Source organism: Microcebus murinus, chromosome 4 (genome assembly GCF_040939455.1).
Source record: "Microcebus murinus isolate Inina chromosome 4, M.murinus_Inina_mat1.0, whole genome shotgun sequence".
NCBI lineage: Eukaryota > Metazoa > Chordata > Mammalia > Primates > Cheirogaleidae > Microcebus > Microcebus murinus.
The window spans coordinates 15,963,107-16,034,133 of record NC_134107.1 but is presented as its reverse complement, the minus strand read 5'-3'; the positions used below and the strand labels follow the sequence as shown (position 1 = coordinate 16,034,133).

At 46.2% G+C, this 71,027-nt stretch overlaps 2 protein-coding genes and 1 long non-coding RNA gene across 4 annotated transcripts; 2 read left to right on the top strand and 1 right to left on the bottom strand.

The window, feature by feature from the left end:
* The first annotated feature begins 11,533 nt into the window (after positions 1-11,533).
* On the top strand, positions 11,534-43,717 carry DTX4 (deltex E3 ubiquitin ligase 4). 2 transcript variants are annotated; one of them, XM_012749950.3, is made up of 9 exons: positions 11,534-11,829; positions 20,007-20,733; positions 26,825-26,886; positions 27,232-27,393; positions 29,177-29,238; positions 30,207-30,359; positions 33,618-33,779; positions 37,799-37,888; positions 39,972-43,717. In XM_012749950.3, the coding sequence occupies exons 1-9, from the start codon at positions 11,619-11,621 to the stop codon at positions 40,203-40,205; spliced, it is 1,863 nt and encodes a 620-aa protein (XP_012605404.2). In that variant the 5' UTR covers positions 11,534-11,618; the 3' UTR covers positions 40,206-43,717. The 2 variants fall into 2 exon arrangements, with proteins under 2 accessions (XP_012605404.2, XP_012605405.2); XM_012749951.2 differs by lacking the exon at positions 11,534-11,829 and adding an exon at positions 11,857-12,720.
* Positions 43,718-44,296: 579 nt separating this feature from the next.
* MPEG1 (macrophage expressed 1) lies at positions 44,297-48,114 on the bottom strand. Its single transcript, XM_012749948.3, has 2 exons — positions 45,863-48,114; positions 44,297-44,818 (listed from the first exon to the last, which is right to left on the bottom strand). The coding sequence occupies exon 1, from the start codon at positions 48,112-48,114 to the stop codon at positions 45,961-45,963; it is 2,154 nt and encodes a 717-aa protein (XP_012605402.2). The 3' UTR covers positions 44,297-44,818; positions 45,863-45,960.
* LOC142870589 (uncharacterized) lies at positions 47,711-53,101 on the top strand. The gene is made up of 5 exons (XR_012918930.1): positions 47,711-47,793; positions 50,738-50,819; positions 50,955-51,067; positions 51,713-51,839; positions 52,656-53,101. It is a non-coding gene; the product is annotated as an uncharacterized LOC142870589 (long non-coding RNA).
* The last annotated feature ends 17,926 nt before the right edge of the window (positions 53,102-71,027 follow it).

Here is a 71,027-nt window from a genome sequence, read left to right as displayed (position 1 = left end):
CTGGGTAGATGGATTTGAGGCCTTTCTGCCCATCTCCCAGATGATGTCATCTGTAATGAGTTACCTTTTTTCCTTGGCAATCCTCATCTCAGTGATTGGATTTCTTTAGCAAGCATATGGACCTAGGCCAGGCCCCCCTTGTGGGTTTGATAACACCATCTCTAAAAAAAAAACAGAGGAAGAAGAATCAGGGGTCAGATGCTATGCTCTCATTTAGTTTCTATTGCTTAAGCTTGATCATATAATTCATTTCTAAAGCTAATCTCTTACAAATGGGAATGACTATACAAAATTCATGCAGGCAATCAAACAATCTAATGGGAAAAGTAATAAAGGATTTGGGTTTTGTTTCTCACTTGACTCTTTGGTAATAAGTAACCTCAGGATAAAATTTTCTTCTGTGCCTTCTTCAACCATTAGTGGTATATTTGTCACTAATCCTTTACTCCATTCTTGGAATGAAAAATGCTGGGTAAATTGAAGTCTTTTATTATTAGCAATAACATTGCTATGGTCTGAATGTTTGTGTTCTCCCCAAATTCATATGTTAAAGCCTATTCTCCAATGTGATAGTATCAAGAGGTAAGGACTTTGGGAGATGATTAAGTCATGAGGTCTCCACCATCATGAATGGGATTAGTGCCCTTATAAAAGAGGCCCCAGGGAGCCTGTTTAGCCTTCCTTCCACCAAGAGAGGATAGAGCTAGAAGGTGCCATCTATGATGACCAGGCACTCACCAGACACAAAAACTGCTGACACCTTAATCTTGGATTTCCTAGCCTCCAGAAATGTGAGAAATAAATTTCTGTTGTTTATAAGCTTCCCAATCTATGGTATTTTGTTACAGAAGGCAGAAAAGACTAAGACGTGGTATTATGCTTAGATGGCTAGCTAAGTAATTTTTCAAAGTACTTTTTAGAAGAAGTACAGGTCCCTATGAGATAGGTTCAGGGATAGGAGAAGATTCCCTGGGATCTGGTGGTAAATACTCTCACCCAAGGGATGAATGTGAGTGTGTGTGTGTGTGTGGGGGGGGGGGATTAAGCCTAATCCCCCCACCCCCACCGACCTATCTATTATTGAGTCTGAGGAGCCAGAGGCAGAATTGAAACAAGACACTCAAATGATTACATGCTTGTTACTCTTGTTACTCACTCTTCTCTGGGTGGGGGCAGGAAGGAATGTTGTTATGACAATGGGACAGCAGCAAGCCCCATGGCCCAGCAGAAAAGCAATATGGCTGTGGCTACTGAGTGAGGAATCCCTGAAGCTTAAATATGTGGTGTCAGCAATAAGGACCTTGCTATTCAATACATAGCTTTGAGTGAACTAAAGCATTAGAAATTCATTTGGTTGAATCACAACTAAATGTTTGAAACTGAAAGTATCAGTAAATGCATGTAGCATTACAATTTCCTCTCCCTTTGCACCACGTGATCCCTCTCCTACCCCCCTCCCCCATCTCAACTGCTGCTGCTTTTGGAAAAAGATAACAAGAGATGAAACCGAGATCTTTCTGCCCCCAAGGGGGACAAAGGCCATGCACACCTGTGTACATACGCTGGGGAACTCTGGGGAGAGAACGGCTCAAACTTACGCCTCTGTTGGATTCAGATATCCAAGTCACCATCCTACCCTGTCCCATAAGAGCACAAGATGCTGGGAACTGGAGGGGCCAGAGACACCAAAGACTGAGGGATGGAGTTGAGGGAGCATTCATGGGGTCAGCAAGGGTCTCAGGGTCTGGGCGTTCCCCAGACACTGAGAGGCACACAGGAGAGGAGCTGGCCCTGGTGCCTGGACGCTGATCCTGGAGCAAGGAGCTAAAGGAGGGAAAGAGGATAACAGCTAAGTTTTCTTTCCTTTATCTCCACTGCCCTCCCTTCTCCACCCACTTTCCTTTCCCTACCATCCTGCACTCCCCTGTGCTCCTGGACAGGAGCAATTCTTGTAGCCTCTGATTTGCATCATGCTCCTATAGGGGGAAAACCAACTGAATTCAATTGATGGGGGGTTTAGGCAAGATTTGCAGTGAGGAAGGAAAGCTAAAGTAACCTTGTGGATGGGGCTCTTTGGGCGATTCAAGCAGCAATTGTGAAATGATGCGTTGTGTGCCTACACTTCCCTATCTCATGGGTGTCAGAGAAGATCACCCTGTTCCGCAACTGCTTCATGTCAGACATGTAGAAGCCCCTCACCCCGTTTCCCTGTACATTCTGGGTAGTCTGGGAAAAATAAGATAGAATCCGCAAAGGAAGGTGGGAAATCCCAGCTTTGGTTGAAGACTGAAAGGTGGTCATAGTAGTCAGAGAAGCCATTTTGTAGTACAATATCGCCCCCTGCCGGAGGCGGACACCAATTACACGTCCTCTAAGCAAAGGCAGCCGTTACTTAACCTGCTGTTAAAATTAAGCTCTTGGAACAGACTGCTGGACCCAAGGAAACTTCTTCCATCTGACATCCCCTTTTGGGGATGGTTCCACTGAGGCTCACTGAGTAACAAAGGAAGGGTCCAAAAGGCCTCCACAGTTAGATGCAAATGGTATACTCAAGAGCTCAGCCAGTCTGGCCTTGGCCTCATCTTGATTTTTTACAAGGAAAAATGGCAGCTGCCTTTCAGAGGGGAAGTCTTATCCCTTACATTGTCACCTGGATTTTGTTATTTTGTTCCAGGTAGAGTTTTCCCTACCCTCTGATACAGAGTGAAACCCACTTATCTTAATCCAGTCATGGACAAAACTGATTTGAGACCGAGTTGCAGAAAGTTGAGGCTCTGTCTACCTCTGGTTGGCTCCACTTCTGAAGTGTGACCCCCAGGGGTCCCAGCTAAGGCCTGGGATGCTTACTGGTGCTTACCTCCCACCCCCACCTGATTGAATTCAGAGCACCAATTTTTTATCTCATCAGCACTATAAGTCTTTAGGGGACTCTGCTCCGCTTTTCATTGACTTACTTAGGTGAGCACAAGGCGTGAAACTTGGTGCCCTCTTTAGGGATCTAAAGGGTATGGGAATGATGGTGCCTGTCACGCATGCATTTAGGTCATCAGTCTGACCCCTGCAGAAATCTAGTAAGTCCTGGAGAGCGACAGTTAACTACCACAAAGTCAACCCAGTGGCAGGCACAAATGCAACCACTGCACCAGATGTGGTTAATTTGTTAGAGCAAATTGACATTGACTCAGGTACATGATGGGTGGCCATTGATTGAATGAATTATTTTCTGTTACTATCAGAAAAGGGGATCTTAAATAGTTCCACTCACATGGAATAGATAATAATACATATGTTGAGTTTTGCCCTAAGACTATATTAAATATAATCCTCCTTGTGTTATAATCTAGACAGAAAAGGTCTGGACTATTTGTACTTCCTTCAGACCATCACGTCTATTCACTATATCAGTGATATCATGTTAATTAGGCCAGAAGGCTAAGAAGGAATGAACACATTGGAAGTGCTGGTATACATCCATTTCAGATGGTGGGAGGCAAATCCCATGGAGAATCAAAGGCCCACTAAATTGAGGACATGCCAGGATATCCCATACAAAGTAAAAGGTAAATTATTGACTCTTGCATGCTCCACTAGGAAGAAGGAAGTACACTGCCTGGTAAGCCTCTTTGAGTTCTGAAGGTAGTCTATTCTACACCTGGTATACTGTTTCAGCCCATTTACAGGGGGACTGTATAGGCTGCCAGCTGTGGGTGGGGCCTGGGTTAGGAAATGGTCTGCAGAAGATCCAAGCTATGGTGAGACCACACTGCTACTTGGACCATGCAATGCAGCCTGGCTGCCCCAGGGTATCAGAAGCATCAGATGTGGGAAAAGATGCCATGTGGAGTTTATGGCAAACCCAAGTGGGAAAGTCACAAGGCAGACTCCTGGGGTTCTGGAGCAAGGCCATTCCTTTTGTGGTGGAGAACTATATGCCTTTTGAATAACAAGGCCTAGTGGGCCACTGGGCCCTGGTATGGAGCACCTAACCATGAGGCATTAACTGGCTATGCACCTGGGTCTGCCCATTTTATAGTGAGGTCTCTCAGATTTACCAAGTCATACTGTCAGGTGTGGCCAAAAACCAATCTTTTGTAAGATGGAAGTGAAACACTTCACATTGAACATGAGCAGGGCAAGAGATCACAAGTGAATTGCATGAGAAATGTGAGGAGCAGGCCCCCAGCGACTTCCTCATCCTAATCCCTGGAACCTGCAAATGTCAATTTACATGGAAAAGGAAATTAAAGTTACAGGTGGAATTACAACTGCTCATCAGTCAACTTTAAAATAGGAAGGTTATCTTGTATATCTAGGTGATCCCAACTGTCCTTAAAAGTGAAAAAAGAATCAAAGAGTCAGAGATTCAGGGACGATGTGACTATGGAAGAAAGAAACAGAGAGAGGCAACACTGCTGGCTTTGAAGAAGGAGGAAGGGGCTATGAACCAAGAATGCGGGTGGCCTCCAGGAGCTTTCTAGAAAAGACAAGGAAACAGATTCTCTCCTAGACTGCCAAGAGGGAACTCAGTCATGATAATACCTTTATTTTAGCCCTGTGAGACTCATGTCAGACCTCTGACTTATATAGGCCTATATGTGGGCCTAGGAAGTGACGGGTAGAGGCACAGGGGGCCCTGTTTACTTTTCCCTTTACTCTCAATGACACACTTAGGGAATTTGTGCTCCCTACCTCTCTCTCCTCTCTCCCCCATGCCCCAAGTTCAGAGCTCTACAGGATGAGAGGTCCTGATTCCCTGCGGGGCAACAGTTCTGCCAGAGGACCCAGAAAAAGTCCCACTGAACTCTAAGCTCCAACTTCTGCCTATCACTTTAGGGACTTTGAATCCAGGGGCCAGCAGACTAGAAGAGGGGTCACCCTCTGGGCCCCGTGATTCAGTTCTGGGTTCAGTTCATCAGAAGGAGGTAGGGCTGTGACACAGTGAGGGCAAGGAGGAATGTGTTTGCCATACAGGTGACACATTTGGATCCTTCTTGCCCAAATTTGGTAGTGAATAGCTTAACTGCATCAACCCCAGTCTGAGAAGAGTATGGCAGCCAGGGTCTCAGACCTCTCAGAAATGAAGATCTGGGTCATGTCACCAGGTAAGACACCAATACTAGGAGAAGTGATAGCTGAGGTTAAGGGGAATCTGGAATGGATAGCAGAGAAGGGAGATAATAAGAATCAATTGCATCCCAAAATAAATTTCAGCTGTGGATCATCCCACTAGTTCTCCTCTTCTAAGTCCCCCCGGTAATAGAAAACTCTCATTGGAATCTTAGAGGAGTTGTTCTCTAACATATATGAAGAAGTATAGCCAAATAGCACAAAGGGTAGACTGTGGAGGGCATGGTGATGTGCTGTCCAGATTCTCCTTCAAAAAAGAACTTGTTACCCCTATCCCTGCTGAAAATACTGTCAGCTGTCAGCCCTTTCAGGGACTGTCTTAGCTGTTCTTCGCTATCCCATGACCAAAGAGGTAGATGTATAAAGGCTGGGCTCATTTGAGCAAATGTGGGGCATTATTGATTGACTGTTTCATTGCCAGGTAACCCTGTGAAAAGCAAGGAAGGTGGTTTGCCAATATGGGGACAGGGCCAAGTTCAGGATGTCCCCAAGACTACTCTTTGGTTCAATAATTTGCTAAAAGACTCGTAGAAATCAGATAACTGTTATATTCATAATTATAGTTTATTACAGTGAAAAGATACAGTTTAAATCAACAAATAGGTGGGATTTATTCCAGCTATGCAAGACTGGCTTAACATTCAAAAATCTATTAATGTAGTCCCTCACACCAACAGGCTAAAGATGTATGATGATGTGCATGGAGTATTGCCAACGAGTTCATGTGAGCTTTGTCGTCAGGGTTTTATTGAGGGCTGGGCATATAGACACAGGTGACCTTAGTCTCCAGATCCTCCAGAGGTGGAGCTGATAATGTGCAACCCAAGACCTCCACCATAAATATTGAGTAAAATAGACTTCAGATCAAAGAAAATTAACAGAGACAGACAGGGATATTATATGATGATAAAAGACTCAATCCACTAAGAAGGCATAGCAGTCCTAAATGTGCAAGCACAAAACAACAAAGTGATAAAATATGTGAAGCAAATCCTGATACAAATAAAAGGAGGAATAGAAAAATCCATAATTGTAGTTGGAGATTCAAAACCCCTCTCAATAACTTACGCAGCAACTATCCAGAAAGAAAGCCTGGATGTAGAAGAACTAAAAGAAGTCACAGACCAACAGGATCTAATTAAAATTTATAGAATGGTCCACCCAACAGCAATAGACTACACATTCTTTTCAAGCACTACAGAAAACATACAAGGATAGATCATATCCTGGGCCATAAATCAAAAAAATTTGCAAAATTTGAAATCATATTGAATTTGTTCTCTGGCCACAATGGAATCAAACTAGAAGTCAATAACGGAAAGATAACAGCAAAATACCCAAATATTTGTGAACTAAACAACACACATCCAAACAGTACATAGGTCAAAGAGGAAGTCTCAGGGAAATTTAAAAATACATGAATATAGGTGAAAATTAAACATTCTGAATGTGTGAAACACAACTAAAGCAGTGCTGAGAGGAAAATGTAGCACTAAGTGCTTACATTAGAAAAGAGGAAAAGTCTCAAATCAATAATCTAAGTTTTTACCACAATAATCTAGAAAAAAGAATGAGCAAAATAGGTAGCTGATGAAGGAAATAATATAGATAAAAGCAGAAATAAACAAAGATCTGATTCTTTGAAAAAATCAATGAAATTGACAAACCTCTAGCAAGACTGGCAAAGAAGGAAGGGCGTAGGAAGAGAGAGAGAGAGAGAGAGAGAGAGAGAGAGAAACAAATTACCAACATCAATATCAAGAATGAAGCAAGGATATCACAACAGACCTTGTAGAAATCAAATGTATAATAAGGAATACGCCATTCATTAAATACACACAAATTAAAAGCACAACGAGATATTACTACACACCTACCAAAATAGCTAAAATTAATTATATTGACAGCATCAAATGATGGTAAGAATGTAGAGACCAAACCATGAGTACATTGATGGTGAAAATGTAGAAGCCACTGTAGAAAACTGGCAGTTTGTTAAGAAAACGAATCATGAAACTACACAGAAACCTGGATAAGAATGTTCATAGCAGTTTTATTCATAACAGCTTAAACTGGAAACAACTCCTGTGTCCATCTATGGGTGAACAGTAAGGAAAATGGTCGTACATTGATACCATGGAATACCACTTAGCAGAGCTAAGCAATGATGACACTATCAGTGATGACATTTCTTGAAGTATCATCAAATTGTATCTTTGAAAATTTCATGGCTGGCTTCATTCCGATTAGTCCCATTTAGGGAGGTTCCATTATAACCACCCTATCTCCAAATTACAAATTGGGTAAGTCATTATTTTAAAGATTTTTATGCCACTTATGGGTAAAGGAGGTAATTTGGGAGACATAGTTTGAATACTAAAATGAAATGTCTTATTTTTCAGGAGGTTATGATACAGAGTATTTGAAACAGGATTGTCTTAGAAGATCTAAAATATGTGTATATATATAATTATTATTGACATGTTATTATAAATTATTATTTGCAAGTGAGTTGTTATGACCTATAAATTATCATGGCTTATTAAAATACATATATTTTACAACTATAATTGATCACTAATGTCAAATTATATATATATATATATATATAGAGAGAGAGAGAGAGAACACTTTAAAATATTTGTGGAAATATTGAATTAAAAGATAAAAATAAAAAATATAAACTTGATTTCAACATAAACACCATCAAGTTCAAGACACTTTTGAAAGAGATGATACAAGCCATTTAGTCCATCCCTAAAGAACTGAGGGTCCTGGGAATTTAACCATGTTAATGTAGTCTTTTCTACATTATTAACTATCAAAAAATGGGGGCTGTTTAAAGATTTTTCTTTAAGATTAAGAAAGAAACAAACAAAAAAATGTCAGAAGGAGCAAAATCAGGACTCTGAGGTGGATCCTAATAATTTCCCAACAAATCTCTTGCAAAATTGCTCTTGTTGGTTAAGGAAGAAATAAGGAGGAATAAGGAAGAATGTTGTCATGGTGAACAAGGATTCTCTGGTGAAGCTTTCCCTGGAGTTTCTCTGGTAAAGCTTTGACTGACTTTGTCAAAACACTATCATTCTTTGGCCCTCCAGAAAGTCAACAGGCAAAATGCCTTGAACACCCAAGAAAACTGTTGCTATGACCTTTGCTCTTGACCGGTTGCATTTGCTTTGACTGGGCCCCTTCCACCTCTCGGTAGCCATTGCTTTGATTGTGCTTTGTCTTCAGGATCATACTGTAAAGTTTCATCTTCTGTTTCATATCCTGTTGCAATTCTTAAAGAAATGCTTCAGGATCTTGATTCCACTTGTTTAAACATTTCTACTGAAAGCTCTGCTCTTCTCTGCAGCTGATCTGAGTGCAGTAATATTGGTGCCCATTGAGTGGAAAGTTTGCTCAACTTTAATTTTTCAGTCAGAATTGTATTAAGTTGAACCAATTGAGATGTCTGTGGTGTTGGCTAATGTTTGTGCTGTTAATTGTTGGTCTTCCTCAATTAGGGCATGAACGAGATGATTTTTTTCCTTGCCAACTGCTGTGGATGGCCTGCACTAAGGCACAGGCTTCATCTTCAACATTGTCTCTTCCCTTCTTAAAATATCTTATCCATTTGTGAACTGTTGATTTCTCTGAGGCATTGTCTTCATTGATGCTTTTTGTAAAGTACCAATGATTTCACCATTCTTCCCGTCAAACTTCACCATAAATTTATTATTTGTTTTTGCTCCTATTGTAGCAAAATTCACGTTGCTCTGATAGGGGCTCTTTTCAAACTGATCTTATCCTTCTTACTGCCTCTAACTAGATCCTATGCAGACATGTTATAACAAGTTAGTATGAATTTGTTTTGCTACAAAAAATTTTTTAAATACATGCATAGTTTTTTCATAATGTGTATTTTCCATGACTTTTTGAAGATCCCGTGTGTGTGTGTGTGTGTGTGTGTGTGTGTGTGTGTTCACTTCCTCTTGCAAATGAATTAGGCTGTATATAAACCCTCTCATGTGTCATCGGGCATTTTTATTCTGCTTTAATACTTTGTCATGTTTAACATGGCACATACAAGAAGACCAGATACAAAATCAGTGTGAACATAGGTAGTTTCTTCTTAATTTCTGTTCATCTTTCAAACAGCTTGCCTGGCATTTGTTAATAGCCCTCTTACCTGGTTTAGGCTGTTTCTACCTGGGAATTCCTGGCTTAGCTTGTCAGGTGCTGTTTTATCCCTGGTATTTTCAGCATCCCCTTGAATCATCACTACTCATTTTTGGATCCATGTCTATCTAGATCATAAGAAAGTTTCCTGAGTCTTCATACTCTTAGTCTCATGATTGGAAGTAAAAGTAGCTCAATAAAATTTAAAATTATCTTTTTTTCCATGCTACTTTTGTTTCTCTTTCAGAACATTCTATCCTCATTTTTTCTCTTCCCTTCTTTTCCTTTGAGACATTTTTACCTGCCTCCTACTACACCACCTCCCTGTCATATAACACATATTATATAATGGGCATTTTTTTTTGAGCCAGCCCGAATAAGTTTTGAATACTGGTTTCCCCACTGACAAGATATGTAACCTGGGGGCAAGTTGTTTGAATTCCCAAAATCTTATAATTTGTAAAATGGGGAATAATAATGGCCCTCGGTAGGATTAACTGAGGTGGCCTTAACTCCTTTTCTTTTTGTTCTTCAAACTCTGAAATTTAATGTTTTAATGAATGGCATTGATTGAGTTGGGTTGGGAGTAGCCCCCCCATTAAGTGAGAGGCTGACTAGAGATTTTAGAGGTTAAACTGTGCAAGGAGACAAGAAAGAACAAAGTTCAGAGGTCTCTTGAGCCAGGGGTTTTAGAGGCCTGAAGAAGAGACAGCTGATGCTTTTTTTATTCTTTGCTTCCTATTTAGAACTCTGTTGGGAGAGAGGTAAAGATAGAGAGTTGGAAAATTCTAAAGATGAGAGAAAAGACAAACGTAAGGAGAGGGAGGGGGAAGCGAATCTTCTAAAACATAAAAAAGATAATATGATTTATGAAAAAATGATTATTTCAAAAAGATTCACAATCCTACTCTCTAACATAATCTATTTTTATTTTTCCATATCCTCTCTTGGATATTGATAGGAATGAATTCATTGTTTTATGTGGATGAAACCTCAGAGAAACAAAATTTGTGTTCTCTCACAAGGCTAATGAATAATTCTGATTACATCTTTCCCTTTTAGTCAGACTCGCCCATTTTAAGTTATTTTCCACATTAACTATTGATGACCAAAATAATCAAGTCTAGCTTGTGTTTGTCCTACTGTCTCATAATTTGGGTCATAGAAACGCTGCATAATAAATCAATTTGGTATGTATCTTCTTGACTCTGGTAGTGTCGAATCAGGCCAGAAAACCACATTTGCTCTCTGCATAGATAAATCTATCATTCACCAAATCGCTGCATCCCTTTGGACTGGATCTCCTCAGCAGAGAGGTTGAAGCTGAGCAGCGTGTGGCCCCTGGCCAGCACGCGGCACTTTGGGCCAGCAGGGGGCGCGCAAGCTCCGGGAACCCTCTGGAGGAGCCGGGGGGCGTGGCTTCTGCATCCTTGACGGACAGCTAAGGATGCTGGCGTGAATGAGGTAATACGAGCCGGAGCTAGGAGGGAGAGAGGGTGTGCGCGCGTGTGTGTGCGGGTGTGAGTGTGCGAGTGCGTGCGCAGGCCCCGAGACACTGCGTGTTTCCAGCTCGCGCTGCGGACACCGATGGTGCTGCATTAAAAACAAAAGACAATCACATTCTGGGAAGGAGGCTGCAAAGTTGCGGCCGGGCGACAGCGGCGGTCCCGGGCCGCGTCATGGCGGGTCGCCTCTCCGCAGCGAGGAGCCGGGGAAACCCCCGTGGACGCGGGTTTGCCTTGGCGCCCCGCTTGGGAGGGGCGATTCCTTCTGGAAGCGACTGAGCAGAGCCACAAGGAGGGGGAGCTGTCCCCGTGGCGGCGACTGCACCTCGTGCGGCGAGAGGGTGGGGAGGGAGGGGAGAGGGGAGGAGAAGCGAGCGTGCCATTCCGGGCGCGACCGTGCCGCGAGATCCCACCCCGGCGTCTGCAGAGCCCGAGGCGCAACTGGTGCGAGGGTTGGGTCCTCGCCTCGCCGCCAGCCCCAGCGCGCGGCCGCCGGGTGGCTTTTGCAAGGCGGGGGCCTGTTTGCAGAGAGCCGGGCATTTGCATGAAGCGACTCGACCCCACGGAGCAGCGGCAGCAGCGGCGGACCCCGGCGGCGGCGGCGGCGCGCGGTCCGACCCAGGCGGCCCCGGGCCCCGGGCCCCGGTGGATGCGCGGCTGGGGAGGAGCCCATGGGCCGGAGCTGAGGCTGCCCGGGGCGGCGGGGCGCGGGGCGGGGGGCGCGGTCGAGGCCCGGAGGCGGCGGCGCCGGAGGAAGCGGAGGAGGTCGGGCGCTCGGGGCCCGGGAGGCAGGCAGCGCAGCGCCGCAGCCCCGGGCTCGCCATGCTCCTGGCCTCGGCTGTGGTGGTCTGGGAATGGCTGAACGAGCACGGCCGCTGGCGTCCCTACAGTCCGGCCGTGAGCCACCACATCGAGGCGGTGGTCCGCGCCGGCCCCCGCGCGGGGGGCAGCGTGGTGCTGGGCCAGGTGGACAGCCGTCTCGCGCCCTACATCATCGACCTGCAGTCCATGAACCAGTTCCGCCAAGACACGGGTGAGCCGGCTGCCCCTGCCCCGCCCGCGCCCACCTCCCCGGCCTGCCACGAGATCTCCCGCCTCGTGCGCCCACCTTGGCCCACCCAGTGGGCACCTCCGTGCAGGGGAGTCCCCAGGAGGTGGTGGTGGGCGGCGCTTTACTCCCCTTGATCCTCCTAGGATCCCCCACCCCAACGTCCATGCAAGTAGTATCAGGGTTCTGGTTGTGCAAACCCAGCTTCAGTCTGGTCGGTGGGAGCCCCCTGCCAGCTTCACGCCTCCTTTTCGGCGCTTAGTGGCCCTAAGTCCTTCCGTCTAGACGTTCAGGGGCCGCCCCAGTCCACAAGCGATCCCGGCCTCGCCAAAGCTCCCTGTCCTCACCCCGCGGCTGCTCACGCCCGGGCTGACCCTGCTCTGCCTTGGGCCGGCCACATGCCTCCCTCACCCCACCTTGGTGCCTCTGCCCTGCGGTGCGGGATGCCTTCCCTCAGCGGGTCCTGGTGTGGGAACCCGCAAGGGAACAAGGGATTCCCCGGAGGCTCGGGCTGTACTCGGGTAAAGGACGCGCCGGGGCGTCCTGGGAGGGGAGCCCGGAGTTGGGGGGTTCCAGGGGCTGGAACGCGCTGGGCGCCGCGGCACTGGGCGCCTCTGCTGTGCACTCCAAGTGCCGGAGCAACAGGCCAAGCAGATGGAGAGAGGAGGGGGAGGGCCGGGGCTCCGGAATGTCTGGCGGGGAAGCCGCTCTCTTTGTCCGCGGAGCAGGAGGCAGATTCCTAAGGAGAGACTGTCCCCAAGCTTCCTCCTGAAACCGTAGCCTATGAGAGCGCTAAACTCCTCTGTCTCTTCGTGAGAATCGAGTTGCCACTATGGCCACCACAAACCCGGTCTCTCAGCTGACCAATCTTTCCAGGTCAGAGCCAGGAAGGGAGCCTGGGGGAGGGGAGGGGGTCCGAGGGAGGAGGAGGAGGAGGAGGACAGAGCTGCATGTCTGTCTTTGCTTGGTCCAGTGTGCCCATGCTTAATTGGTGGTCCGGGACAAGTCTGTCTTTCCAGCAGTCTCTTCAGCGACCGGGGTGGGGAGCGGCCGTTGTTTCCGGAATTCTAGCCGGGCTTTCCCAAGAGTGTAGCCGCGGAGCCTGCAGAGGCAGGTGTGGTGGGGAGCGAGTAGAGCAGGCTGGCGGCTCAGAGAACAGCTGTCTGGGCAGGGTGTCTCCGCTTCCTTGGAAAGCCCCCACATCCTGTGTGCTAATTAGGATTGTCATGGGAAAGGGGTATCTTTCCACCCTCATGTCCCCATCTTTAGTCGTAATTCCCAACAACCTCTCTGCCAAGGACTCTGCAGGCTCTGGCCCAGTGAGGGAAGCTTTCTGGGGAAAGGATTCCAGAAGCCTTAGAATCCAGAGGGGCTTAACCCTTGGTGGGGAAGGGAGGGAAGCCGAGCTGAGAGACACTGGGAGGAGGAGAGAATGGAGGGAAATGTGGGGAGATTGAGAAAGAGGATTAAGTGAGGCTGAGAGGGAGGGAGAGAATGTAATTGTGCAACTTGGATGGAGGTGGTGGAGGTGAGGGTGGGGGTGTCCTGCGGGGGAGGGGAGGGTGTCTGTGTGTTAGGGGAGCTGAGCCATGGGTGGGACCACAAAGACCAGCAGTGAAGGCACCTGACAGGGAATTCCAGTCCTGCTCAAAATAAAAATAGCAGGTGTTAGCTTTTCTATTTCAGATCAAATCTCTGCAGCATATGGAGAACCACTCTAGTGATGTAAAGGTCTCAGCCCCTCTCCCGCATTTGGGGAGGGCAAAGGTGGAGTTTGTGTTTGGGGGCACCTAGTGTGGGCAGGGTGTCTGGGAGCATTCATGACCTAAAGGACCCTTTTAATAGAAGTGAAGGGTAAACTATGCAGAAAGACAGAAGCTGCTCCCCCAGGTCTGATTACTCCTACCCGGGGACTGGTGGACTACGGCCTCGTGGTTGGCAGTGTAGCCAGAAGAGGAGGCTCCTTGGATTCTAGACCAGAGGCAGAGAACTAGCCCTGGATCGTCTTAAAGACTGCCTCGGGTGCGTTTTACATTGAGACTACTTTGGTTTCATGCACTCACTGCTGAGCACCTCTCCCCCTCCGTGCCAGGCCCTGTGCTGGGTGCGGAAGGCACTGGGCTAAATTCCCAGGAACCTGGGTTTGTCAGGGCGCTTGTCAAAGTAGAATAGAATCTCCGAGTTTCTGGGCTTTGAGCCCCCTCCTCTCCTTTCTCCACCAACACACACACAGTTCCTCTCAATATAGCTCATTGATGAGGCCATGACAGGGTAGGAACTTTAAACCAGTGGCTCCCAGGCAACCTCAGCCAAGCCCCTGCAATGTTTAATTAAATTACCCACCATCCTCAAGCCACAGTTGAAAGCTGGGAACCAGAAACATCCCCATAAACAAAAGAGAGCTGGAAGTCCCCTGCCCAGAGGCGATTCCTCTCTTTTTTGTTGCCTCTTCTGTATGGGGACATTTCCTGACATGGGAGCTTTGTCTTTTTAGAAGTTGCCTGCCCCACTGCTGAGTGAGTCCTCAGTCTCTCCACTCGCCTGGGCTCCTGACCTCATCCAGCCTGTCTCCAGGGAGATGGCTGGGAGGTGGCAGACACCCATCTGCCGCCTCTGTTTGCCCTGGGCCCTTCTTGCACAGACTGCCTAGGGGTTTGAGTCATTTGCATTCTGTGCTCGTCCCCTCTAGGCATTTTGGGCTAGAGAATCTAGAAGAAGGGAAAAGATAGGGTGAGCTAGAGGGGACTGGGTCTTGTCTACTTCCAAAAGCTTTGGTGGCTCCTCTCTACCTGCTGTCATTTACCTTGACTGGGCTGCCCCTTTTCTGTCGTAGGGCAGTGACTGGAGAGCTTTATTCAGCATCACTTTCTCCTGTATCTTCCAACACACCTGATCTCCACCATCTCCAGGGCCCCAGGAGAAGGATGGGGAAGACTGGGGTTGGCAGTGAGGAGACATGACTCAGGCTCTCATCCTAGACTCACCACTTACTATGTGACCTTGAGCAAGTCCCTTAACTGCTCAGGCCTCATTTTCCTCTGTGGGGTGAAGAGCAACCTTAAGATTCCTTCTTTCCTTCCTCCCATCATGAAGATTGGCAGGTGCATGGGTTTGACCCCTGCACCCATGATGATGCAGATAAGAATCTTCTAGGTGTGAGGGAGAGTTCTTTCCAGTCCCAAGTTTTCTGTGCAAGTTTTGCCTCCTTCATGTCTTTTAATGCAGCAAGAAGTGTCAGGTGGAGAGAGAAGGGATTTAATTAGATGGTTTGACAGAAGCCTAATTTTTAGCAACTCCCCCCCCAAACCCAGTATCCACTACCCTGTGTAAGCACAGGAGTGGAGGAGGCAGACATCATGATGACCACATGATAACTGTAGTGTGCAGGACGTGCCGTATATCTGCACCATGCCAAGCACATTGCACACGCTATCTTGTTTAATCCTCCCAACACTCCATGAAAAACTATGGTCACCCCCATTTCATAAGAAAACAATTTGAAAGATATTAAGTTCCTCAAGGGTTTACAGCTAATCCATGGCAAAGCTGAGATTCCAAATGAAGTGCCCTGTGTTTTTACTTTTTCAATCAGTGAACAGCTATGGGGCAACTGTGTAGGCACTGTTTCAGGCATGTGGGGTATAGCAATAATAGGACATCCAAGTCTCCGTTCTTGGGGAACATTCTGATACGGATGGGGGATGCTGATAAAAGAGGCCTGGGATTTCCTGGACACAGTGCTCTGTGTCCACGCTCTTACAGCAGGGAGTTGCTGACATAGATGTGGGTGACATGCCCGAGAGACCTCAGGTCATTACCTGCCATATCCCAGGAGCCAAAACATGTTGGGTGCTTTGGGATGCAGGTGTCTGAGTTGCTGGGAAAAGCTGATTTTCTTTCTTCCTCTTTAGTTTATGAACATCTTCTATCCCTATCCTACTCCTACTAGAGGCTCTTTTCTTTTTTTGGATGGCTGTGCAGATTATCTAGTTTATGGGCCTGATCTGGAAAAGCCCAGGACAAGCACATTCCAAATAGGGTGGCCTCTGAAAATAATCAGAGAAGGAAATCCCACCATCTCTCTTGTCTCAAAACTTTGATTCTGAGGTCTGCTTCCTGTCTCCAACTCCCCTCTAGGGCTGAACTGAACTCAACAACTTTCCCTCCAAAAACCAGCTCTTCCTCTTGACATCTCTCTGCCTGTTCATGGTGACACCATTTTGCCACTTTCCCATGGCCAAAGCCTCTGGATTCTTTGATTCGTTCTGTCATTCAGAGTCTTATTTGGGGGTGTAGTATGTACAGGTGTGCAGGCCATGTGGCTCAAGAGTTGAAACTTGAGTGTGCATGGTGGAAAGCCAGGGTGGTCACTCACGTGCAGGTCCCAGGCCCAAACCCTGGAGATGCACCTGCTTGTTTCTTGAGGGCATTGCTGATCCACACCCCGGGAGATTCTGAAGGAGGTGGTCTGAGAACCTCATTTGGAAAGCATTCAGCAACTCATGGTCAAGTCCTACCCATTTTTTCTCTGTAGAGTTTCTCTATTCTGTCACCTTTTCATTTCCCTGCCAGCACCCTTCCACTCACCTGGAACTAATTAACAGAGTAGCTCTGGTCTTGTCGCTCTTTGCTTAACAAACTCCACTGGCTCCTCGTTGCCTACAAATTAAATCCGTCACAGCTTGGCATTCCAGAACACACAGGGCATAACATATTTTCCAGGCTTATCTTCTTCTCTACCTTATATTTTCCTCTGTCCTGCCAATCGGAGGCCACTTCTATCCTTGTACATTCCTTCAGAGTTCTCTGATGCCCCCCAACTATCCATAAGCCCCCTTCTTCTGAAATGCTGTCCTCTGTCATTTTGCCTATTGAAAGTCTCCTTAGTATTCAGATTCTATGCCATTTGTCATCTGTTTCTTGAAATGTTCTCTAAACCTTGAAATGCTCTCCAAATTGTCATTGCTTCTTTTATTCAATCAATATTTATTGGGCCCTTCGGCATGCCAGGCACGGGGGTACAGCCATGAGTAAACACCTCGATGTCTGCTCTCTTGGGACTGGGAATCTCATGAGATAAATAGGTAGTCATCAAATTAGCCTCACCAATAAATGTGTGACTGCCCATTGAGATAAGTGCTATGAAAAAAAAAAGGGGGAACAGAAATTTCACCTGGTCAGAGCAACCCAGAGAAGCTTCCTTGAGGAAATGAGCTTTAATCTGTACATAAGCAGCAAAGAGGATGCCCGAGTGTCTTGGGGAAGGAACCAGCATGGTGATGAGGCCCAGAATCAGAGAAACCTGGCAACTAGGAGAAGCTAGAGTCCAGTGGGGTCAAATCTGGGCAGAGTGCGTTAGCAGTGAGGGGCCACAGAGGTTGGCAGGTGGAGGGCATGCCGGGCCTGACCTAAGGGGAAGTCATGGAAGAGATTTCAGCAGGGAGGGGATGTGGTCAGATTTCCTGCCAACTTGTGTTTCGTTGGCATCTTGCTTGTGGCACATTCCGCCTCATAGTCATTTGCACAGTTGTCTTCTAACCTTGTTTTAGACGGCAAGCTACTTCAGGAATGCTTGAATCTTTGTGTTCCTCATAGCAGCTAATGGGTACTCAGTGGTGTGTGATAAAGGATTAAATATCAAAGTGGCCAGAAGTCTTCCATCAATCACAGCAATGTTGATGGAGCCCTGTGGCGGCCAGGCACTGCATTAGGCAGTGGCATGCAAAGAGCTCCATGGTGGTATCCCTGCCCCCACTTAGGCACCCCAGCATGAAAAGTGCCAAAACACTGGTGCCCATCAGGCTTGGACAAGAGATGCACTTCCGGTTCCTGGGGGTGGGGCCTGGGCTGGGGTGAACATTTCAAGGAATGGATGGCGAATGGCACAGGACCTGAATGATAAGGCTAATTTCGGCAGGCAGAAATGGCAAAGGAGGACATTTCAGTAGAAGAGACCTGGAGAATTGTTGGAGAGACTCTTAGGGAACTTGGAGAGATTGCCTGTGGATAAGAGGGGCCTCTGGCAGGAAAATGAGGGGATAGAGAAAGACAGACCTGGAAATGTATGTTACAGAGCCGTGACATAGTTTCCAGAAGTTCTGGGACGACTCTCAGGCATCTACAGGATTGATAACACTATTATTAAAAAAAAAATGCCTGTTAGGCATATTTGTGAGAATTGGTTAAGTGCATTGTCCCTGTTAGCCTGGAAAGAATATAAAATAGTGCCATTTAAATTCTCTAAAGTTAATTTCCTCTTCTGTAAAAGGTGTTTCATAGGATTGCCAGGAAGATTACGTGGTTATGTGGAATATGTGAGGTGCTTTGTAAGTAATAAAGATTGTGCAAATATGAGTTATATAGAAACTTTCTCTCTCTCACACACACACACACACACACACAATGCCCACCTCCCTTGAACTAAACTTTCCCCATGATTTTTTCATCCTGCTTAGATGTAATAGAAAATAAATTACAATAATAATCAGCAACTTTTATTGAGCTCTTGCCATGGTGACAGGTGCTATTTTAGAGTTTTATATTCATTTCTTCATTTAATCCCCAAATCCACCCTTTGAAGTAGCCACCCGGGACCCAAACAGACGAGGAAACTGAGGCTTAATCACGCAGCTGGAAGGGACAGAACCACCCCTGTCGGACCCAAAGCCGCACTCTTTGTTCCCCAGCAAGCTGGCTGCTTAGGAAGGAAATAGAGGCAAACCCGGGAACTATTGCCGCCACCCTCCCATCCTGGTACCCCCGTGTCCCCCAGCAGAGGCCCTGGCGATGAATAGGGGATTGTTCTGCTTCTCCCTGGTGCCTCTGAATGTTGATGTTTTGGGTCATTAAGGGGCTTGGAGATGGGGTGGGGGGCGGGTTATGACCCTGGCTAAGGCCTGAATAGCCATTGTTCCTTTTCTTCCCCCCTTGAATGGGATTCTGTCCCCAGTCTTGGTGTCTCCCTCTGGCTTGGGGGAGGGGGTGGGTCAGAGGCCGGGGAAGGGGAGCCTTTTCCCACCACTTTGATGGATAGCTCTTAAGCCGACAGATGCAGAGATTCTGGCATCCTTGGAGCCCTCCCCACCATGCCTTGAGCCAGGCATCTTTAGCCTTGGTGCTGATAACATGAAATGAGCCCTGGTCTGGGCAGGGTCTGGCTCAAGTTTGGGGTAGGAAAGAGGGGGCAACAGCTACAGGCTTAGCTCCCTTGTAGCCTTGCAGGTTCAAGTCTACTGTACCATTAACCCCTGTAATAACCTTAGCCTCTGCCCTGTCCCTGCAGTGAGACTGTTAAAATTAAGATGTTCCTATCTTTAGGAGGGTTTGAGCTTCTTGAAAGAAAGATGTTAGATAAATATAAAATTATTCTCATGACCACTGAGAATGGCATTTTTGTTGATATAAGATTTAAAGTTGGGAAATATGGGAGAGGTCTTCCAACTTGATTTCCCTTCTTCTCACAATAACACACCAATTTTTTTTTGTACCATACCCACAAATGTACAGAGTCAGCTCCATCACCACTGTCTCTGGGAGGCCTTCGGTGGGGAGGGGGGGCGGGGAGGAGACAGAGTCTTCCTTCTGTCTTCCGGGCATCCACGGCCTTGTGTTCTTTTCCTCCATAATGCTTGGTGCAGAGGCATTTAGAGGGACAGAGGAGAAGGAACATGATCTTTATGAGCATGTACTATATGTGTCAAGGGCTTTATATGCCCCAGTGCAACGTACAGGGTGCACGGGAAATCCAGTACCCGCCATGTTCCAGTGCATGTTTGTTGAATGATTAAGTGAGTCACGGGTAAGTTTTACGAAAACCCTGGAAAGTAGTTACTGTCCTGTTTCCCAGGGGAGAAAAGGAGGCTGAGGTTCTATATTAGCCAGTAAGTGAGTGAATTTGGTGGCAAACCCAGGTGCTCCGGCTCCAAACCAGGAGGTACTCCCTGCTGCCCGGCGCTGCCTCCCAGGTCCTTTATGTTGTAAGTCACCTGCTTCCAGCCTGGTTGGACGTCTTAAAGGCAGGGAGGCGTCTCTTTCAGAGCCGACACCTCAACGGACAGTGTGGCCGGCACACAGTAGGACTTATTGCATGTTTACCTGTTAATGTAATGCCATTCAGGGTTATTCATGCTGACCCCGACCTCTCCTCTGCCCCACTCCGGCAGGGACCCTCCGCCCAGTCCGCCGCAACTACTACGACCCGTCCTCAGCCCCCGGGAAGGGCGTGGTGTGGGAGTGGGAGAACGACAACGGCTCTTGGACGCCCTACGACATGGAAGTGGGCATCACCATCCAGCACGCGTATGAGAAGCAGCACCCCTGGATCGACCTCACCTCCATCGGCTTCAGCTACGTCATCGACTTCAGCACCATGGGCCAGATCAACCGGCAGACCCAGCGCCAGCGCCGTGTGCGCAGGCGCCTCGACCTCATCTACCCCATGGTCACGGGCACCTTGCCTAAGGCTCAGTCCTGGCCAGTCAGCCCTGGGTCGGCCACCTCGCCCCCTGCGCCCCCCTGCTCCTGTCCACAGTGTGTCTTGGTGATGAGTGTTAAGGCGGCCGTGGTCCATGGCAGCTCTGGGCCCCTGCAGCCCCCGGCGACCCGCAAGAACATGCCCCCTTCCGGAGTGGTCAAGCTGCCTCCCCCACCAGGCCCCGGGGCCAAGGCACTGGACAGCGCAGGCACCCTTCGAGGCCCGGTGAAAACAGCCCCATCGCAGGTGACCCGGCGACAAACCTCCAGCAAGCCGGCTGGGGCAACTGCGGGCTCTCCTGCCAGCCCCCCAGGAGCCAACGGCAAGACTACGGGAAGGGTCGCCCTGGCCACCCTGAATCGTACCAACCTGCAGCGGCTGGCCATCGCCCAGTCCCGGGTGCTGATCGCCTCTGGGTAGGTGCCTCCGTGGCTGCCTCAGAGCATTTACTCATTGCAGAGAGAGGCTATGACTGATCTTCTGGGTCAGTGGAAAGAGGGGCTGCCAAAACTGAAGCCCCATCTTACCTTGTGTTGGCCCCTGGTGCAGGTGCAGGCAGCACGGTGTGTGGTGGATGAGGGAGGGTTTGACCTGGGGTCCCAGCGATCTGATTGAGACTTTTCCTCTTACTAGCCATGTGATTTGGGGCTAGATCCCTGACATTAGAGAGTCCCAACTTCTTGTCTGCAAATGCCGGCAATATTTCTCATGTTGGGGTTGCCGTGAGGTTTAAAGAAGATTGTGCATAGTGAGTCATAAATAAGCAACACTAATTGAGCTCCCACTGTGTTGTAGTTTGGGGGTTTTATCTCCTCATTTAATCCTTGCAACAACTATGAAGTAGGCGCTATCCCACTTTCCAGATGAGGAAAATAGAGGTTCCCTTGCAAGGGCACATAGCTAATCAGTGGTGTCCACTAGGATTCAGACTGGAGGAAGTCTGGTGCCAGAGCCCAGATTCTGACTCTGCTGTGCTCCTCCCCCACCAAGCACATACCACGGGGCGGGGCACAAAGCAGGTGCCAAACGAGGGTTAGTCCCTTTCCTCTGGTCTCTTGGAAGCTAGAGGGGCGACTCCAGATTGAAATAGCAGCCCATTCTTAGTGACTACTTCCTACGTGCTGGCACTTGCCATGTATTGATTGTCTGTTATTCCTATGACAACCTGGTGACGTTGTAGGTCCTGTTCGTATTGCTTTTTCTGTTGTTCCTGATCTTGCGGATCATAAAATTGAAGCGACCCAGGTCAATGCGGTGCCTGCTGCCCCTGGTTTCTCCTCATTCTCACACCCACCCAGTCTTCCCTTTCTTTTTCCCGGGGGATCTGCTTTTAGTCCCTGAACCCCAGACGGTCAGGATGGTTTTAGATTTCGGTTGGGCACCTGAGTCTGAAAATTCAGGCTGCCTTGAGAAGAGTGCCATCGTACTCAGCTGGGTCTCTGTACACAGAAGTTTGCAGCTGGGAGGAGAAAAGAAGGAGGGCACACCGCAGAGTGGGAGGAGTACTGGGCCGGGAGTCCAGAGATCCGGAGGCCAGGCCTCTAATCCTGCCTCTCTCTGCCACTGGAGTGAGCCACAGAATCTTTGCCAGACCCAAGGGACTTACCTGCCCCACGGAGCCACTGTGCAAAACTTCACTAAGAGAGTTTGCCCCGTGGGAGTTTACTAGATTATTGCATTCCCTTACTCTGTGATGGAAGGTTAGACACAGGCACTTAGCTCAGAATTAACTCCCCAAGGAGGGCCACATAGCTCACGTGTTATACAGTAGGGATGAGAACCCAGGTTTCAGCCCTCTAGTCTGCTGTTCTTTTGGCTACAGCCCGGCTTCTTGTGGTGTGTAAACGCGATTTACAAATGGCAAAATGCTGGTCAGATGCATGGGATTTTCATGACCTCCCCTCAGTTGCCAGAAGCATCTGGGAGAGGGGAGTGGGCATCTAACCTGCGCCCCTGCTGAATTTCTCCACCCATGCCATCACACAGCAGCATCCTGGGGGCCTCTAACCGAATTCTGGGGTGATGGCTGGCATGGAGAAGAGAGGCTCACGTGCTAGATAAGAACATGGCCTCTCGAACCGAGGACCGCCGGGGCTTGAACCCAGGTTATTTGCTGAGTCACTTGGGGCAAGTTTCCTCTGGCTTCAGTTTCCTCATCTGTAAAATGGGATAGTAATAGGATCTTCCTTCTTGGGTTGTCATGAGGATCACATGACATGGTCATTGTGTAGATTTAGCACAATGCTTGACACACAGTAAGAGTTCAATCAGTCTTTGCTGCTATTATTGTTATTGTTAACAGGTACTAATGAATATGTACTGCATAGTTGTTGACTTGAAGTCAAAGCTGAGCAGCTTCCAACACCCCACCTTGTCTCCGGCGCCCTTGGCGAGTGCCAAGTGACCTCATGCCATCACTGAGGGATAGGCACACAGGTGGCTTTGAATCCCGAGGAGTGAGTGGAAGGCGGCCTTTTCTCTCCTCTTTGTTCCCTCTACCCGCCAATAGAGAATGGGTGGAGGTCTGGGCAGTGCAGTTTCAAAGGGGCTATAGAAACAAGTTGCGTTTTTTTTTTTCTCCCTCATCTCTGTTTTCTTGACAAGGGAGGCCCCTGCCTACCCCTCTGAATCTTCCAGCCCTTCCCTTTTCACCTCCAACCTCCTCCCTCACCCCCATCCCACCTTCTCCTCCAGCCTCTCTTGGCCATTTAATTAGCATGTTGATTCCCTTTGTCTGGCATTGCCATCGACCTTCTGTCGTTGCAGGGCCCCAGCCCTCCCTCCCCTCTTTGCCCATGACCTCTTCCAGCAACTTTCCCACGGAAAAAGGAAGACCAGGGAGGGCGGGAGAAGTGGGAGGAAGAGAAAGGTTTGGGGTGGGGGAACAAAAGATCCTGTGAATTATTCAGGGACACAAGCAGGGGGTTTCTAAAGAGAGAGGGGGGCTGTGCGGTGGAGAGTGGGCGTCGCCCCAGCTAGGCCTCGGTTGCCGTAGAGACCAGACCCTTGTCTTGCTGGAAGATTCCTGGGTTGGCACTCCCGAGAAAACACTGCTTCTCACCATGGTGTCTGCGGAGATCCCCTCCCTCCCGCAACCAACCCCCTTCCACCTTGCCAGCTCTCATCTTTTGTCTCAGTTTTATATTTTAGCAACAGAAATGAAAACTTGGACCTTCCATAACTGGGAACAGCCCAACAGAGGGAGGGGAGGGGTGTGTTTTGAGTGGCCCACAAGTGGTTAGGCCGGACAGCTTTGACTGAGCAGTGTTGCCTGGAGGACTTGAGAGGGGAGCCGGCCACCATCGGGTTGCTGTTTTCTAGAAGGAGGGCTCGGGCATAGTCACTGGGGCCTCAACAGGGTAATGACTGGCCTGGACTCCATGGGCTGTTCTCGTTGGTTTTCATTGCAACCAGTAACAGTGGGGGAAGTGTGGTCAGGTGCTGCCAGCTCAGCACTCCTAAGTACTGCTCATCACTAGCTCTACACTGAATACCATGTCCTCAAGCATCTGAGAATATTGGAATATCAAAGCAGGAAAAGGCCCTTTGCAACTGGGAGATAAAAGTGTACACACACCATCACCCAAATGTGCATAGGACTCAGCTATTGACTATTTGACCTAAATCCTAAACCTTTAGAGGGAACCCCATAGGGCAGACATTTAGGGTGCCCTTGCACAGCGGTGGCAACCCAGATGTGGTCGGCAAAGTGGCAAAGTACAGAGAGGGTGTGTGACCTCCCAAAGGCATGAAGCAAGTCAGCACGGAGCTGGGCCAAAGCGAAGATCCCCTGACCCCAGGGCAGGCTCCTTCCATCATACCCTTCTGTGTTCCATAGGCAAATACCTCCTCCCTGGGTCCTAGAGCCTAGGGATAAGCCCACCAGCCGTGCTGTCCTTTTCCTGACATGGCATTGCGTCTCTCCCACCTGTCGGCCCCACGTTTTCATGCGTGTCTGAGGCCCACCTGCAGGCTCCCCCCTCCCTCTCTCCAGACCTTGCCTTGAGTTCTTGAGCTGCCTGGGCTGTATGTGTTCTGGGGATGGGAGTATTTCCTGGTTGACCAGGTTGGGTGTGGAAACCTGCCAGTCCAGTTTGGGGAACAAAGGTGGCTTTTGTCACCGGGATCTCAGCTACTTATCAGCTGGGGTGGGGGCCTCAGAGATGGTGAGGGGGGAGGCAGGTGCAGGGCTGGGCAGGCAGGAGCACTGCCCCCTGGTGGGAGCTGGGAGCAGGCCCCAGGAGGTGGGTCTTCCCCATGCCCCCAGACCCTCCCGAAGGAGCTGGGCCAGGAGAAGACACCATGGGTGGGGTCCCAGGCCTTAGGCTGTCACCTTGCTGCCAGGTACTGGGGTGAGAAATCATCATCAAGTCTCCCTGGTATCTTCTAACCCAAGACTCTCACAATTTTACAGATAAGGAAATTAAAGCTCAGAAAATGTAACTGGCTTGGTGAGGAGCTACTGGCAGCACTGGGACTCAGACACAGTTTCCCTGACTCCCCGTCCACCATAGCAGCCTAGCCCTGGGGGGCAGGTCACAGAGTCCAGAATCAAATCCATTCCTCTTTCCTTGGCCTAATGGCCCTTGTTTAAAGTTCAGCTTTCTCCTCCTTCCATCTGGGTTTGATTTATCCTGGGGACAGTTTCAGAAAAAAAGTGGCATTTGGTGGCCTGGTGAGATGCAAACATTCCCACATCTGTTCTTTTACATTCTTCTCCCAACATTGGTGCACGGGCCATCGTCCCTGGGAAGGGACAGAGGCCGGAGCAAGCCTGGTGTAGCTGGGGAAGCACCATCCTTACGGGCATGTGGGCACAGACAGACCCCACTGCTCAGCCTGGAGGTCCCATTCCAGCTCTCCTTTCCTGTGGGTGGGCTTACTTGTGCCACTCTCTGAATTCAGGTCTTCTGTCTGCAGTGTGGGGGTCACAAGGATTGCATAGACATAAGTGCTCAGCATAGTGAGTGGCCTAGAATGGGCTCTGGGGCCAGGTTTTCTGGGTTCCAATCCTTAGCCATGTGGTCTTGGTCACGTTTGCTTAACCTCTCTGTGCCTCAACTTCCTTGCCTATAAAATGGGGCTAATGATAATGCTTCTTGCATAGGTTGTTGGGAGGACAAGACAAGTTTCTGTGCTGTGGGCAGTGGGAGCCGCTCCCGGCAGGAGGCGAGCTCTGTGCATGTCAGCGATTTCAGTACATGGATGAAGAAGGGCCATGGGTGCTGTCTTCACTGCCATGTCCCCAGCATCGGGAAGAGTATCCAACACAGAGTGGGGCTCGATAAACACCATGCGGACGGACAGATAAATAAACAAAGGCTCTTTTCTCCACCCGCTGTGTTCCCAGCACCCCCATAGCAGACCTGCTGGCCTCCCAGCCTGTCCAGCCCCTGAAGTCATCTGTGACCGGGTCCAGTGGCCTCTCCAAGCCGAGCTGTGGGAGCCTGGGCTGCAGAGGGGATGGCGCAAGACCCAGCCCCATGTGTTCCATATTTTCTGAGTCAGCACCGTGGGAGGCCTGCCTTCCCAGGCAGCTGTGCTGTCTCCTCTCCAGCCTGGCTGGAGCTGCTGGGAAGAAGAAGGGCAGAAAGCGGAGGTGGCTTTGCCTGGTATTTGTATACATCTCAGGGAGAAGGAGAAGGGGCAGCTGTTCCAGCCGTGGCTTCTAAATGCCGGGCTGGGGATTCACTAAATCTGCAGCCTCTTGGGAGTTTTGGAAAAGTGCAGATTCTCAGGCTCCACGGTGGAGATTCTGGTCTAGACCGAGAACTCTGTCTTGTTAAAAGCATCTTAGGTGACACTTTTGTACACCCAGATTTGGTTCTTTATTGTTTTTATTTCTTCGACAAATATAGATTGATTGCCTACGAGTGGCACGTTCTGAACAGAACAGACATAGATATTTGCCCTTGTGGAGCTCAGATTCTAGAAGGAGAGATAACAAGCAACAACTTATTTTAAAAGATCACAAATAGAGCAGGAGTCCCGGGGTGGGTGGAGGGGTGGGCAGCGGTGTTAAATAAGGTGGTCTCAGGAACCTCACGGAGAAGGTAGGCATTGAACTGAGACGGGAGGGGTAGTAGAAGAGAATGAAGCAGTTATCTGGTGGAACAGCATTTCAGGCACAGGGAACGGTATATGCAAAGGCTTTGAGATAGGAGTGTGCCTGGCAGGTAGGAGGAACAGCAAGAGCAGAGCAAAGAGTCTAACGATATCCAGAGGAGGCCAGAGGGATAAGGGAATTGGGGGTGGGAGCTGTTTGCAGATCACACAGGGCTGTGTAGGCCTTGCCAGGTCTTTGACCTTGACTCTGAGTGAACTAAAGAGTCATATTGAGTTCTGAGGTTCTGAGTGGAGGAGTGACATGGTCTGACTTAGGCTGTGAAGATGTCACCTCTGGCTGGCTGCTGCGCTAAGAGCTTACTGCATCTTTAGTAGGGTTAAACACAGTCCATTTTGTACCTCTTGTCAAAGCCATAATGAATCTGCTCTTTCCTTCCACAGGGTCCCCACTGTCCCAGTGAAGAACCTAAACGGGTCCAGTCCTGTCAACCCTGCCTTAGCAGGTAAGAGAAACCCTGCAATGCACTGCTTAAGATAGAGAAATCAGAGTTGCAAAATAGGTAGTGAGCATTTGTAAAAAAGGAGGTAATCTGGATGTTAATGAAAGCAAATGGGAATTTTGGGAATTGCATGAGAAAGGCAGGAAGCATTTGGGGGCAGAACTGATTGCTAAAAGCAAAGCATGCTATTGAAGAATACGTTTCTGGCAAAGAAGTAGAAGGCAGAGTAGAGAATCCATGAATTATGAGAACTCTCTGCTGGAAAGCAAGGTAGTGGGAGGGAGGAATTTGGGGTGTGTTGGGAGCTACATCTTCAGTCCTCCCTCACCCACCCTCTGCCCCTTTCAGGAATCACTGGGATCCTCATGAGTGCAGCGGGGCTGCCCGTGTGTCTCACCAGGCCACCAAAGCTGGTCCTACACCCACCCCCCGTCAGCAAGAGTGAAATAAAATCCATCCCAGGGGTTTCCAACACAAGCCGCAAGACCACCAAAAAACAAGCCAAGAAAGGTACCAGCCTCTTTATCTTATGGGGTACAAAGACCTGGCTCCCAGCCCTGGCTCTGCCCCCACCACCAAGGGCCACGGCCATGGCTAAACCCTCTGGGCCTTAATTTGTACATCTGCTAAGTGGGCCTAACCAGTAAATTTTGATGATCATACCAAAGTGGATTGTGTATGGGTCAGATGGAAACACCTGAGAAATAAAAATATATGTTGCAAAAATATAGAAACATAAAATATAAAGTGTGGTACAAAGGAAATATGTTAGAAAAGAAAGATCACTGTGGCATTGGAACCAAAACAGACTGGATTCATATCGTAACTTTGTCATTTACAAGTCGTGGAGCCTCTTGTTTTCTTGTCTTGCTAATGGGGTTAAAAATGTTCATAAGTGATATGGAAGGGATGTCCTGGAATTCATCTATGACAGTGGCAAAGTAGCCACTGTCTCGCGTCCCTCTACAGCCTCCAGATACTCTGGCCACTTGAACCCTCCTTGGGGTACCCCTTCCTACCTGCCCGCAACCCAATAAGGGGTCAATACCTGGGCTTACCCGGCAGTGCAGGACCTTGGCTCAGCCTTTCTGGTCACTGGCATTGGTTGTTAAATGATTTGACTGTCCCCGCCTTGCAAGCTTCTTGTGAAGTTTAAATCAGATCCTATGTGTATATTGCACTTAGGCCAGGTCCTGGCAAGAAATAAGCTCTTAATTAAAGGAAGCATAATTCCTACAAAAGAAGCAGGGCAGTGGGAGGGAAGGGCCTGCATTGCAGCTTTTGGCTGTTGCATGATCTACTTCCTCAAACCCTTGTCCTACTTTTTCAGTTTATCAAAATTTCCTTGCTTAAATGAACTCAATTGCCTCGCTCATAGTCTGATAGGAAGTAACAGGATTTTACACTTTCTCACTCTTCCTGTTATTATTAATAGCACATGTTGAACCCTTATCTGGCAAAGTGTTGAAGGACTGTATGTCCATTATCTCACTGAATTGTGAAGCAACCCTTTGGGGTAGGTGCTATGTTCTTTTCCATTTTATAGGTGAGAAAACAGAAGCTTAGAGAAATTAAGAGGGTGACCCAAGAGGTGGCACTGATCTTTGTTTCTTTCTTTGCCTCTTTGCAAGGCGGTATCATCCCCTCCTGTACCTTCAGCTTGGGCTGCCTCTTATGGGTCTGGTCCAGAAGAAATCCCTAAATCATTGCAGCCCACCAGATGCCTCCCAGAGCATCACCCTGCTGCTGGACCGCCCAGAGCCAAGGAAGACCGCCCTGAAGTTGTGGGTCGTAACTCCCTGGTTTCCCATAAAAATAATCTCACTTTGATGCCACAGTATAAATTGAGACCGTACTTAGCAAATTGTAAAATGAATGCAGTAAGACTGCCTCATGTTTATTTAATGTGTAACAGTTTACAAAGTGCTTTCATATCTGTTATCTCATTGTATCGTTTGGACAAGTCCAGGCTCTTTGATTGTAAGGAAAAGAAACCCACTTTGCTCATCTCAGCTAAACAGTGGGTTTGTTGAAAATAAGCAAGGAGATGCCAGGGAAGCGACTGCAAGAGGGAAAGGCGGGTGTGAACACCTCCTTCTCTCCAAACCACCTCACTGGCTCTTCTGCAACTGGTATTCTCATTCTCATTCTTAAGACCAATGGCAGAAGGAATTGCTCCCCTTTTCTGCTTTGAACTTGGCTGGTCACCCTCCTCTCTGGCATACCCAGCATCGCAAGGCTGTTTGAGGCCTTACTCTGCTTTGGTGGCCCACTGATCTCCCTGTCCCTGCAGGTAAAACCCCAGAGGAAGTGCTGAAGAAGTATCTGCAGAAAGTCCGGCACCCCCCAGACGAGGTGAGTGCAGGGAGGCAGGGTGGGGTTCACTTACCCCATTGCCCACAAACACTTCTTCCACTGTGTTTTCTGCGGGATGAGGCCGGACAGAGCTGCTTTCTAAGCCCTGAGTGGTGCAGAGCTGGTCAGAGCTGACACTTGGTTCCAGGGTTCCTGGTTCAAAGCTGCCACAGCACCTTAATCTCTCCCACCTCCCTGTTCAGCGTAGTGCAAACTGATTCTAAGCTACCTTACCATGACAGTTTGAATGTAAGAAAAACTGTATGATAAGCTGTGAGAACTCTCTTTAAAATGGGTTTGATACAGACCAGGTTCTCAATTGGGGGGCATTTAGCCCCCCAGGGAACCAAAAATATCTGGAGACATTTTTGGTTGTCATGATTCGAGAGGGGGAGATGTCCCTGCACCTAGCTGGCAGAGCAGAGACCAGGGACACTGCCACACACCCTGCAGTGCCCGAGGCAGCCCCCACAGCAGAGAATTTCCTGCCCAGAGTGTCAACAGTTCTGAGGTTGAGAAACCCTGTCCTAGATTCATTTAAATAGCAGCTTCTCTGGTACACGGGAAATACAATTTCTTTACAAAAGTTCACCTTAAGTAAAGCTTATCAGGGGTCTGTCAACAAGCATCTGTTTCCTCCACAAGCCACTGGAGGACACAAAGGAAGGACAGTGCATCGCCCCAGCCCTTGAGGAGATTATAATTTCCTTGATGAGCCCGTGTTAATAAGTACCACTAGTAGGAATTATTTCAGGAATTTGTCCTTTGTGTAAAGCAAGACAAAACTGTATTTAGATTCCCAAGAGCACATACCCCTGATCTGTGGGCTTTCTAGAAGAGGGGCAGTAACAGCTCATCCAACCCCTGAGCTCATGCGGGAACCACCACCGAGGTGCCCCGGCCTCCCAGCGGGGGGGGGGGGGGGTGACAGCTGATGGCCCGTGTGCTCCGTCTCCTCCCGCCCCCAGGACTGCACCATCTGTATGGAGCGCCTCACGGCCCCCTCGGGCTACAAGGGCCCACAGCCGACCGTGAAGCCCGACCTGGTGGGAAAGCTGTCCAGATGCGGCCACATCTACCACATCTACTGCCTGGTGGCCATGTACAACAATGGGAACAAGGTTAGTGCCAGCCTGTGCGGCTGCTGCTCCCCCCCAGCAGTGGGTCCTGGTGGAGAAGATAATGAAGGTCCTACTTGGGCCTCGCCCAGGTGATCGGGGAATCTTAGAGGTACCCCAGGGCAGCACGAGTGATGATCCTGCAGTTGATCTCTGCAGGATCAATTCTCCACCACATTGCAGCGCCGGCAGTCCCTGTGGGCCATGCTCCTAACTACAGCCTTGGGTGTGAAGGTCTAAGGGGGGAGGACTTTTGTCCCTCAGGGTTCTGAGGGGAGTGGCCTGTTGTCAGGGGCCATGGCGAGGTGAAAGGGGCACCCATCAGTGAGGAAGAAGAAAGTTCTTATCCCAGCGCTAGACCCATGGTGAGTGTTCATCCATGCCTTACAAATGGGTTTCCCAATCGTTCTCCAATCACCCTTCCTTCTCCAGGGCTAGAGATTTTCAGTTATAATTCATTTTCTTTGGACAGCTTCAAAACACCCTTGATTGTCCCTTAAAAGGCATAAGAGATTCTTGCCAAAGTGTATCTGGTAATCCTTGCCCTAGAACCCCACTGTTGGAAAAGGGGAAGACCGTTTGAGATGCTTGTCTTGTCCATTAACTGACAACGCCATAGTATTCCCCCATTAGAGCTGGTTTCTAGGAATCTGTGAGTCTCCGTAAGGGTAATTCTCTCCTTACAATGTCTGAGCATTTCCTAAGTCATTGGCTGATGTTCGTTCCTGTGCCTGGAGTAACTCTTACCCCCCATGTCCATGAGTTTGAATCCAACTCATTTCTCCAGGCCCAGCTTGGATTGCATCAGAGTCTGAGATTTTCCTGGTATCCTCTTACTCGTCCCCCAAAACGTCTGGATTTCAGGGGCTACTCTGTACCTCTCTTGCTGTGGGGAGGAGAAGAGACAAGAGAAGCAGCAGACCCAAGCTTGAATCCTGGCTTAGTAGCTGAATGACCTTGGGCAAGATTTTTCAACCTCTTTGAGATTTTATTTTCCATCTGGAAAATGGAGATTAAAACCACACCTACATTATAGGATGGTGTTACTATTATTATTCAAATTGGTGATCTCCTTTGTATTGTGGCAATAATTTTTTCCCTTCATCCTTATCGATCCTATTTGATTGATGTTCCCAAAGTGCCGACCTCGGGCTCTTTCTTCATGTCCCCAAGGGTCACATTGGTGTCCCATCACCCATGGAGGATGCAAGTCTGGATCCCATGTTCACTTTCCCAACCCTGGGTTAAAAGGTTTCATTGGGACCTTGCATTTTAAGGGGTTATTTGGGGCTTACAAGGGTTTCTTAGCACATTTGCTCCCTTTTTGATGACTGTATTCGAGAATAATCTAGTAACTCTTTGCATTTATTTACATGGAACTTCAAAAATGTTTCCCAAGATACTATCCTTTATTCTCTTTTGCAGTCCTACTTTGAGGCATGTGTTTTTATTTTGTTAAACACATGGGGAAAAAGGGCTCAGAAAGAGTGGAGTGATTCACCCAAGGTCTAAAAGCAAGTGAGAGACAGAGCAGAGACAGGGAGCCTGCTTTCCGAGAGCAGTCACTGAGTACGAGCTGGCCCTTTAAACAAGTACAGCTTGAATGGGTAGGTCCCTAAATAGCTCAGCAGAGGATCCCTGTCTTCCTGAAAAGATGGGGATGTCCTGGAGAGCTTTGGTCCCAGCTGTGCAGCAGCACATTTTGCACATGGCTCACGGCCTGTGCACGCCTTCCTTCTGCTCACCCCCTCTTTTTTTTGCAAGCCTGGGAATTGGATTTGTATCACTGCATCCAAAACTCCATGTTCTCCCTAACAGTGCCACTGAGGGGCATTGGAAACCCTGGGGCTTTAGACAGATGCACAGGAGGCCCAGCTCTGATAAGCGACAAGTCCTTTAATCTTGCCATGCCTCAGTTCCCTTCTCTGTAAAAGAAGGCTAGTAATTTCTTCCTGGCCAATGTCAGAAGGCGAGGCCTAAATGAAACAAGAGATGTAAACTCTATTGTGAGCTTTAAAAGGCTGTAATTAAAAACATCATTCCCTCCTCTAGTTACTTATGCAAAACTGACCCTCCATCCTTCTTAGCCAATTCATAACTATTCTTCAAGGACCATTTTCTTAAAGACATCGTCATTTATTCCAGCATATAGTGCCCAGTTCCTCCTTTTTTTTTTTTGAGACAGAGTCTCACTTTGTTGCCCAAAGCCCACTTTGTAGAGTGAGTGCCGTGGCGTCAGCCTAGCTCACAGCAACCTCAATCTCCTGGGCTCAAGCAATCCTGCTGCCTCAGCTTCCCGAGTAGCTGAGACTACAGGCATGCGCCACCATGCCCGGCTAATTTTTTCTATATATATTAGCTGGCCAATTAATTTCTTTCTATTTATAGTAGAGATGGGGGTCTCACTCTTGCTCAGGCTGGTTTCGAACTCCTGACCTGGAGCAATCCGCCCGCCTCGGCCTCCCAGAGTGCTAGGATTACGGGCATGAGCCACCGGGCCCAGCCTCAGTTCCTCTTTTCATAGCAGTGGCTTCCAAACCTGGGTGAGCATTAGCCTCTCTACAGAAATCATAAAAATACTAATAATATTTGGAAACACCATGTGCTAAATCCTCCCTGTGGATTATCTCATTTAATTCTCCCAAGAACCCGGGGAGACAGAGACTATAGTTTTCCTTGGTCTATAAGGAAACTGAAACTCAGAGAGGTTGATTAATTTGTCTGAGGTCACGCAGCAGGTAGATAGCAGAGCTGAGACTCTATTCTAGGCAGTTTGACTTCACAGTTCACACTCTGAACCACTACACTTTGTAGCCTCGCCATTCTGATTCAGGAAGCCTGATGTGGGGCCCGAGCAGCTTTATTTTTAACAAGCCCCCCGGGTGATTCTGATGTTCCACAATTGGGCATTTGCTGCTCTCAAGTGTTCTCACTCTGTTCCACCCATTGGTACTTAGTGGCTAAGTAACGGTTCCCGCAGTGAGCTCCCTGCCCTAATGAGCTGGTCTCCTCTAGGCAGGGATTCCTCTAACTTGTCCCTCAGCTCGGAGCTTGGGACTATTTGTAGAATTTACCTCCTGTTAATTTGGAGAAGGCAGAAATCGCCTAGGTCTCTGGGCTGGGAGGCAAATTGAGATCTATTACTCATTTGCGCGCATTTTGTCCCTCTGGTTTCGTATCTCTGGTACCCTTTGGGATGGGGCAGGGAAGTTATTACCAGAACTGTTTCCCAATCTGGCTCTTCCGACCTTGTCTCCTCAGGATGGAAGTTTGCAGTGTCCAACCTGTAAGACCATTTATGGGGTGAAGACAGGCACCCAGCCCCCGGGGAAGATGGAATACCACCTCATCCCCCATTCTTTGCCTGGCCACCCAGACTGCAAAACCATCCGGATCATCTACAGCATTCCCCCCGGCATTCAGGTGAGCACACCCTCCACTGATGGTTTTGATTGCTTTAGGTGTTTGCAGGTAAAATGTTTTACTATGACAAATCTCCTTCCCACCCTTGTTCCCATCTGCCCGGCCTCACCCCCACCTCCCACCCTCCCCATGCACCACCATTGTTTTTAATTTCTTATGTGTCCTCCCAGGGTTCTTTGTGCATATATAACAGATTGCATCCACCCCTCCTATTTCCGCACAAAGAGTGACATTTTAGGGACATTGTTCTGCACCCAGCATTTTTCAATTAACAATATAGTCTGCAGGTCTTTCCATGTCAGTACAGAGAGAGCTTCCTTATTCTTACGTCTATGTAACAATCCATTGTATAAATGTCCCACGGTTTATATTCAGTAGTCACCATTTGATGGGCATATGGATTGTTTCCAGTCTTTTGCTACAACAAATAATAGTATAATGAATAACTTGGACACATGTGACTGTATCTGTAGAATAATTTTCTAGAAGCAGAATTTCTTTGTCAAATGGTATTTGCATTTGTAATTTGATAGCCATACTTTGGCTTTGATTTTTGTCGGCATTTCTTTCCTCTTTCGATTCTTTGAAAGACACTTCTAAGGAAAAATCTGAACAATATTCCTGACAGTAAATACAAATGCGGCCCTTCCTTCACACAACAAAGCTTTTTCCAAATGGTCCAGGGTGCTTACTGAGTTCATTTCTTTTAGCAAATACTTATTAGTTCACCTTCTTTTCCTTTTTCCTATTTGTCTTCTTCCATCTTATCTCTTATTTCATAAACATGTGAGTGTGGATCGTGGTCCAGGCATGGTCTAGGTGCCTGAGGAACAATGAGCCAAACAGACTCAGTCTTTGTTCCCTGAAGCCCCCATTCTTGTGGGGGCAAGAAAGCAATAATGCAGGCGTCCTCAAACTACGGCCCGAGGGCCACCTGTGGGTGTTTTTGCCCATTTATTTTTTTACTTCAAAATAAATATGTGCAGTGTGCATAGGAATTTATTCATAGTTTTTTTAAACTATAGTCCAGCCCTCCAATGGTCTGAGGGACAGTGAACTGGCCCCCTGTTTAAAAAGTTTGAGGACCCCTGCAATAAAGTAACAAGTAAATAAACGAGGCCCTTCCAAGTGGTGACAAGTGATGTGTAGGAAATAGGGCAGGAAGGTGTGATAGCTTGTAAAAGAATTGCATGAAACACGGCTCTTCCAGGAGGGACTCACCAACCAGTCAGGAAAGATGAATAAGCATCACTAATAAGAGCCATGAGACACGGTGTAGACAAAGCGGAAACAAAAGGCCGTCAAAGTCAGATGGACCTGGGTTCCGATCCCCAGCTGAGTCTCTATTAGCTGGTAACTTTGGACAGCTGCTTGACTGTCCAAGCTTGGTTTCTTCGCCTGTGTAGGTGGGAACCTGGCATGCAGAGGTTTTGTGAGGACAGGAGATAATGTTCGCCGGTGTATATCAGGGCGCTGGGCACAGTACCAAGGCGCTCAGTACCGGTTGCCGTCATTTGAGGATCCTGTCTGTGGTGAGGAGGAGGGCTTGTGTCTGTGTGTCTGGGAGGGTCCGAGGAGACTTTCTGGTGTGGGGCACTTGCTAGTTGAGTCCTGAAAGACGTGAAGAAACGGAGAAAAGCCTGTTAGGTGGGGGATGCACGGAGTTGTAGAGCAGAGAAAGTGGGGCATTGAAGGGCAGGCAGGAAGGATTCGATTTGGGGCCTGAGACTTGCAGAGGAGGTGGAGGGAAGGGGCATGAAGGAGAGTTAGAGGACTAGACAGTGAGGGAGGTTGCAGCCAAGTCCCAGGGGGCCTTGAATGCCAGGGCAGTGGCGTGGGCTCCCCTCATCAGACTGCAGGGAGCCCTAACAGGTGCTGGGTGCACGATTGGGATTAAGCTTTAGGAAGGCCGGTCTGGCAGGGGAGTAGGGGCTGGCCGGAGGAAAGGAGACCGATTAAGAGACCCCTGCAGAAGTTCAGGCTCCAGTACCGGGCCCTGAACAAGGGACAGGCCAGGGTAAGGCGAGTGAGCTGTGCTTGGATGTGAGGTCAGGTGAGGCTTCTGGAGTGATTCTGAGGCAGCCAGTCAGGGGGAGAGGGACACAAATGAAAATACGGGTGTCAAGAAACAGCTGGGAAGTAGGACGGACTGCAGTGGGCAAAGATCAGGGTGGGGCAGCCATTCCCTGGATTAAAGAGCGGAGAGCCTGCACTCGGGCACAGAGGTGGCCACAGGACGCCCTCACAGATGCCCCAGCTCCTCCGAGAAAACCCAAGCTCGAGTCAAGGGAAACGAAGCTCTCCCTGGTTAGCGCAGCCCCCCACGCCCGCAGACTCACCCCTGAGGGTCATCAGCAGACGCAGAGCCACGTCTCCCTCAGGACAACAGGGACCTCGTGGGCACGGGCCTCCGTGGAGAGCCGAGCCCTCCAAGCTCCGCCTTCACTGCAGAGCGCTGGTCCCCGGGGAGAAGCTCTGAGCTGGGCTGAGGCAGAGTCGTGACTGCTCTGCTCTGTGAGAGCCGGAGGGCACAGCCTGGCTGGGGCGGTGCCAGGCAGACGTCCGAGTTGGCCACCCAAACGGCCATCCCAGGCAGAGCAGGGGCAGTCAGAGCAGCAGTTAGAACTGGACTTTCAGGCAGGCAGCCCGACGTGGCCGTGGCCATAGATCGTTGTCAGTCTGTAGTGACTTCCTGTGAAGCTGAAATTCGTAACTGTCAGATCCTGCATCTCCAGGAAGGCCTTGTTGCCTCTTTTGGCTCAAAGTGACCTTTTCCTTCTCCAAGAACCCATTGCATTCACTGTGCCAGATCACAGGTGCTCTTGAACTATGCTATTAAAAAAAAAATTAAAACTGCAGAATTTTTCATCATTTTGGGAACCATTGTGCATACTAAGAGAAAAAGAAAAATCTATGTTTTCCTGCAGTTTTGTCATTCATTCATTCACTCATTCATTTGCTCAGCCAGGACATATGTACTGACAGTCTGGGTGAGAGCTTGTGCCAAGAGCTGCATGAAATTACCAATATCATAGGAGTTGCATCTGGAAAGGTTTTTTAACAGGGTTCCATCCCGGAGGGGATTAGGGATGCTCAGACATTGCAGACAAACATTTTTAGGGAGGGGAATTTTTAGACAATTACAGACAAACATTTTTAGGGGAATTTGTACGTTGTTACTGGGTGAAAATCCATCGCTCTTCATGAGCTTCTCAAAGGGGCCTATGGAGCCATTCTGGGCTCGGATTAGGAAACCTGTTCTGGCTCAGTTCTGCTACTTTCCCACCCCCTTGGCCTGAGAGGGCTTGCTTAACAGCGTATTGGGTGACGAAAGCTGAAGTGTTGTCAGGTGTTTAGTCTTGAATATCCCAATCCGTATTGTTAAACAAGAAAACAAACAAAAACCCACGAGGACAAAGGAGCAAATCCACAAGAATCATTCAGAAAATTCTGACTGTTATGGCTCCCACCTTAGAAGCACTTTTGTTGTTCTGAGTAGTTAAGAGTCTAAAAACAGCAAAAAGGCCAGAGTGTGCTTCAGGAAACCTGGGCTAAGTTTTAGGAAAGGCAGTCATGTTATGGAAGCCATTTAATTTCTCTGCACTGCAGTTTTCCTCTTTGTAACACAATCGATGATGACGATGATGGACGATGATATTAAACGCGTACTGAGCTCTTACCGTGCAGCGGGCACGGTGCTCACTTAACATTCACAGTAGTCCCTGGAAGTTAGTATTTTACATCATTCCTGCTAAGGAGATGGGGAACGAAAGCCCCACGAGAGGACTCCAGCTAAAACAGCAGCGGGTGGGAGGGTGGGAGTGGAGAGGTAGCGGCTCTGGGTGCAAATCCAGGTCTGAGGACTCCAAGGCACGTGTACCAAACCACTGCTCACACACTGCCTTTTGGGTCTGTTCTCTGTCTAGGCTCTATGGCTGTTATTGTCATTGTTATTCACATTAGTCACAGCCTGTACCCTCTTCTCATCAGAAATATTTTGCTGTCTTTTCTGCTTTCAGGGGCCCGAACACCCGAATCCTGGGAAGAGTTTCAGCGCCCGTGGCTTCCCCCGACACTGCTACCTTCCGGACAGCGAGAAAGGGAGAAAAGTAAGCGTGGAGGTTTCAGAGTGGAATTAGGTTTCAGTGCAGAACTGGGGAATTGACTTTTAGGTTAGGGACCAAAGTTTTGCTTCCTAAACTGCAGGGGCCAGAGAGAACTGGGTCTCTTTTAACTCCAGATGTGCATGGTAACGAAGTCTTATCACCCATAGGTAAGAGTGGATATGATTAGAATTTGCTTTTGCAGGTGGGTGGGGATGGAGCTCTTGGGTTTTTTCCTCTCCAAGGTATTATTGGCAGTAATTCTTCTATTTCAGGATCTTGTGTCTAGAGCTCTGCTGCTTTAAGGCTGGTCCTGGGAGCAGCCCCAGGGGCAACAGCTAGGAGCTTGATGGAAATGCACTACTAGAACCTACTTAATCTTAATAAGATCCCTAGCTGATCTGACAATACAATAAAGCTTGGGAAGCACTGTTCTGGGGCAGGGATCTTAATGTGTAGGAGATTTTTTTTTTTATCTTTTTTATGTACTTTCGTATTATTTGACGTTTTTCCCCAAAGGGCAGAGGGAACAATCTTTGGGTTTCTGGATTGCTCGTGATTCATGATCAGTCTTTGGTGGTTCTATGAACTCTAAAATTAGAATTAAAAAAAAAAAATGTATGCTTGTTTCTCTGTGGATAAGGCCAGAAAAATCACTGGATTTTCAAAATCTTTCCTGATCTCAAAAGGAATAAGAATCTGTCTAAGGGGGGTGCTAATGGAAATATTGGCCAAAGCGTATTTTAGTCAGCTTTCTCTCCAAATCTCAGCAGCTTACTTTGACACGTATTTATCTGTCATGCACTTTGCATGTGTCTGCGGCTGTGTTGTGGCTGTGGGCCGATGTCATCTGTCCTGGCTGGTATAACACAGTACTGTAGAGTGGACTGAGCATCTTTTAAACAGCAGAAATGTACTGCTCACAGTTCTGGAGTCTGGAAGTCTAAGATCAAGCTGCTGTTAGATTCCATGTCTTGTGAGGCTTGTTACCTGGTTCATAGACAGAGCCTTCTTACTGTGACCTCATGTGATGGAAGAGTAAAGGGATCTTTCTGGGGCCTCTTTTATAAGGGCACTAATCCCATTCATAAGGGCTCCACCCTCTTGACCTTGTCACCTCCCAAAGGCTCTACCTCCTAATACCATCCCCTTGGGGGGTGAGGATTTCAATGTATGAATTTAGGGGCACACAAACATTCAGGCCATTCTGTTCCCTGTGTCTTCCCACTCTGGAGCCCAGGTGGAAGGAACAGGCCTTCTGTGGCCCCAGCCCTTCCCATGAAAGGTGGCAGAGGACCAAGAGAGAATCCAGGCGAAAGGGTGTAATCCCGTTTAGAGGTCCTGGAAGCCTGATACTTCACTCACATCTCACAGGCTCCAAGAAGTCATGAGCAAGCCAGATGAGAGGTGGTGGAGTGACCTGCCTACAGGGAGGCACCTCAGGTCTCAGGGCAAAGGGTGTGGATACAGTCTACTCCTCCCTTCCTACAGGGAGGAAGCAGGTAGTTTGGAACAATGCTAGAATCAACCACATCTTGAAGATGTGCCACCTCAGTGTCCCCAGATTAGGGGCCAGGCCCAGCCCAATACCTGTTTATCATCAGAGAATTATTCCACAATGTTAGCTTTGGTTAAATTAAGACCACATTGAGGTAGCAGTGGGAAGAGTTTCCAAAGTTCTCAGACAATAAGCACCTTCAATTCCTTGATCCTACCTTTCAAAACACATCTATTATGTGGGTAGCTAACATTTATTGAGTAGTGCCTTCTAGGCACTAGGATGAAAATGTTCTTCATGTAGTGCCCCATATGTCATTCACAACCTTTAGAGGCAGATTGCACCATTGCCATTTTATAAATAAGCTCAGAGAGGTGCTACAACTTATCCGTGGTCACACAGTCATTCGGTGACAGAGCCAGGACTCGACTTGTAGCTCCCTCACTGTGAATCTCCTTGTCTTCCACGGGGCTGCCTGGGGCATCCTGATGCAGGGAGGGGCGGGCCCTGCAGAGGACTCGCTGCCACCCCCTGGGACAGTCTGTGATCAGCACTGAATGTCTGCCTCGGTCTCTGGCCTTTCTTCCCCAGGTTCTGAAGCTGCTGCTCGTGGCCTGGGACCGGCGCCTCATCTTTGCCATCGGCACCTCCAGCACCACGGGCGAGTCAGACACGGTCATCTGGAATGAGGTCCACCACAAGACGGAGTTTGGCTCTAATCTCACTGGCCATGGCTACCCGGACGCCAATTACCTGGATAACGTGCTGGCCGAACTGGCTGCCCAGGGCATCTCTGAGGACAGCACTGCCCAGGAGAAGGACTGAGGCTGGAGGGGCTTTGAGGTGGGGAGGGCGTGGGGACCACGGGACAGGAAGTGGGGAGTCAAGGTAGAAGTCAGTGCCATGTGCTCCCGGCTCCCACGTCTCCCTCCTGCCCGGTCTCCATCCCCCTCCCTCCCTCCCAGCCCCAGGGGCAGCCAGGTTGAATAAGGGGACATCATTCATAAACCTCATCCAATAATACAAAGGGGCCACGGGATGAGGGCCATCCTGGGTCTGGTCCCATGGAGTTTTTGGTGCTGGGCAGGCAAGAACCCCCTCCCCAGCCCCACTGCCCAGGTAGGGGCACAGGCGGCACACTTAGGGTATAGCCGGTGCGTGGGCACTCCATACCCCGGCGTGGTGACGCCAAGGTTGTTGCCTCAGCTGGCTTCTTGCTGCTTCCACTCTGCTTCGAGAGCGGAGTTTCTGCTCTTCTCTCCTCCCCTGGAGGCAGGGAGCTCTCACTGTGCAAGGTTGGGGGGTGAAGGGGTGAACCGCTAAATTGCTGTGACATGAGACACTGGATGCCCCAGTGTAGAGTGAGGAAGCGTGTCTTGCCAAGAGGGCCAGAGAAGCAAAGGCTTCGGGAGCACGTCCGGCTCCCGTCATAGTCCTGGGCTTCTCTGGCCCTCCTTTCCTCCTCACACCTTTGTCCTGTCCAAAGAGGCATCTGGTTCTCTCGAGTGGGTGGCTGCACTCTGGGACTCCTCTCTGGGGTGGCATCCTGTGATGCTGTTTCTAGCCCCTCTCTGATCCAACCAGAGCCTGCATCCCACCGAGCGTCCAAACTGTCCTCAGGGAGAGAGGCCGATAGCCTTCTTCCCAGCCCCTCCCAGACCAGCTCAGAGATTCCATGAGTTTCATCAAGTCACTGTGAGCAGAGCCCGCGCCGGGCTCTGTGCCGTCTGTGTATGTGCATGCGGGCGGGTGGGCACCTCGGGGCCCGGTTGGTGTGGCGGCCCGTCGTGTCCCTGCACCCTGTTTTGCAAGATGCCAAACCCTGAATCTGATGGGGATCAAACATCCAGGCTGTGGTCCTTTGACTTTCCTCACCCTTTGCCAAACCATCCCTTAGGAAACTTAGACCCTGATGGAGTCAGAACTGTGCCTGGGGAGATGGGAGGAGGGGAGGGGCGGGTTGACCCCTTTTTATATTTCTTTTCAAGATTGGATCAGAGCCAATCTCCATCCAGTCTTGTTTCTATGAGGGCTTCAATCTGTCTCATGCAGATTTGCTAATCAGAGCCCAGAGGTGACACTGGGCCTCTTGTCCCCCTCATCTGTCACTGGTTGACTCAGAGCACGGAGGGAGCCTCTGTAGCTCGTCTCCAACGGGGTTGGGACCACACTGTGGTCTGGTCCAGCCTGCTGCTGGGTTGTGTCCCCAGACCCTGTCTATCTCCTCCCCAACATTCCTCTTGCCTTTGGTCCCCATGAAGGAATGAATTGGGGGTTGGGGAGGAGAGAAGGGGGATCAAGAAGGGAAACCCCATTCCCCCTTTGAAAGTGGGTTCTTTGAACTATGTGTTTGGGGGAAGTTCCTCTGGATACTAATTTGAATTTATATACCTCATATTTTGGGGGTTGGACGTATATATATGCATATATATTTCATTATATTTGGAAGGTTTTTAATGCCGGAAAAATCGAAACAAAAGAACCTTCAAAAATGGTACTTAGGTTAGAGCCGGAGGCCAAGCTTTCAGGAGAGCCGGTTCCGTAGCTGCTGGCTGTTGGCCCTGCCGCCATTTTGACATTGGTGTGGCCAGTGGAGTCACCTGAGTGTCACCCAGGTCCTGGGACTTGCTGGTGCTGAGCCTTTCCTGGCTTCCCAGATGGCTCCGGGGACGCTAGTTTTCTCCACCAGAGGGAGCACCAGAGGGAGGAATCGTTCTGCCCTCTGAGGCCATGGCCACCATTGTCTCACCAGCAGACCAGGACTCTGGTCCTCAGTTCGCTGCACCACAGGGCCATTTCCTGCCACAGTTGGGAAGGAGACACCTGAACTAAATGGAAGAGACGTCCCTGCAGTGTTTAATGCCACACCCATGCCCTTTGCCAGGTTTCCACGTACCAGAGATCACTGGAGCGCCTCACTGAAGGCTCAGCTCCATCTCTGCCTTTAGCACCCTCCTCAAGTATCTGCTGGGCTGCCCAGCCTCGGGGACAAGGAATAGACTGAGAGTGCGCGGGTAGAAAAACATAATGAGGCAGTAGTAGGTGGGGGAGGAAAGAAGACGGGCTGTGCCAACGTAACTGGGCAGTGTGGAGAGATCCTTTTTCTAGGTGTAGGTGGGGCAGCGGGCACCCAAGAGCAGGAGGAAGAGCACCCGGGAGGACTACAGGGGAGCCGGTGTATCGGTGGCAATACCACTTGGAGAGGTAGTCTTCATACCTTCACGTCTTTCCCCCTAGGTTTTTGATAGTGTCTTGGCCTCTGTTTCACTTCCACTCCGCTCAGTAGGGGCCACCTCACCCGGTGCAGTCCTTGCGGGACTCCCTGGGCAGAAGGGATCTTGAATTTCCTTTCTAACACTGTGCCCTTTCTCTTGTGCCAACCTAGAAAGGTGCAGTCTCGGTGTCAGCGAGAACCCTGCCAGCAGAGCCCTGTGCACCCGCCACCCTGTCGCAGGGTTCTCTCCCACCCGAGGACCTGCTGTGCCCCTCCTGGCCCAGGTACCGGATCCCATAGCTTTCCTTTCATGGTCTTAGCACCAGCAGCCACGTTTCTCCCTTCTTGGGTCCCCAAGGATGACAAATGGGCTTGGAGACAAACCTTGTCAGATGTTCACCCTTCAAAGGTTAATTGTGTATGTGTGGTTGCGCGTGCCTTTGTGTTTTCATTCTCTTCCCTTTTTTTGTAAAATTGGAACTTCTCTGTGGTTTTATACTTGGTGAAAAGTGCTTGTCCTGGTATTGCACTGTTGTGTGCATGATAGGAATGGGGGAAGGCCCGTGTGGCACAAGAAAAGACCCCTGCCCCCCTTCCTTGTCTGTGGTCACCGGCATTTGAGGGGGGAGGGGTTCCGGGAGAGGGCAGGTGAATGTCCTAACCTAAACTGTTCTGTTTGTAACTGGTGTGTTTTGAAGTCCTTGGTGTTGCTCTGTGAGAGGACATCGCCACCTGGTGCTCATGCGGTGTATGTGCAGAACAATAAATGGCAAATGAACAACCATGAATTGTTGCCATCGTTGACCTTCTGTTTTTTGTAGATGGAGGCACCTACGTGTGAGGCATTTGGGTTACCTCCCTGAGCCTGTAAGCAACCACAAGCCCTTCCACTGGATGGGGGAAAGTCCCTTTTCTCTGTTTTTGGGGGTTTGGTATTTTTTTTTTTTTTTGGTTTTTTATTTTCAGTTTTGACATCTTTTCCACCCACACGTTTGACCTGGTTGGACTCTCTGTTCCCTGAAAGGAACAGACCACATGGCTGGGGAAATGAGTAAGTGAACTTGTGGGAGGAAAACCATCTTTAAAATCATGAATGTTCACTTCTTAAAGATCCCGTCACCTGCCTACAATATAGCGTACGCTTTGGTGGTTCACAGGCTGTTGTTTTTCAAATGAATGTTTAGTATTAATCATCCCTGATACTGATGGGAACAGAAAAGTAAAATGCAAATGCAGAGCCACCTTTGTTACACATCTCTGTCAAGGAGTGTGGTTTCCTTGGAAGCCAGGATGTTCTTTCCAGAGACCCCAGCCTAAAATTACCCGTTAGGAAACTTAGGAAAGTGGGACTTGGGAAAGCAGAGCCTGTGAGAGCCTCCATCAGCGTTCTGACTTTGTAAAATGCCTTCATGAATGTAACCTGCAAACTCCCACGTTCTGATTTCATATGGATGAGCAGTCAGAGTGTTCCTTAGTACATATTTTAATGCATATTTATGTGCAATCTTGTTAGTAGAAATAGAAGTTTGTAAAGAACTTTTGATTTCAATGAGTAGCTAGTGCATTAAAAACCTGGGAACCTTTGGCTATACTTTGCCTTTCTGACTCACTCGTCTTCCAGGAATTAATAGGAAAGTCAGTATTTGCAGAAAAGTGGTTAGCTTGGCTCAAACATACAAAACACCCAAAACCCACAAAACACTTAGAGGCTTAGGAGAACATTTTAATGCTTAAAAGCCAAGTTAAGTGAAAAAGTTGTAGAAATCAGTGTCCCTGGCTGGGCAGTCAAGAGAGCAGGTTGCAAATGCTGTTATTCACGTCTCTGTATCTCAGTTGGAAATGACTGAGTAGCCTCCTTCCCATCTTACCACAGGCCGGAATGCTTCAAGCTCCTTAGATGAAGGGCCTATTCTCAGTCCAAGCTCTTGATTGTGAACATTAACAAGGAAAGAACAAATTATCCTTTATAGGAGTTAACTCACTAAAGACATCTGGTGAATAAATACATAATTTTTTAAATGTTGTGGAGGAACACTAGTGAGACAATTAGGTGAGATTGGAATTAAAATCGAGCAAAGCCCCCGATATCGCCAGCTGACTATCCTGCATCCTGCTAGATGCCCAGGGCCGTCGGCCTGGGACTGAAATGAACGTGTTACAAGTGGTGCCAGAGGCCTTTTCCAGTTCATTTAAAAACATGGAGTTGATCATGTCAGCCCCTTTTCTGTTAGGAAAAGAAAAAAAAAAAGCACAGTGAATAATTGGTGCTTTCTACTCTGTTTTGATTTTAGGGAGGAAGTAATACTTAGATGTGGGTTTACTTTGCTTCTTATTTTTTTCATCCCCAGAACAATGCAGACTCTTTGGAATGCAGGGTGTGTGTGTGTGTGTGTGTGTGTGTGTGTGTGTGACAGGAGGATAGGAAGTGTAGGGACCATTCATGAAAGAGGAAGGGGTTGTACCTTGGTAACACAGAACATGGAACTGTAATGCTTGGTCTACCCACATCTACAGCTCCTTTTGGTGCCCAATTTATGCTGAGCTAAGGGGAAGAAATGAAGTAGTTGGATGTGGGTAAGAATTCCAATTTCCTTTGAGCACCAGACTCTTTTTTTTTCCCCCAGTTTTTATCTTTCTTTTCTTACCCCTTGTCTCCAAACCATCCCTTCCCCCTTGCCCTCCTAAGAAAAGTTTATAAGGGAAAATGCTTTCTGAGGACTTGACACTAGTCAGAAGTCCAAGAGTGGTCTGGCCTAAGTCCTCCTCGTGGGGCAGCTGGAAAGAGTGGCGTTGCCACAGGCTGCCGAGAGGAACAGAGGAGGTGACACTGTCCCTCGACATGCAAGCCTCAAAGCTAAAAAGCAGTGGCCAAGCACAAATTCCTGTATCTTTTCAGGGCTCTGTCAACCTCTAGGAGCATGAAATCCAGACAGCTTTTTAAACAAACACAAATACAGGGAAGATAATGCTTAAAGGCAAAAATTCTTACAGCTCACAAATTGGGAACCACTGCGGACTTCAGATTAAATGCATAGTTGCCAAATCCAAATGTCAATATGCTCCCTTCTCTCTTTGTACGCAAGTGCATTTAAGTGAAGGCAGATAGTGGGGCACGTAGGGAGAGGACACTCGCCTCTCATTTTAGTCCCCAGGATGGCTTTTGCTTCCAAGAGTCACAACTGCTGCCTCTCCCCACCCCCAGCCTTGTCCACATAGCAATGCAAATTTCCTGGACCAGAGACCCAGACAAGAAGTCACAAAATTATACCTGCTATTTGTTGCACTTGCCACTTCTATCGCCAGGAAGGCAAGAGTGGCTGGAGGTGGCCACTCTGGCTAGAGATGAAACCATTTCCCGGGAGAGATTTAAGCAGGACTCTGCTCCTGCTCTCCATCCGGGGTGTCTCCCGTTGCTGCTATGCCTGGAGCCAAACTCTGCCTCTCGTCCTCAATTTCCCGATATCCCTTCTTCTTGAACTTCCGTGTGCCGTAGATGGCCAGGGCGATGACAGCGGCCAGAACGGTGGTGACCCCCACTGTGACCCCAGCTGCCGCCCCTCCTGACAGACCCTGACCGTCCCCATGGACGACATTCATGGCCCTGCGCAGCTCTGTCGGCTCCCCCAGCCTCCACTGGTGGGTCTGGGGGTCTTTAATCCAGGATCTTGCGCCCTCCGAACTGGTCACTATGACAGTGTTGGTGGCAGCCTGGCTCATGAGCGGTGGCTGCGTGTAAGGCGGCAGCCTGGCAGGGGGCAGGGACCCTCCTGTAAAGAGCCCGGACTTGACGCAGTAGGATATTTGGCAGCCGTCACTGATGAGGGCCAGGTGTTGGCTGAAGCCCCCGGGGCACTTTTTCAGAGTAGGTGCCCCTAAATCTCTGGACATGGCAGAATCCACCAAGGGGTTCCCAACTATACAGCTGAAGAACCCGCCAAAGGGGACCGAGAACCTGTTTCCCAACTCATAGTCCTGAGAAGCACATACCTTGAGGTTTTCAAAGAGTCTCAGTGGAAAGTAGCTGGCAGGACACGACTGCGCATTTGTCATGGGGTTTACGCTCTTACCGCTGAAGAGGCCCCCAAAAAGTAGTCCTGAGTTTTCGGGTACTTGGCCACTGGCCGCACACCAAAAAGCCCTGAATTCAGCCTTTGCCACCCGGAACACATCTTCGCACACAGTCTTGCAGAAGATGAGGAGCTTGCACTTCCGTTGACACTCCAGGTGGTTATACCCCTCCTCGTGTATCTGGGACAGCAGGTGCACCGGGGAATAGCCAGAGGGACAGGAGAAATCGCCAGTGAGTGGATTCTTCTGCTCCAAGTGTTGGCAGAGGAGGACATCCGCATTTCCTGAGCGCTGGGTACATTCCTGATAAACCCCGCCGAAGGAGAAGTTGGTCATTTTCCCCTCGCAGGAACCATCATCAGTGTTGGCCTGAAAATTGAAGTTGGGCGAATTGACATCTGTGCAACCAGGGTAGGTGTTGAACGTGTAATAGCGTCTCACGGCGTTTTCCACCGTCTTGGACAGCTTCTTCACCAAGGGGCCCGGCAAGGCAGGCAGCATGTCGGGGTTGATGAAGAAATGCAGTGGCAGGCCCGTACGGTCCACTGCCACCAGGTGGTTGGTGATGCCCTGCTGCCAGGCCTGGAGGGTGATTCCTGGGTAAAAAGGAACCCCTCCAATGCTCTGCACCCTGGAGTTGGTTCGGTTTGAGAGGTATCCCTTGAGGAAGGCATTCTGCGAGGTGTAGTTCTCCTCAAATTTGAAGTTCACGATGTTTTGGAAGGCAACTCCAGCAGACGCGGTCACGGCACTGTGGCTGCTCTGGCTGTCCTGGAGAAAGGAGGCCCTGATGTGGTCTTCCTGGACAAGAGCAGCCCCGGCATCCACACTGGTGATGACGTGGGTGCCATAATTGAGGACCAGGAGCTCTGCCAGGTAGGTGGCCATCCTTGTCTGGTTGTTCTCTAGACAGTCAGAGATGTCCATGAGCTCCTTCTTAAACCTCCAGCTTAGTTCTGAAGCTGGGTTGATTTTGGCTGTGTAGACCAGGTTTCTTACCTGAACTCTGGTAGTTACAGCTTGGTCCTTCACTTGAAGGGTCTTCATTCTCTGGAACTCGGAGGAGAACTTGCCGTTGACTTTGGAAAAAAGGGAGAGCTCTGTGTTGATGGAGTAGGAGGTGCTGCTCTGGTAATTCACCCAAGATGCCAGGATTTCTGAGTTCATCTCCAGGTTGCTCTGTTTCTGGGGAATGGTGTAGATTTCATCGGGGATGATGTACTGCCCATCCTCTGTGGTCCTGCAGTTAGTGTAGGTCAAGTTCATCACCCGTCCCATGTCCACGTTCCGCAGATTATCCCAGCCCCCTCCAGGTAGGACTTCCAGGACAGGTAGTTTCAAAGCATTCTTGCATTTTTGAAATCCAACCTCAACTGTCTCTCCCAAAGGCTTGCCTGCTTTAGCCCACGCTGCCACTGCCCAGAAGAGGATGGCAGTCCTGAAGCTGTTCATGGCTCAGACAGCCTCAGCCACACACCAGCCTTGTGGTTGCACCAGCGTCTGGTGAGCTTGCTGCAGACTGAAGAGATGGGAAAGAAAGCAGTTGCCGAAACAGTAAATTCAGTAGTTCTTCAAAAGTTACCAGTTCCTCTTTAGGCTAATCTAATTGCAAAATAGGGAAATGAGAGTTGGTTGGAATCTTAAGGTCCATTAGGACTTTGAAAAAAATTATGCTGTACTAGATATGCAAACACAGCTCTATGTGCTTGACAGTTCACTGCCTTAACTTCCCCCCTTCCCCAGCCCGTTACTCTGAAGCCATGGTGGACACTCGGGAAAAGTGTGATCCTGCACCTCACGTCCTCCAATGGAAATGTTTGGTTTTGCTTTTTGTTCACTCCCTTGGACATGACATGATGTTTTAAATTTTCACTGACTGCTCTCTCCTAAAACTCCAATGCCAATTTCCTTTTACTGGAAATGCAGAGGTGAATGGCAACATCACCCTTCCCGAGACACTCTGCCTGTACCATAGCCACGCTAACGGTAGGTCAAGGCCAGCCCTCGGGTTTTCTACTCCTTCTGTTCCTACAGAAGGAGTGAAAACCTTGGACACACATCTTGTGGGGCTTCATTGTTATAAGTCCTAATATTCCTGTCTTTGGAGATGGAAGTTTCTGGAGCAGAGCTGAAGGGGCCTGAAGAGGATTCGGTTTGCCATATAAGCTGGGAAGCCTCAGTCTGCATTGTCCTAAACATTCAGAGTGAGGGTGAGGGACCCCCACATTTCTATCTATTCCTTTCAGATAGAAATGTCCAAGCAAGGACAAAACCACACTATAATCTTGATTTTTATTTATAAAAAGAAGACAGTGGCCAAGGAATGTATGTGTATATGTATATACATTTATATGTCCTCTGTGTGTGTGAATTTTACAATGAGTTGGTGTCTGTTGTTATACTTTTAATTTTTCATTCCATTGCTAAGTGCATGTAATAGTATAGGTGCATTAAAAAAAGAACGTGGTTCTTCATTCCTTAATTTTTTTAAAAAGCAATAATTCATTTATTATATCATTAGGAGAACATGATTTCATGAATTTCCTTTTCTATGTTGATGCCAGCTCTATTAGATCACATGTTTTAGAGAAATATTCCCAGGTTCATTGATCTAGTACCAGGATTGATTGAAGCCCAGCTCTGTTAATTCTTTGGAACAATTAGTCTGTGTCTTAGTACGCTTAGTGGTAGCCAGGGAGTCCAGAGGAGTTACTGAAGCTCCCAATTGCACCCTCATGCCTCCCAAAATCATATCATGAGCCAGATGCCATGCTGGGACTGAAAAAGTCATCTTTCAATTGACAGGTATCACTATGCTGTCACCTGTATACATCCTGGAAGAATGTTCCAAGGAATTGAATTACATCGGATAGTCACTGACAGAGCTAAAAAGTATTTTGGGGAACCACAAATACTCACCAGCAAATTGGTATTAACTGAACAGCACCTAAGTGGTCACATAGGTACTACAGTAATAGGGTATTGGGCAGGTGGGAGGGGGGAGGGGGGCAGGTATATACATACATAATGAGTGAGATGTGCACCATCTGGGGGATGGTTATGATGGAGACTCAGACTTGTGGGGGGAGGGGGGGAAATGGGCATTTATTGAAACCTTAAAATCTGTACCCCCATAATATGCCAAAAAAAAAAAAAAGTATTTTTGGGAAGAATAAGGTCAGTTGCCTAGCTTCCCAGGCTAAGCTTCATTAGTGATTATTAAAACCTGATGGTGTTCTCTAAGTCCAGAAATACTACATTCTGGGTCTATTCATGCCACAGTTTTCATGCTTTGGGGAACTGACACCATCCACCCAAGAGGGATTAATTTATGAATCAGTGTCCAATCTATATTTGGCTAGAGAACTGACCCTTTGTGCAGGATGTTCTGGGTAATTTATATATCAGTTAGTTATAAATTTATATCTTAGCAGAGTGATCCCAGAATTAGAAAAATTAGAGTGGAATGTCCTCGAGTACTTCCAATAAGCCTCTTGACATAGCTGCACATTGCTCTTCAAACTATTTCAGGGATGGTTCATCAGAATTAGAATACATTCTTACTTGTACTGTTTTGGAGACATGCTGACAATTTCTTACTCTCTGTTATCTCTTTACAGAGACCTCACTCTTGAGACCTCACTCTCCTGGAATGAGAATATAAACAAGGTTACTATAGGCAATTCTATATTCAGGTGTTCCTATATCTCTAAACACCCAATCATTGTGTGTGTGGTTTTTTTTGCTATATTCTTCATCTTCTCCTCATTTTTGTCATAGAAAAAAATGAAAATAGCTAAAGCAGCCAGCAAGAGTGAAATTATATTGTATGCATATGACAAAATATTTTACAGCCATCACAATTATTTCAAACAATTTTAATAGCATGAGTAATTCTTATGCCATAATATTGTGGAAAAAAGCATGATATAGATTCAACATGACGCCAACTATATATAAATATATATAACTAGAGGGACATACACCAACCCATTGACAGTAACCATATCTGGTTGATAGGTTTTCTGAATATTTTAATTTTTCCTCTAACTTTTCTGTTATTTTTTTTTTTTAGTTTTTAACAATGAGGATATGTTTACTTATTTGAGAAATTTTTATTCGGAAGCTACTATGTACCAAACAACAATAGAAACTAGGTAATCATCACCTTTGTACTCAGGGAAATGACCAAAAAATATACATTTAATAAACAAAAGAAACAAATTATTTCTGGAATTTTCATATGCCTGAAATGATCCAAAGCCTATGGACTTGTGATTTCTGTGCTCAAGGAAGTTTTCCTTTCAACTGGGAGAACAATGAAAGAAGAAGTGCATGTGATGGGAATTTCAGCCTTACTTAAATCTGCATGCCCAGAGCAGGAAGAGTGGCCCTTAATCGTCAGGTATGAGGAAGTGGTGACAAGAGTTTGACCAGTGCATTTCATGCACACCTTTCCTGTTTTACTCTGTTCACTAGCAATTTCCTCCGCTTTTTCTTGTACTGAAATGTGTATGCCATCACATAAACCCTCCAGATGGCCACACTCAAGGGGTTAAGGGCCTGCGGTAAAAAATCGAACTTTGGTCTCTAAAAGAAAGAGGTAACTTCTCCATAAAAGTTATGCATCTGCTTTGCCAAAGTGCGATTTCACTTCCTCCAAAAAGAGGAAAGAGGGAAGTCCCATATCTGCTTTCTCTCTCCTTTTGAGCACGTGCAACCTTCTGACACCATCCCATGCAAAGCCAAACCATGACTCACGTCTGAGATTCAGTTCTGTGTGGGCTTGGAACTAGTCCAGGTGTTTCCTACTTCTGCCTTTCTACCTGCCATCTGAAAAAGGAGGTGGAAAGTCTGTTTGCATTTGCCGGGGCCAATTCCCTTTCTTCTTTTTAGCAGGAATCTAGGAGACCAGCCTGAAAACTGACAGTCAAATAACTGTTAAAAGGATCAGAGAACTATGATTGTCATGGATTCTAGAATAAACTTTGTTCCAGAAACTCTAGAAAGTATCAGTGAACAAAGTGACAATATTTTCTTTTCTGAACAGTGATTCCAACTGTTTCAAGAGTTGTTATGTCAGCTCCTTCCTCGCAGAGGCTGTTCTTCCCACCAGGATTGTGTGGGAACTGACCACGAATATAGAACATGGTGGTTTCAGGATTCTTTTTAATCTGGTGAGTAAACACAGAAGGCCCCTGCGCAATTCTGCATATTCGCATTAGAAGCCAGGCCTGAATCTGGCAACCTAAGCCATCTGATTTCTTTCCTCTATTAGCACTCTTTCCTTTCCCCTCTTCCTCCCACATTCTCTGATCCTTTCTCCTCATCAATTATTCCCTTTCTGCTCCTTTTTCTCTTTGGCATTTGCAAATTTAGATTTGGAGGACAAATGCCTGTGATTTAAGGTGGTACTGCCACTGGACGAAAGAGGAACTGGGCGTGGTGGCTCCCACCCGCAGTCCCAGCTATCCAGGAGGCTGAGGCTAGAGGACTGCTGAAGCCCCCGCCTGGGCAACGCAGCTATATGCTATCTCTAAAAAAAAATGTATTAAAAAAATTTAAAAATAAAGAAGGACAACCCAATGTGGCAAAGACAGCCTTTTTAGGCTTTAGGCGTTCACTGCCCTAGTCCTCATCACGGCAGACATCACTAAGCAGTCACACCATTTATTTCCACTGAGCCCTGAGGACATTCTAATGGGAACCTATTACATCAATTCCCTAAATAAATACTTATTAAGCATTCGTTACTGGTCAGACATCTGTTGTAGGTGCCATTTTTGCAGTAGCCAATGTCAAATTTAATGCTATTTTAAGAGTCTAGGAGAGAGAGTGAGCTCTCACAGCCAGCCCTCCCTTTCGTCTACCCTCAACGCTGAGCTCTGCAGGAATGAGCAGTTAGGACCACCCATTGCCCCCTCCTCATCTGCCTTCAGGCTTCCTAATGACATCAGCCTAATATGAAAAGTGTCTCTTGCATTCTCCTTCAGCAGAAAAAAGTTCAGCATGAAGAGCTTTGCACGCAATGGGACTGGAAATACAGTGGAATTTCTCTTACGTCCCCATTTCTCAGTCCCCACATCTTTCCTGTCATCCTCTTTAAGGAAGATTTGAACAAAAGAAGTGATGGAGCTGCATTAGGTCTCTCTGGGTTAACTGCTGGCAGATTTCGTATTTCTGTATTTGTTTCATTATTGAGTAACATAAAACCAATCTAACAGCCAATGTTTCCTCCTTTATTACCATGGAATCTTCTGATGGACTTTGAGCTCAAGCAAAGTAAAAATTACCACCATTTTTCTTTTTACCCCAAATAACCAAGAATAGATTAAAGCGAAAACAAGCAAGTTAGGTGAGGTGGTTCTTCCATCACAGAATTATGTAAAATTAAGAGCTTTGGGTCCTTTATTGAAATATTCCTATTGTCTCTTCTGTTTCTTGGTCATCAAAACATACAATTAAGAGCATAGTCTGAGTTCTGCACCTATTCAGTCCCTAGACTTTGTTCTGCTTTGGCTATTTATTCAAATACCTCAACTGCTAGACTGATGAATGTGGATGTGAAATAGAGGTTTCAGAAATATAGGCGACATTATGGCTCCAAATGTGACTCTGTGCAAGTTCTAGAGTCTCCCTAAGCCTTCATCTCCTCAACTATGAAGCACATGCAACAGGAGCCACCTCTACACAGTGGTTTCCAAGTCAGGAATGGGCAACTGGCAGGCTTGGAGAAGCAGCAGTTAGCCTGCAAGAAGAAAATGTTTCAATATTTCTGCAATTCCTCCATGTGGGGCATTTTTCTGAAGAGCTCCAATATAGCCCAGGAGAATCCCATCCCACCTGGTAACTGTGAGGCAGGGGCCCCAGGCTCCTGGGGGAGTTGTGGGCCTTTCCTCAATTTCAACCTAACATGCATATGAAATATTTACAAGCTTGGGGGCTGTATAAAATGTAAGAAAATATTAGCAACGTGTATCAGGGAGGGTTGCAGAGGCAAACTCAAGTGAAGAGCTGTCTTTGGAGCTGCAGGCAGTTACTCAACGCTGAAGGGTACCCTCCAAGAGCTGGGCAGTGCGTACTGTTTATTCAAATTGGGCTCCTCCCCGAATTCTCCAGGCTAGTTCCTGCTTGCCCTTCAAATTTCAGTTTAAACATGACTTCTTCCTAGAAGCCTCTGCTGAATCCACAGGCCTATGCTGTATTATGTCCCCCCCAGGTCCCCTTCCCCAAGCCCTCCTCTGTGAAGAGGCCCGGTTGTGGCTCATCCCTGCCCCTCCAAAACCACTCGCCCCTTTTTGCAGAAAAAGCCTGGCTTCTGGCATAGTCTCCACCTGGCCAGTGGCTCCTACCCAAGCACAGGAGTAGGGATGCTAGATTTAGCAAATATAAATACAGGACACCCAATTAAATTTGAATTTCAGATAGATGATGAGTAATATTTTAGTCTAAGCATAGCCCATGCAACATTTGGGGAATACCGATACTATAAAAAATCATTCATTGTTTACCTAAAATTAAAATTTAACTGGTCATCCTGTATTTCATTTGGAGACTCAAAATATGAATGACCCCAAGGAGACTCTGGCTCTTCCCATCACTTCCGGACTCCACTAAAGCACCAAGCCGTTGTGCGTGGCATCTGGCGCCTCCAGTGGCTGGACAGAGACACTGCACAACCTAGAAGTGGGGAGGACTTAATTCCATATGACATGGGTCATTGATGAGTTAGAGATGAGATACAGGAGGGATTGGGCAGGTAATTTTCTCTTCCTTTCTCCCTCTAATGGACTGTCCTGAGCCCTGGTGGTTACATGTGGTCTGTTTGGAGACATTCGCGTGACTAAACAACTGCCTGTGTTTTTCACTGATCTATGATCCACTCTGTAATATACCCCCTTACGCACCGTCTCCTTCCCTCCCTTTTCTCCCTTTCCCTCTCACATTTGCTGTGTGGATTGCACCTCCCAATAAAACATTAATGTAGAGTATTAAATGCTATCATCATGCCCCTCTTATATGCTCCAATAGCACCCGTGCATTTATTGCTCTATATTTCAGTGGACTTCTTGCTTGACTCTCTCTCCTAATAAACATAAGCTCCTTAAGGGCAGGGACTGCCTCTTTGGTTGATCGTTCTCTTCCTAGATCCTAGCACAGTGTTTGGTACATTGTAGATATTCATTCAATATTTGCTTATAGTGAATGAATAACGAAGTGAATAAAGCAGGCAAATCTGACGACATTTCTCAAACATTTCCTTGGGAAAGCAGGCCATGCCTGGTTGGGAATGAACACTCAAGCCCAAGCAACATGATTATAGAATTTTCGTTTCAATGTACTTCAATATTTTTGAGCACTTAACTCTGGGTCTAGCTTGTGCCATTTGCACTTCTTATAGTAAAAGAATTTGGTTTTCTGGCCTGAAATTATAGCCTTGGTGAACTTGGGATGGTATGAACCTGGTGTCTTGTGTAATGAATCAATTACAAAGCCCAGTGGGAGAGCTCCTCCCTGCCGAAAGCTTGTGCCTTATTTGCATCTAATCTGGTCTTCTATGCTCTGGCCCTGCAGGACTGCACTCATAGCCATTTCCATACCCACCTTGCTGCCCAACCTTGCCAGCTATCTGCAGCCAGTGGGGCTGGCCTAAAGGTGCCCAGTTTTACCCCATTCCTCTTCCTAATCCTACATAGGTGTAAAAGCAGGGTGGGGCAGTGGTTGGGAAGGAAGAAGGAAGTATCACAAAACCTGGCTTGCCCCAATTGTAATTACACTTCCATCATGCTGACAGTCAGAAGGACTGAGGGAAAGCAGGGAAAACAGGAACAGAAAAGAGGAACAGGTTAGCATAAATGTAAATACAAGACAGAGGTATTTGTTTAAAATTCCTAGTTATTAGAGAGCCAAATTGGAGCTTTGCTAGTAAGAACCAGGGTCCTTGCTCTGGGTTTTCCCTAGTCCTGGGTGGGTCTTTCTGTCCTCCATTTCTCCTGATCCTCTCTTGAAGCTAGGTTTTTAATATTTACCTTGGAAAATTAGGGCATCACAGGAAAAAGTAGCACAGGGATGGGAATCTGGAGACTTGGATTCTATTCCTCATTCTGCCGCTAACCTAAATGGTGACTTTAGACAAGTCACTTCCCCTCTCTGAGTCTCTGTTTCCCCATTTGTAAAATGAGAAGATTCGTTGAGATTCTTTCTGCGTGACGCATGGTCCCTTCTGCAATCTGATTATAGCAGCCTTCTTCAACTAAAAACTATGGCTGTGATGTTTTACTAAAACAGAAATTCAGAATATTTTGTTGCGTGTAGGTTGTGGTGTACAAATTTCCCCGTTTGTTGTTTCTGCTGACACTTCCCATTAGCGATGTGTAAGTTATGAGTCTTGAGCTCCTTTGCACTGGGGTTTTTGCTGAGGGGGGCTAGTTTGTTCTGTTTTTGTGGAGTTGTTCTCTTGCAAATTGCTTCCTCTCCCTGCGCTTTGATTTTCCCATTTACAAAATTAGAGGCTTGTATTAAATTTGTGGATTATAAACATTATTTCAGCAGTGGAGCCTTTGTTTCCAAATGCGAGCTCACAGGAAAACCAATACAGAAAACATATAAAAGAGGGGCTGCCTCGGCTGAACAGGAGGCACCTCTAGGTGGAGGCCTGGGACCCCGGGAACACAGTTTGAAAACTGCCAGTTCATATATTCTCTTCCAGTTTCTTCCAGTTGAGGCATTGTAATTGTGATGAGAAGAAGAAACGTTTCCCTAGCTCTACAACTCATGGGATAGGGTAAAGTAGCATGATTTCCCTGAAAACAGGATGTCAGCTTTGCCAAGAGGTGAAGCAAAGGTTTTTAGACAGACTGCATTCTTCCTTCTAGAACCTTTCACCTCCTTTCGGATAAGTTGTCAACAAGCCACGGCCAGCTGTTGTGTGATAAATGGATAAAGATTGCTGGGCCGCAAAAGAGTTCTTTCACTAACCAGCTGTGAGACATTAGCCAGTTATTTCACCACAGGGAGTTTCAATTTTTTATTTGTAAACAGAGGAGAGCGGATAGACTGGTCACTAGGAGGTCACTTATGCCTCTGAAAATGTTCCGAGATATAATCAAATTAATAAGTTACTCCTCCCCCAATTTGTTGAGCAACTGCTATGTGTCAGACACCAGCTGCTTTGTCATGGAGATTATAGTCTAATGGGAAGACAGAGATTGAATAAGACGCATTATATGAAACGGAAGGACAGGCTGCTCAGGGAACAGAGAGGGGGCCCCGACTTGACTCAGGGTTGGCCCTCCATGACAGAGAGAGGGAGAGATACGCACTGAGAGACACACACAGAAACAGAGACAGAGAGACAGAGAAAGAGAGAGACAGAAACAGAGATGGAGACAAAGATAGAGATAGAGGGACAGAGACAGAGAGTGACAGAGACAAGGAGAGACAGAGAGAAAGACAGAGATAGACAGAGAAATAGAATCAGAGAGAGATACATAGGAAGAGACAGAGATAAAAGGAGACAGAGACAGAGGAAGAGCTAGAAACAGAGACAGACTGAAATGGAGAGACAGAGACAGAGAGAGACTGAGACGGAGACAGACTGAGAGAATGGGAAGGATGATGGTGAAGAAGCCTGGGATGATTTGAGATTATGGAGCTGGCTGTGGTTTGAGCAGAGGTTGAAGATGCAGGTACAGGAGGGAGTTTTACCATGCATTGCATAGAACCTATGATAATGGTTGTGGGCTCCATCCTGAGGACAATAATAAGTTAATGAAAGATTTGATTCAGGAAAGTAAAATGATACAATTTCTTTTTCTATAAGATCCCTAAGGATGCTCTATGGAGGGTGGATTTGGGTCATTTTATGTGTCATTGCATTAGTTTCCTAAAGCTGCTACCTCAACGAATTACCACAAATGGATTCTCCTAGTGTGCTGGAGCTCAGAAGCCTAAAATCAAAGTGTCCCAGGGCTGCATTCCTCCTGGAATGCAGGGAGAGACCCTGTTCAGGGGAGACCCTGTTTCCTTGGCTTTTTCAGCTTCCGAAGGCGAACTGTGCTCTTGGCTGGCAGCCCCTTCTTCCTACCCCTCCAATCTTCCACACCTCCTGTCACTAACTCTTTTAGATCGTGTAAGGTGACACACGTGCACAGGTTCTGGGGATTAGGATGAGGACATCCTTAGGGGGACTATTTTTTTAGCTGACCGCAATCGGGTGGTCAAAGGTTGATAAGTGCTGGTCAAAGGTTCAAATTCATGTTCCCTTTAGTGCCTTCAGAAGGGTGGGTAGTGGGATTTCCTGTGATTCCTTACAGATAGCAGTGACAATACTTGGCAATGAGAAGGAATATGAAAAGTTGCCTGGAATGTCCTCGGAGACCTGCCAACTCATCCACGGTGTTTATTGAGCCATAGTGTGTTCCTAACGCCGTATGCAGTTTTCCGCTTTAAGTAATAATCACCTTCTTCTGGTATGTTCCCTTTTTTCAGCAAACTGTCAGTGAGAACAATAATGTGACATGACATTTAAATCTCAGTACACTGAAAAGTGGTAAAAGAATATTTGTGTTTCACTACTGTTTTACTATGTTATTCCCGGCTCCACAGGCAGCAGAATGGGTTGGTTTCATCGAAAGTAAAAATATTCGTCCAACTGTTTTTCAGATCCTCTTAAACTGACATTGGGCAATCAGTATAAGGAGGAAGATCTTCATTTGCTCCATTACAATTTGATTTTATGCTTTGCTTTAGGGATGGATTCAAGGACTGAGCATTTTTGAGCAGGTAATAGAATCAAGTTTGCTGGTCTCCATTGGGCATTAAACACCTAAGTTGTCAGAGTTTTAGCAGTTTATCTTTTTCTGAAGTTTTAGCAGTTTTTATTACAGAAAGGGAGCTCTGTTTCTGTTAGAGCCATCATACATGGAATTACTAATGTCATAATTCTGATTTAAAGGGGGGGGCAGCTCCACATTACTAAGGATGAGTTGCCACAAATTAAGGTGTGTTGCTGTTCTGTGGTTTCTTTTGAAAAAATATCTTTATTATTCTAATTGAATCCAAGAAATGACTAGAGATTCAAAACACATTTTGAAGATTCACTTTACACACATTAGAAGTTTCATTCATTTTATAGTTCACAAATTTCTTTTACATGCATTATTTAGTTTGAGTCTCACTCAAACTTGAACAGGTAATTTATATGATGGAAGAACAGCTATTAATATTTCCATTATATAAATTAAAACACTGAGATATCTACTTTATCTAAAAAGACACATAGTTTGAATAAAAAATCAGAGCACAGTTCTTCTGACTATTGAGCTAATTAGCTTTCTAAAGTGGGCATTTATGATTTCTGTCCTCTGGTAGCAGTGGATTGAAATTTCTGATATTTGTGACCAAAAGAATTATGACTAATTCACTTTCTAATGTAGCATACTTATGGGTAAAACAAAATCTTGGTCATTTTTATATTCTTCTTTATTCCAAAATATTTATGCCAGCAGCTTTGAAAGATATGTAAAATATAGGCCAAGTGCAGTTGCTTGCACCTGTAATCCCAGCACTTTGGGAGGCCAAGGTGGGAGGATCACTTGAGGCCAGGAGTTTGAGACCAGCCTGAGCAACATAGTTAGAACTCATCTCTACAAAAAAAAAAAAATTAAGGTATATAAATATACATGATAGCAAATTAAAGAATGATGAAATTTTTAAAAAGTAGAGATATAGAGTAGAGCCAGGAATAAGAATAAAACTGCTGACCAGAATAACTAAACCTCTTGTTACAGATGGGCCACAAATTTTACTCGAAATTTCTCAGTGGCCAGTGTGGAAAGAGTTCATGTTTCCATGTTTATGGATAAAATTTAGACTGTGGACAGGACAAAAACAGAAAACTTGTCAAAAAGAGCACAGTGATCAGAGAGCGAATTTATTCTAGCGTCCTCCGGTATAAGCAATCCTTTGTGGATTCTAACACAATGTTGTGTGCCAAACTCTTGTTACCTGTCTTAATCCAGGGGTAGACTTTAAAATGTCAACCTCTCCCCTTATGAACTGCCCCCCACTCAAGACTGTTTCTTTGCTATAGTCTACCCTGCAGCTAGTCACTCCTTTGGCTGAATACAGACGCAGGTGCTATAAGCTGGGATGGAGTCTCTTTACTATCATTAACTTTGGAAAGCATTATTAATCCATTACTAAATCAATCCTGTTGTGTTTTTTTTAACATTTTGGTTTCTTCCTTGCTTCATAGTAATTTGTGAATAAAATGATTGATAAAACTTCCCATTAAGAAATTCATTACCTTTGAATAACACTGTTTTAAATAAACCTCATCATTCCTGTCAAACAACTTACGATTTGTTTCAATTACATGAAATACATGTTTCAATTACATTAACAAATAAGTTAATAAATATCGCATTAATTATTTAGCAAAAGTAAGTTCTTCTTTCTCTTTCTGCAGTTATTAATAAATTATGCCTGACTTGAGAAAATGTTTTGGCAGTTTTTGGTAGACTTTGCTTTAATATTTTCTCCTTCATCTCTGAGTGACACAAAGCATACATGTGAGAATGTGTATTTTCAATTAAATGGCCTTGTTTTCATGCAGATTAGGATTTCCTTAACTTGTTAGCATACACCCATGTATATCTTACTTAACCTCCTTCCCAGCCTTACATATCTCATCTCAAATAAAAATGATTAAAATTCCTATCTTATAATATGGTTGTAAGAACTAAAAGAGATAGTCTATACAAAGAGCCTTTCTGTAGGATTGAAAGAAGACATAGACCGAGCCCATCAAAAAGGGAATAAAATTAAGTGTAGTAATATCGTCCTTCAAAAAAAATGTGAGGAGATAGGTGGCCAGATATATCGCAGGCTAGACATGCTCTATAAGCAGCAATTTGACTTCTCAGTTTCTGCCAGAAAAATCATGTATTAGCATGGAAGGGCAGGTACAAACATTAGTATTGCAACATCATTTGTAATAAATCGGCAGAAACTGGAAACTACCTAAATGTCCATCAGTGGGGAAATAGTACATAAATTTAACTATACTAATTCTATGAAATAAGACTGAGGTAGACCTGTATGGGCTAACACAGGAAGAGATCCAATAATAATATTAAATTTTAAAAAAGCAAGGTGTAGGATGATCATTCAGTATGATACCGTGTTTCCCCAAAAATAAGACCTACCCATAAAATAAGCCCTAGCAGGATTTCTAAGCATTTGCTCAATATAAGCCCTACCCTGAAAATAAGATCTAGTGATGGGCGTGGCTACACAGCGCATCAGCACAACCCATGCATTTCATCTTGGAGCGGTAAAAAAGACGAGCAGCCCTTCTCATCTGCCCCATGAGAGCTCTATTGCTCAACATGAAAGATCGGGGCCAATGGTTCTGAAGGAAATAGAGTCGCAAGAAATTCAGGATGGAATTCGGGATTTGGAGAGTTATGATGATGTTCCAGAAGAAGATGACTTAACTATATTTGAATAAATGTATATTGTTGTACTTAAAAAAAATAACACATCCCCTGAAAATAAGCCCTAGGGTGTCTTCTTGAAGAAAAATAAATATAAGACCCTGTCTTATTTTCGGGGAAACACGGTACCATTTTATGTAAATACACACAGCTCGGTAAAGCAGTATTATATGTTTTCAATTGGTATATTTATGAATGTTAATATGCAGAAGAAGGATAAACTTAGTATCAACATGTAACAGTCATGACCTCTTGGGGAGTGTTGGAAGAGACTAAAATTGAGGGTCAAAGGATACATTTTCTTACCTATAGTATTTGATTTTTTAAAAAAACAAGGAATCTTGTGCATATGTTATTGAATCAAAATCTAATTTTTAAAAAATGCTGTGTACAATGTGTGGCTATTATAAGCATTTAATAAATGTTAATTCTCTTCCTGTGGCATAAAGTCTCCAAATCATTTGCCAGTGAATTTGGATTTATTTATTCATTTATTAAACAAATACTTATTGAGCACATAATTCTCCCCAGCTATGTTTTATGCTTTGGGTAAAGAATAGAGAGGAATTTAGACAAGCATGTTAACAACTTGGGAAAAATACAGTTAAACAAAATAATAATAATAATAATGAAGTCTCCTAGGTGCTAATAGAGGAAATAGAGGATGATGCCATAGAAGTACATTGCAGTAATATTTAATCTAGCCTCCTGGAGTCAAGGATCAAGGAGTGTTTTTTTTAATTTCAGAATATTATGGGGGTACAAAAGCTTTGGTTACATAAATTGCCTTTGCACTACTTGAATCAGAGCTCCAAATGTGCCCATCCCCCAGACAACACCGCACCCATCCCCCACCTGCCTGACACCTGGGCGAACATCAGAGCTTGTTTGGACCAGATTTTGTGGAGTCAGGGTGGTTTTCTTTCTCCTGCAAGCAGTGGAGCAGAGCACATTAGAATTGAGAAAAACCAACATCTCCTTTAGAGACTAAAGAAAAGGGTTAAAAATTGTGAAACTCTAACGCTCATTTAGCACAAACATTATCAACTGAACACTTTGCACCATGTGTTTGGTGAGCTAGATGGTGATGAGGTAGAAACTAGTAAAACATTATCCTTAAGTCCTACATACTCAGCATAATGCATGGGAAAAACAGAAAAACAGATAAATCATGGCACAGTATAACAGGGGCTTGGAGAAAAGAATTTACACAGTGCCCTGGAGTCAGGTGGCAGTTTCAGAGAGGAGACGTGTGTGAAAAGGACTCCAAAGATGAGCAAGGAATCACCAGGATGAAAATTTGGTGTGTGAGGGGGTTGGGAGTGGTTGGTTCAGAGAGCTTCACATTAAACGGGGAAAACATTTGTAAAAACACAGGCAAGCGTGGCATTTGAAGGGCTCAAAAATATCAGCATGGCAGGAACACCATTAGGATAAGAGAAGATATGGAAGGTGAGTTTTCAGAGATAGTAAGGGGTGGACATCATGAAAGAGCTTCGAAAGCAAAGATGGCAAAGACATTTATTTGTTTCTTATATGTGTATATATACACAGATATACACACAAAACCACCAACGCATATATACATATATAATTGCACAAACTGTATATATGGTTGCATATGTGTGAATATTCATATTTAATTCAACCTTCTCTCCACTTCTGCTCCTTTTCCCCTGCTTTGTTGTTTTATAGTACTTATCACCTTCTAATATTGCACATAATTGATTTTGTGATGGTCTCCCTCCACTAGACCGTAAGCTTAACAAAGACTGGTATTTTTCAGGATTTTTTGTCTCTTTTGTTCATTGAAGTATCCCAACCACCTAGACCAATGCTTGTCACATAATAGATGCTCAATAAATATTTGTTGAATAAATATCACGTTAAGGAGTTTGACCTTTTTCCTATGGACAAGAAGGGAAAACATGAAACTTTTGTATTTTGCTTGTTTTTATGTATTTTTTTGTTCTTTTGTAAGCAGGGAACTAGTTGTCCAATATGTGTTTAACAATAGAACTGAGAGCAATGTAATGTAAGAGATGGCTGGGAGTAAAAGGAGCCTGGGAAGGAAGACCAGAAAGTTCTTCAAAAGCCAAGAAGAAAGTTAATGGTGATTTGAATTGAGACAGGTAGATTTAGAAACAAATGCTCCCCCAAGAGCTAACAATGTAGGGAAGAGAAATTATGCATGGCTCAACAATTAATAGCCTCCACCTATTTCTGCACATTTATAGTTATCATTAACAGTATATTTTAGCAAGATTCGTCACAATTTTTTTTCTATTTCAGCCCCAAGAGTCTACAATTTCTACTCTATTACATTTTTAAAATGTGATACAAGCCAATTGCCAATTATTTTATATGATTACTACCTAGATAGCCTGGTTATTTTTACCTGAATCATCTGGAGGTAAAGGTATAGAAATAGATTATGTAACAAATATTACATTTCCTTGTAATGGTAATTTATATAGATTTGCCTGATCTGAGAACCACCATTTATTTTTACAGTGTTTTTAAGTTTGTGCAGCATTTTCACATCCATCTTGTTGTTTGTGGTCACCCAAAGCAGGACTTTGGTGTCAGACTGGGCTGGTGTCTAATTCCGGTGTCACTGCTCGTCAGCTGATCGGCCAAGGGGACACATCCTCTTAAATCTTCTCTTTTGCTTTCCCTCAACTGTAAAATGGAGACAATAATAAGACTACACCATAGATTGTGAGGATTAAACGAAATAACTAATGCCAAGTTATGGAGAGAAAAAGAAATAATTTTTATTATCACCGGATCAGCACTGTCAGGATTTGAACCCCGATCTTTTCAACTCTAATCCAGGATCTGCTCTCCACTGCACTGCACCTGCTTCCTAAACCCAGATGCATGTAGGTGTGCATGGTAATAATGCCTACATCAACTGCATGCCCCTTCCTTATGTTATTGCCAGTCTTTGTGGCAGCATGCTGTCTCATTTCATAACACTTAGCTCACTTTGTATTTATTTTTGCTCGTTTACTTCTCCATCTCCTAAACTGTAAGCTCTTGGGAGGGCATTATAACCTCAGTGCCTGGCACATAGTTGACATTAAAGAATATTTGCTGAATGGATTCAATTTATAACAATTCCAACAGATACTTATGACAGATGAGAAGCTCACTGAGATTACAGCTGAAGGAGTTTATTAAGTGACTAATTGAAGATTGAAACCCTTGGTTCTTTGACTCCAAAGCCTGTTCCTTTTCTGAATGTTATAAAAGAATGCTAGCCATGTGTCTAGGCAATCAATAGAATTATATTATAGATATAACCGCAGAAGATATGATCCTTCTCCCATCCCAACTGACTGCACAAGCCTGCTTATGTGAAATCTGAATCCTGAAAATGATTATAAAGAGTTTTCTTGTCTTCATCCTCTACAGGGCTATTTACATTTTAACAAGTTCAAAGCTATGAACCAAGATAAAGAGGAATGAAATCCTAATGTGGTAATTTCCAAATCAATGGGTACTTCAAGTACAGGGGGTAGTTCAGATGATTTTGTACGGTATGATGAAGGAAATCTAGAATGACTGACATGAGGAAAGGAAATGTGTTCTTTACTTTGATCATTTCTTTCCCCTTTTCTGTTACAGTGCCTGGCATATTACAGTTGCCCAGTGAATATTTTGTTCACTGGCTACATAAAGGGTTATCAAATAGTTACTATATAGACACTGTAAACTTGTTCTAATCTGAAGACTACTGGGCCTACCCTACTTTAAATATTGCATGGATGTCTGGAAAATTGTGGTGATATATCTCAAATACTAAGATAATAAAGTATCAGAGTTAAAAACCAGCTAGCCTAGCCTTTCCCATTTTAGATAATAAAACTGAAGCTGAAAGAGATAGAATGAATGTCTGTACAGTTGGTTGGTACTAGATGTGAAAGTAGGGCCTATATCTCATTTTTCAGGAGTAGATCTTTCTGTTCTACCTTATTCTAAAACCTGAAGTCTTAAAGGCAACTAAAAAGGATCCAAGTCAGGTAGATGATTCTTTCTAAATTGCGGACATACTCCCACTTGCACATACCCATGAGTCTAGAATAGCACAAAAAAAGCAATAGCCTCAAAAAAAAAAAAAAAGCAATAGCCTCAAAGTTAAAAGAAAAAAAATGCTGATTCAAGTTATGCTTTTACTGCGTGATTATTGGAAAAATTATTTGCCTGATTCTTAATTTTCTCATCTCTTGTATATGCAATAGAGATTAGCTTAGATCAGTGTTTTCTAGTCCACTTTCCTTCATTTCCTTGTTTCCAATTGTAAGCTGCATAAACCTTTTTAAAAATCTTCTGCAGAATTACAGAATATAAAATAGGTATAGCTCCTCTGGTAAAAGTCAGAGCAGCAGGAGAGAAGGTCCCAGCATCTTGCCTGCTTCAACTTCTTCACCTTCAAGTGTTTTTCTTACTCTCCCATCCTGCGATTCTAGGATTCACTAGCAACCATTCCAAGGAAAGGAAAAGGGCAGACTCACCTATAAGTCCTTAAAGTCTGCTGAGAGCAGACGCCTGGGGAAAGAACTAAATTGATCTCTGCTGGCACCTGGGGCACAGATCCTGGCCCAAGAAACAGTGTTTGAATGTAGCTAAATTGCCCACTGCAAGAAGGGCTTCATGAGGCTTTAAAGGGAGGCCAGTTCTCTCCCAGGCACCTTTGGTTCTCTTTAGGATGTGGGATATATGTCCCACAGGGCACCCATGGGCAGCTTGGCTAGCTGCCCAGGCTCACACGCATAAAGAGGATGCCAGTTTTGTTAGGGCAAGATTGATTACCATTGTCCATTGTCCTTGCTTCCATTTTATGCCAGGTCCCTGCACTGGTTCCAATGAGATATTCCTGAAGTCAGTGAAACCTAAGACTTTGTCTCTAAAATATGTAACAATTTCAGACACCAGCAGTTACCTTTGTAAAGCTCCAGGTATTTTACAGAACCCCTGTGAGTGACTATGAGAGCTGGAACTAGAACTAAATGGGTAAAAACTACAGAAAGAGAGAGAGAGAGAGAGATTGACTTTAGGAAACAATAGTACAGTCCAAAGTAGAATGGATGTCCTAGAAAGGTGTAAATTCCTCATCACTGGAAGTACATAAGCAGAAGGTAGAAGTGAGGGGTTTAATGTTTAACAGGGAGTCTGAATTAGTTGACTTTATGTGTTCCTTAAAATCCTGAGACCCTGGTTCTGTGAAATGAAGAGAAAGAGGAAAGGAGACAGATTGGCCCTTTTGCACACTTTATTTCATAATATTCTCATAGCAGCCCTCAAAGGAAACCATTCTTAAATTCATTTTCAGATGAGAAAATGGAATTTTGGAGAAGCAGCTTGCCAAATGTCGCATAAAGAATTCATGGCAATGCTGGAATTTGAAACAAGGTCTTCCAGCATCCAAATGCTCAGTCCTCAACTCCCCACTGCTTTCATGAAGGCAAGAAAAATGGATGGCAATGGAAAAACAAAAATCCCTTGATAGGCCTCATCTTTCAAAAGATCATTGTGTAGGGAGTTTAAAAGAAAAATAATCTTTCGCTGTTTGACTAGGACCATATTTCCCTCATGTACGTGTTTTGGTTTTGATTCATCAAATATCCAACTTGAAAAGACAAAGTCTATTTGTGTGTCTTGGGGAGGGACGTGCAAGGAACAGAAGGAAGTGGGCATTGTGTAAACCCACAGGACACCGCAGCTTCTTTCAAGGATTTGTGAAAGATGGTGGCCACACCCTGTTTAAGTTGGCAGCTCTTCAACTTGCATCCAGATGAGAAAAATCTGCTGCAGTTTCCCTTCTCCACCCAAAACCCCACCAGCTTCTCTTCTGCCAGGGCCGGAGTCTCCCACTGTGAAGTGAAACTAATTATACCCCCCTCCTTGAACTCCCAGCTCTTGGCATCATGCCTACATTCTTGGGGTCTCTCTAAGGCTTGATGTTGGGGAAGGGATTGTGATGACCAATGCAATAGTTTGTAATTAAATCTTTTCAGAAATTAGAAAAACCCCATGGAAACCCAAACAAACCTCTGGCTTTTCACTCTTTATTATAGAGTGAAGGGTGTAAGGATAACATACAAGAAGGTTGTGGTGTTTTGCAATTCCTGCCTCTATCTTTCAGAAAGAATTCTCTTTTTCTTTGGCACCACTTGAAACATTTTCCGTAGAATCAATGAGGCCTCCTTTCATGCCATGTCCAACCCCAGGCAATTTTTTTTTTTTTTTTGGTCAGACAATTTTAAGCTGATTGTTCACAATTTGCCTTTAGACTCTCTCCAATTCAATCCTTCCTTGTCAACCTGCAGATGGACCTCCCTAAAGCACAGATCCAATGCAATGCCCTGAGCAAGGCATTCCTTGCTCAAGAGCATTCCTTAGTTTGTTGTTTGTTGATGGCCTGATAACATCCAAATTCCTGCTCCTGATCTTCAGATCCCTCCCCACTCAGTGAGCTTAGTGAATGTGGCATGGAACCCAGAGGGAAAAGGCGAACAAAGGGCCACTAAATATGGCAAGAAGGAAGAGAGATGTGGTCTTCCCAGTACAGTTTCAATAGAATGGCAGGGGTGGAACTCATCAACCTTAGACAGGAGTATCTGGAATGGGGCACAGGGGGATCTGAGTATGGCCTGATACTAAAGAAAGTCCCATGCCACTTTAGCAGTGAAGGAAGACAGGGGAATGGAAGAGGAGGCACCGCAGTTGGCAATGTCCAGTGAAGGAATTCTTGAGACTGGGGCAACTGGAACAGGTGTTGTGTTGTGACTCAAGCAAAGGCCACAGAGGGGGTTGCTCTGAGGCAGTGGTTCTCAGCCGTGGCTGCTCACCGGGTCACACCCAGTCGTCGGTAGGGGCAGAATTGAAGCCTGTGCCTCCAACCACGGTAGGACAGGTCTGCATGAGAACACACACACACAACTGGTAACGGGAAGAAAAAGGAACCCGGAATCAGGATGAGAGAGGCTTAAAGTGGGGAGCGATGGCACAGTAGGCAAAATTATAGGATTTTATACTTTGGCTTAAAGCTGGTCATGTCTGCTTTTGTAAATCGCTGCTTTAGCTCATTAAAAATAACCTAAAATTTCATTTATTTAGTTTGCTGGATCCAGGGTAAATGGGAGAAGATGTTCTCTGAAATTTATACTCAGTCTTGGAATAGATCTATAAACCGGCATGGTAAAACCTAGAAAATAGTTGCCCAACCACATCTGTAAAGCGCCTGTGGCCCTCCACACGCAGTGTCTGTTGTTTGTTCTTCGAAGAGACTCTGATCCTTTGATCCTGCTTGGAGTGATGGAAAAGAGATGAGCCTCTCTGGGAAGCCTCAGCGCTGTGGCATCCCCCACTGAGAGAGCCCAGCCTAAGCCTTTCTTTAAAAAGCCTCTGAGACCAGGAGCATGGGCAAGCATGGAGCCCTTGGGAACCATGCACCCAAGTGACTCTTGCGTGTTGCAACGCCAAGTTGTTCCTTAAAATAGACCTGAAAGTGATCCAGAACTGATGTGACTTGGGAAAAGTACAACCACCCTGAACTTGCTTGATCTTAAAAGTGGCATTTTGTTGGCAGGGCTCAATTTCAAGGAGAAGAGGCAGCTATGGTTGGAAGCAGGCAGTTAGGTTGATGAATGTTCATTGCAGAGGGCTGCCCAGCTGGGTCCCAGATGGTGGGAAAAGGCTTGTCTATGAGAGGCCATAAAAAATCCAGACAAATAGGGGACACTTCAGTCTATGTGGATGGGAGGTGAGAGGGGAAGAGAGGAGGGGGCAGCTCTAAGTTATCAAGTATCTGTTTATTTTACTAAATCATTAATTAGTGCTGAAAATCTAAAATTAGTCTTGAAATTCTCTCTGCCTCATCTGGCAGAGAGAAAAAAAACCAAACAGGTTCTATCTGTGCACTACCTACATTATATCTTTAATTGAGGTCTCAATCACTAGTGGTTTCAGACAATCAGCTTAAAAGTAGCCACACACCTGGCTAGAAATGTCAAGGAATGCCTTCTTATTCATCCATTTATCTCTTCTCCTTAAAGACCAAATTTCAAGCTCAGTAATGCAGAGAACATTACTAGATTCACTTTACTTCATTGTGATTTGTTTCATTTTTCTGTGTACTTCCCAAGTCAGCATTATTTAGCCCTCCATGTTTAATGGCGCTGTGCCAGGGATGGCTGCGACAGAAAGATAAATGAGGTGTCTCAAGGTTGATGCCCCTCTAAGTTTCCAGGCTGCATGCTGTTTTGACTTACACGCTTCCACCAACATCAAACCCAAAGCCACCCCAGTCACACGATTTGGCAGCCCCATTTCAGACCACATCACAATGAGAAATTGCTTAATCCTAAAATCTCAGACTCAAAAATTTCCCCTTACTCAAACTTCCTGTTTTTCTACTCTGCAACTCTCAGGGAATCTATTCTTGATTTTCATGCCTTCTTGTTTCTCAGACTTTCTCACATGCCGAAACACATCATCCTGGCCTAAGTGATTCCTACCTCCATGCCTCACCATTTTCTTCTTTTCCAGTGACATCCATAAGCTTAGTCAGGCTGCTGATGGGCTTAGCGGTTTGAACGTGGCCCCATAAGGGCATTCACGGCACAAAATCTTTTCTGAGCCTCTTGTTGATGACCTATCATATTCCTTGCAGCAACTACAAGACTACCTTCCTCTACACCCTCTACTGAAAATGACTTCTCCTTCTTCTGAGCTCTCATAGCTGGTACTTGTTATTCCCTCAGCTTGCACTTGCTGAAGGTGACCTAGCAAAAGAGCAGCAGATGAGGCCCAGACATGCATGCACACCAGCATCACCCAAGGACACAGAATGTTAATACTCTCCCTCACGGTCTTCTTTCCTCTAAATAGTTAACACTCCAGATGAGATGATCCCTATAAATATCTTGGCATGCATGTCTGAGAGAGGCTGGATACATCCATCTCTGTTCTGTCCCTAGAAGTTCTCTTTGTCTTGAGGGTTCACAACCTTGTAATCAGTCCCTTTTATCTTTGAATCAATATAAGAGAAATTTGACTATAAGAAAAATTCCTACTTAAACTAAGCAACAAGCTTTTTCCAAGTAACTTTAACCTGTTACTTCTTGTCTGCAAATAAAATGGTGAGGTCTGTTGGTAGGAATCGCTTAGGCTAGGATGATGGGTTTAAGACATTAAAAAAATCATCCCTCCCTACTTCACAACATGCAGAAAGGGACGACATTCTGCTTGAAGAGTGGGTGGAACTAAGCAACCTCAATATCCTCTCTTACCCTCTCCACGGGAAGACCACAGGCAGAGAGCACATCCAAGCTGTGCTGAACTTACAACCTGTGGAACTACGAGATAACACAGGTCTGTTGTTTTAAGCTACTAAATTTGTGTGAATTCATTATGCCCCAGTGGAAAACTAATAACCTTCATTGCACATTTTATTATACTTCTCTGTGAGACTAGTCCCTCCAAACTTTGAAACTGATATCTTAATGAAGCTATTATTTTTTAAAAGTCCCTTTTGCAAATGTGAGCTGAGCTGCTCCTCCCTCACCCATAAGATGCGGGTCTCATAGCCAAGCTGTCATGGAGACCAAGTGTTCATGGATGATAAACTTTAAAGAATTACACACATGCAAATATTATCACTATCACTAGTCACACCTGCACTTTTGTCTGTGTTAATGTTTCTGTTACTGCAGAATCTTGGAATGGGCCTCCCTCTACTGGAAAGGGAAGTCCAGCAAGATTTCACATTTTGATGTCTCATTGTAGCAGATATGCCAGCCATGCATAAGACTTTGTTCCTTTTTACATGCCACTTCATACTCATTGGGTAATTTG

Coding starts and splice junctions, on each gene's coding strand:
- DTX4 (XM_012749950.3), top strand. CDS start 11,619: ATGCTCCTGGCCTCGGCTGTGGTGGTCTGGGAATGGCTGAACGAGCAC. Junction 20,734..26,824: donor CGGGTGCTGATCGCCTCTGG/GTAGGTGCCTCC, acceptor TTCCTTCCACAG/GGTCCCCACTGTCCCAGTGA. Junction 30,360..33,617: donor TGTACAACAATGGGAACAAG/GTTAGTGCCAGC, acceptor TTGTCTCCTCAG/GATGGAAGTTTGCAGTGTCC.
- MPEG1 (XM_012749948.3), bottom strand. CDS start 48,114: ATGAACAGCTTCAGGACTGCCATCCTCTTCTGGGCAGTGGCAGCGTGG.